General features: G+C 46.0%; 2 protein-coding genes across 3 annotated transcripts; one reads left to right on the forward strand and one right to left on the reverse strand.

Moving 5' to 3' along the window:
* Positions 1-2,270: 2,270 nt before the first annotated feature.
* Positions 2,271-38,482, reverse strand: UMAD1 (UBAP1-MVB12-associated (UMA) domain containing 1). Of its 2 annotated transcripts, none has more exons than XM_056518930.1 (4): positions 38,350-38,482; positions 36,384-36,487; positions 16,345-16,421; positions 2,271-4,111 (listed from the first exon to the last, which is right to left on the reverse strand). In XM_056518930.1, the coding sequence occupies exons 2-4, from the start codon at positions 36,463-36,465 to the stop codon at positions 3,851-3,853; spliced, it is 420 nt and encodes a 139-aa protein (XP_056374905.1). In that variant the 5' UTR covers positions 36,466-36,487; positions 38,350-38,482; the 3' UTR covers positions 2,271-3,850. The 2 variants fall into 2 exon arrangements, with proteins under 2 accessions (XP_056374905.1, XP_056374906.1); XM_056518931.1 differs by lacking the exon at positions 38,350-38,482 and adding an exon at positions 38,170-38,220.
* Positions 38,483-38,730: 248 nt separating this feature from the next.
* Positions 38,731-55,256, forward strand: RPA3 (replication protein A3). Its single transcript, XM_056518345.1, has 4 exons — positions 38,731-38,920; positions 42,797-42,871; positions 44,270-44,378; positions 53,117-55,256. The coding sequence occupies exons 1-4, from the start codon at positions 38,819-38,821 to the stop codon at positions 53,197-53,199; spliced, it is 369 nt and encodes a 122-aa protein (XP_056374320.1). The 5' UTR covers positions 38,731-38,818; the 3' UTR covers positions 53,200-55,256.
* The last annotated feature ends 5,692 nt before the right edge of the window (positions 55,257-60,948 follow it).

Here is a 60,948-nt window from a genome sequence, read left to right on the forward strand (position 1 = left end):
AGGAGGTGGATCCTCTGTGCCAGAGAGGGATTGGCGTGGACCGTGCTAGTGGATCGGTTCTAAGTCACTACTGGTTTTCACCAGAGCCCGCCGCAAAGCGGGATGGTCTTGCTGCGGCGGTAGTGACCAGGTCGTATCCACTAGCAACGGCTCAACCTCTCTGACTGCTGAAGATAGGCGCGGTACAAGGGAGTAGACAGAAGCAAGGTCGGACGTAGCAGAAGGTCGGGGCAGGCAGCAAGGATCGTAGTCAGGGGCAACGGCAGGAGGTCTGGAACACAGGCTAGGAACACACAAGGAAACGCTTTCACTGGCACAATGGCAACAAGATCCGGCGAGGGAGTGCAGGGGAAGTGAGGTATAAATAGGGAGTGCACAGGTGAACACACTAATTAGAACCACTGCGCCAATCAGCGGCGCAGTGGCCCTTTAAATTGCAGAGACCCGGCGCGCGCGCGCCCTAGGGAGCGGGGCCGCGCGCGCCGGGACAGGACCGGCGGAGAGCGAGTCAGGTACGGGAGCCGGGGTGCGCATCGCGAGCGGGCGCCACCCGCATCGCGAATCGCATCCCGGCTGGAGGCGGTATCGCAGCGCACCGGGTCAGTGGATCTGACCGGAGCGCTGCAGTAGCGAGAGTGTAGCGAGCGCTCCGGGGAGGAGCGGGGACCCGGAGCGCTCGGCGTAACATTCCTCTGTTCTGCTGCTCACTCATTCTGACATCCACTGCTCAGGAAGAGGCGTGTCCGTGGCTAGCACTGAGACGGCTCTCACTCACCATGCATTCACTTCCTCCCTGAGTCTGCTGTGCTGGGTCTCTTCATCCAATCACGGCAGGTAGCTCTGTAACTCCCTCCTCTCTGATTTTATGCTGCAGTCTGATAGGACAGGAGTGAGCACAGAGGAGTGCTAGTCCCGCCCTCACTTCCTGGACTTTGTCCCTGCCTGTGCTTCAGTTGGGACAAAGATGATGCTGCAGCCGGACAGGATTATGCTCTGGATGGTATGGGGGACCCCTAGTGGTCTTTTTTCTAAGCCATGATTTCTATTAAAAAAATAAAATAAATATGAAATATATTAGGTTAATAATTTTACAAGATGTACAACATAAAAAAAGTTTCAATCTGACAGTGCCTATTTATAGGGATTCTGTTTGTTCTAGTTGAGAAACTAGAAACTGAACGTTTCCTGAAGCTGATGGATATTGCCAAACTTACAAAATCACCTTTTTATTTCTCAGCCAAGTGTCAAGGAGGCAGGGAAAAGCTGCTTGAGTGCCACAGTCTGACACGCCTCTTCACTTGCCTTAAAGGGGTACTCCACTGCTCAGCGTTTGGAACAAACTGTTCCGAACGCTGGAGCAGGCGCCGGGAGCTCATAACGCCATAGCCCCGCCCCCTCGTGATGTCACGCCCCGCCCCCTCAATGCAAGTCTATGGGAGGGGGCGTGACTGCCGTCACGCCCCCTCCCATAGACTTGCATTGAGGAGGTGGGGTGTGAAGTCATGACGGGGCGGTACTGTGACGTCACGAGCTGCTGGCTCCAGCGTTCGGAACAGTTTGTTTCAAACACTGAGCAGCAGAGCACCCCTTTAACCCCCAGCCCCTCTTACACTCATGCACAGGGCTCTGTGTCAAGGAGGGGCTGGAAGGGAAGGGCATGCATGCATGTATGTTAGGTTGTGGCACTTAAGCAGTTCAGCCCCGCCTCCTTGACATTTGGCTAAGGAAAAAAATAAGGCAATTTAAAAAAATGTCCTGCGCAGTATATACACCAGGCTCAAGTAGTAATTTGGGTATGGGACTTGTTTAACTAGTCACGGCAGCCCAGTCTCATTTACATACTGCGTGGGACAATTCTACACGTTGTCCCTTGTTTTATGGGAGTCAAACTTCCAGGTTCCCTTTAAAACACTGCTCCCCCTCCTCCCTTATAAACTTGTATGGGCAGCATGTAACCTAATCCTTCAGTGAGCCACTAGACTTTAGCTGTTTTAAGATGATGATGGGTTTAGGACAGGGTCATGAATAGTAATAGGAGACACAGACATTCATCTCTGACAAAGTTTCTTCACCTGTTCTACTGATTTATGCAAAGTTTGTCTGTAACTATGGCGACACATAGATACCCAAGAGCTGTAGACACACTTTTAAAAAGACTGTTTTTCAGGAATACACCAGATTGTCCATCAATCAGATATTGGTGGGTTTTAACCCTTAGGACCCCGATTGTTCAGAAAGTTGTTCTTTATATACTAATAAGAAGAATATGAAGGAGCATAAGGTTTATTCATATGGCAACAACATATTCTGTAGTGTATGATATCAAGAGAAACCATGAACACATGAACCAACACTGTAGATTATTGATAAGATCCAAGATTCTCTATAATGGCGTCGACAGGATCGGCTGTTACATAGAGAATGGTGTAAGTGACCTCACCAGCAGAATAGTGAGTACAGCTGTGGGATATAATACAGGATATAACTCAGGATCAGTACAGGATAAGTAATGTAATGTATGTACACAGTGACCTCACCAGCAGAATAGTGAGTAAAGCTCTGGAGTATAATACAGGATATAACTCAGGATCAGTACAGGATAAGTAATGTAATGTATGTACACAGTGACCTCACCAGCAGACTAGTGAGTACAGCTCTGGGGTATAATACAGGATATAACTCAGCATCAGTACAGGATAAGTAATATAATGTATGTACACAGTGACCTCACCAGCAGAATAGTGAGTACAGCTCTGGGGTATAATACAGGATATAACTCAGCATCAGTACAGGATAAGTAATGTAATGTATGTACACAGTGACCCCACCAGCAGAATAGTGAGTACAGCTCTGGAGTATAATACAGGATATAACTCAGGATCAGTACAGGATAAGTAATGTAATGTATGTACACAGTGACCTCACCAGCAGAATAGTGAGTACAGTTCTGGAGTATAATACAGGATATAACTCAGGATCAGTACAGGATAAGTAATGTAATGTATGTACACAGTGACCTCACCAGCAGAATAGTGAGTACAGCTCTGGAGTATAATACAGGATATAACTCAGGATCAGTACAGGATAAGTAATGTAATGTATGTACACAGTGACCTCACCAGCAGACTAGTGAGTACAGCTCTGGGGTATAATACAGGATATAACTCAGCATCAGTACAGGATAAGTAATGTAATGTATGTACACAGTGACCTCACCAGCAGAATAGTGAGTGCAGCTCTGGAATATAATACTGGATATATACTCGGGATCTCTACAGGATAAGTAATGTAATGTATGTACACAGTGACCTCACCAGCAGAATAGTGAGTGCAGCTCTGGAATATAATACTGGATATATACTCGGGATCTCTACAGGATAAGTAATGTAATGTATGTACACAGTGACCCCACCAGCAGAATAGTGAGTACAGCTCTGGAATATAATACCGGATATATACTCGGGATCTCTACAGGATAAGTAATGTAATGTATGTACACAGTGAGTTCACGGTTTATGTAGGTAACATATGAATGAGTGCCCTTCTAGCATTGCAGACAACTAAAATTATTTAATCTACACTGCAAGTGAAATGTACATAAAGAAAGTTTTCCACCACCTCTCTGTCAGTTCCACACAGTCCCATAATTTAAAAAAATAACATTTATCGTCATAGGTAAAGAAGTGGCTTGTCAGTGAATTGAAAGGATGCATGGTTCAGAAGCCCACAGTACGGTATAAGGATGAAGACCATAGGTGAGCAGTCATGTTCCTCTGATGGCAGCAGCACAGACGTGATGAGATCGGACATTATAAAGTGCCTGAACAGGTGAAAAGATTCGCAGAAGGGCTCAGAGTCCGCACAGCACAGAGTTCTCCAGGGTGAAGTCATAATGGAATCTGGCAAAAGTCTCGTCCAGGCTGTATACGGGGACCGGCTCGGGAAGCTCCTGGCAGATGTTCTGCACCTCCTGCACATGAGGGGCCAGGATGAAAGGGATGTCATTCAGCAAGTCGGTCATCACAGAGTTACCTTCTGAGACCTGACTGGTCAGCTTAGCAGCGCCTGAAACATTGCTGTTCCCCTGAGAGAAGCTTCCCGGCGGCGGCATCTAAAACAGAAATGACGAGGCACATGAGAAACAAATTCTGCTCAAACTGCAAATCATGATACAATATATCAGGGTTTCCCAACCTTTGTGTCTCCAGATGTTACAAAACTACAACACTCGGCATGCTGGAAGTTATAGCTTTGCAACAGCTGGAAGCACATTGTTTGGAAAACACTAATTTAGATGTAGAGATGCGAATACAGAAGAATTCACATAATCCAGTCCCCATGAAATCAACCAGTGCAAGATTAATAAAAATCTATCTATGTACAAGAAACTTACTATAGTTAAGAAACTACTATAATACTGCCTCATATATACAAGAATATAACTACTATAATACTGCCTCATATATACAAGAATATAACTACTATAATACTGCTTCTATGTACAAGAATATAACTACTATAATACTGCTCCTATGTACAGGAATATAACTACTATAATACTGCTCCTATATACAAGAATATAACTACTATAATACTGCTCCTATGTACAAGAATATAACAACTATAATACTGCTCCTATATACAAGAATATAACTACTATAATACTGCTCCTATATACAAGAATATAACTACTATAATACTGCCTCCTAGCTGAGAGGTTGTGTCTGTGTAGCTCTCCTGATGTCTGGAAAAAGCCCAGGGAGGGGCCACCCTGGGTGGGGAAGCTCCCCAAGCAAGGCCCAGGCTTCAAGGCCTATTCTGGGAATTAATCCCCAGACACCTCAAACCATGGATGAAAATCCTAAAGTTTCTATGGATGTGAGAAATTTTCAGAATGTTGTCAGTTCTGGTGCAGTAAGAAGCACAGATGAGAAGAAAGTCTTGGAACTAAAGAAGGAATCAAGTAAGGTAATGGCTGCAGATACAATCCACCCCTCCTGCAGTCAGACAGAGGAGAACATCCCTGGAGAAGCAGACCATGCAGGAGAATCTGCAGCAGCCTGTCCTGATACGTTCTGACCGCACACGATACGGGAGCGGGAGCAGCGCAAAAGTTACAAGCACGCCAGAGGGGACCAGAGGGAGTACAGCAGGAAGGCTTCAGGGGGCCACAAGTGCGGTCACTGGGAAAAACCAGGGGCCCAGTCCTTAGTCTGGAGATTGTGACCCTGCAGCAGTGACCACAGCAACACCGAGACAGATCCCACCTCAGAAGCAGAGTCCTGTGAGTACCCCACCAGCGCGGCCCCCCAATACTCAGCGGGCGCCTGAACTGTGTTTGGCCGAGCAGATCCCAGCTCTGGTAAAAAGACTTGAGACTTTAAAAAAGACAAAGTTACAGCTGCAGAAACAGATAGACTGTATTTACAAGCTAAAGGCAGCAAACCCCAATAACCAGGCTGTACATGACAAGAAGCTGAGCTCCCTCGCTGTGCAGCTCGCTGACACTGTGCAGGACATGGAGGACGTATTGGACCAGATGGGACCAGTCGCTGAGACCTTCAGAAACCAGCAGCGATTTGAGGGATATAAGGAAAGACCAGCAACAAAGTCATCTACATCTACTGCTGAACCCAAGTCTTCAGCCTCACCAGGGGACACCCAGCAGTCCTGTACAAGACAAGAGGACATCCAGCAGTCCTGTGCAAGACCACTCCTCAGACCAGCCAGCTTCCCTTTTGAGAAAGGGGATTTGTACAGACAAGCAGAAGCAAGCGTCCAGCAACATCAGAGACCTGCAGAGACTCCTCCAGAGGTACCACAAGTCCCAGCAGTCAGCACGGTGAAGCAGGACTATGGACACATACCTGAAGGTAACTCTGTAACAGTAGTGCAGTCACCACAAGCCCCTGGGGGCAGTAGAGAGCAGCAGGACTGTGGACTCTTACCTGAAGGCAGCAGTGCAGCAGAGAGTTCACAGGACATGGCTCTGCAGGGCTTGCTGGGCTCTGTAGTGCAGGATCATACTGCCAGTGACTGCACTGATATGACTGTATGTGATATTACTGATAATGTGTCTGCAGAGGGGGGCGCTTCACAGTCTGTGTGGGATCTGGGGTCATCTCTGGGGTCAGGTCCACCATTAGTTCAGCCTTCAGAGGCTGGTGACCCCCAGAGTATAGAGGTTGATGGTGGGGAGGGGGCTGTACAGTCTGATGCACAACACTTCCCCCCTTTAGTCACACAAGTGTCAGACCCCCCTAGTACGGCTGGTCAGCAGCCACCACAGCGCCCCCAAGTACAGCAGGAGGGTAGAAGTAGTGGCGCCTCCTCTGGTAATGCCTGGAGTCGTGGGTCACCATTCATGTCCAATGTAAACTATACGGGTCAGGCTTTCAAGAGGAGGAACGTGGTCAGGTTCAGACATAGAGGGGCCAAGGAGGAGCTGCCTGACAGGAGGTTTGTGGTCCGTGAACTTCTGTGCCACCAAATGGGCTTCCTGCCATCTAACATCCTGGCAGTGATAAACCTTCCTGACAGGCAGGGCTATGACGTCAGCTTCAAACTCATGTCTGACCTGGACCGCTTCTGGGCCCATGTCACCCGGGTGAGAGATGCTGATGGCTGGAATAAGTTCAGCTTTGTCCCCATCTCCAGACCAGACACAGCAAACGTCACCATTATATTCTGGAACGAGTCTGTCCCCCCCCAGGATATTGTTGTGTGGTTAAAAAGACACTGTGACCTAATGTCAGACCTGACTAAGACCAGGGATGAGGACGGCATATGGACGGGCGGGTGGAAGGTCCTGGTAAAGTTACGGCAGATTAATAACATTACCCAACATCTGCCCAATTCATTTTTCATTGGTCGGGAGAAAGGGGTTTGTTTCTATGCAGGTCAGCCCAGAAAATGTTTCAAGTGTGGGAAGACCGGTCATATCGCGAGTGTGTGCACCCTGGTGAAGTGTAATTTATGTGGGGAGATCGGCCATGTCAGCGCCACCTGCCAGAACATCCGCTGCAACCTCTGTGGTAAGACCGGTCACTCCCACAGGGACTGTCCTGACGCCTGGCATAACATCTGTAAGGACTTCCCTGATGAGGACCTGCTGGAGGGGGCAGAGGACCTGGAGGGGGAGACGTTGGTGTCAGGGTCAGCAGTGACACAGCCCGAGCCTCAGCATAACACTAGGGGTGACAATATGGGTGACACTGTAGGTGACACTAGGGGTGACAATATGGGTGACAATATTGGTGACACAGTGCCCGACCAGTCCCAGCCAGGAGCCACTGAGGGGAACAGGGAGGTCACTGAGCAGGTTGTGGCCATGTCTTCTTCTGCCCCAGCATCAATAAATCCGCAGAAGAGACGGAAAAAAGACAAAACCAGCCGTAAGCCTGAGGAGGGATGGACCACTGTCCAAAAGCCCTCCAAAAAGAAAGTAGACCCCGGGTCAGGTGTAATGACCATCACAAATAGGTACAGTGTGTTGTCAGAGTCAGACGCTGAGGAAGAGATGGAGAGGGAGCTAAAGAGAGTGATAGAGGAATTTAATGAAGACCAAGAGGGTGATCCCCCCACAAAAAGGAGACCCCCACGGGATAAACGTCTGTCCGAATCGGACATGGAAACAGGTGGTCAGCAGGAGGGCTCGGACTCAGATCTGTGATGATGGGGGTGACATCTCTGCTTCTTCTACTTTCCTTTGTTATGATGGCCGACTTTACCCTTAAAGTGTTCTCCAGTAATGTGAACAGTGTCAGAGTGAGGAGGATCAGACACGTCGTATATGACCATCTAAAGTCTATTGATGCTGACATCTTCTTCTTACAGGAGACACGTTTAAATACTCAAGGACTGTTACGTGAAGCAGAGCGTGAATGGCGGTCTGGTCCATCCTTTTGGTCACTGGCTGTGGAACCAAGTGCCGGGGTCTCTATCCTCTTTACCACCAATGATGTAACTATACATAGGCTGACAGAGGTATTGATGGGAAGGTGCCTAATGCTAGAAGTTACTATTCGGGGTAGAAGGCTCCGACTCATTAATATCTATGGTTCACAGACAGTGACTGAAAGGGTTAACCTTTATAATGAAGTGAAGCCATATCTCTTCACGTCTGTCCCTGTCATCTTGGCCGGAGATTTTAATGCCTCCAGAACAACTAGTGACAGAACATCTAATAGACCTCTAACACGAGACTCCAAGGTCTTAAACCAAATCATTCTACAGGCCGGGTTGTCAGATGTGTTTGTGCAGGGTGGTCGGAAGGCAAAGTTTACCTATTTTTGTGGTGGAAGAAGCAGTAGGATAGATTTGGCTCTGGTTAGTCCTACAGAGACGATTGGTGAGAAAGATGAGAAGATCGTCCCTTATTCTGACCATCTGGCCTTATATTTTTGTTTGGGTGTCACACAGGGTCCTGAGACAGGTAGAGGGTTGTGGAGACTGAATTCCAGCCTATTAGAAGATCCTTCTGTGCAGAGACAGGTTCACTCTCTTATACAGGGTCAGCTAGAGAGGGTGGACTTCTATGATGATATGGCCGCCTGGTGGGAGGATGTCAAGGATGAGATCAGAACCCTCTTAAAGAGACTGTCAGTTATAAAGGGGAAGAGTAAGTATGGCCAGTATCTCAAGCTGCGGAAAGAATTGGAGTCACTGTATTCGGCGGGTGGGGACCAACAAAGGATAGACCGGCTGAAATCTGAGATAAGGCAGTATCAGTACAGCAGGTATACCTCCCTGGTTCTTGAACGGGATTATGGGTCCTTAGGGTCTCCTGATCCCTTTGAGAATTGCCGGGAGCGGGTGGCAAATAAATCTGTCGCCGGTCTCACTGACTCCCAGGGTGTTTTGCAGGAATCTCGGGAGGGTGTCCTGGGGGTGGTGAGATCGTACTATGCTGACTTGTTTCAGAGGAAGGTTTTGGATAGAGACAAGATGACCCAATTCTTGGAGACAACTCCGCTCCCTGATACTAATGATTTGGACTTTTCTCCTTTGACAGCAGAATTGACGGTGGCGGAGGTCAAAGAGGCCATTGATAAGTTACATCTGAAGAAGGCACCAGGTCCGGATGGGATAACAGCAGAATTCTATAAGACATTCAGAGACCTCTTGGCCCCAATTCTCGTGGATGTTTACACAAATTGTCTAGAAAGTCACCTGATGCCTCCATCCATGAGAGTGTCCTCGCTGATTCTGCTGTCTAAAGGTAAAGAGCCGAGTGACATCAAGAACTGGAGGCCGATTGCCCTCTTGAATGTCGACAGGAAGATTCTGGCAAAGATCCTGTTTTCTAGGTTAGTTTGTCTGTCCCCGGCACTGTTGGCAGGCTGTCAGTATGGCACAGTAAAAGGGCGGAACATCTCTGGGGCAGTGATCTCCATAAGGGAGATGTTTGAGAGATGTAAAGCCCTGAGGTGTGGGAGATATGTTGTCAGTCTTGACCAGGCTAAAGCCTTTGACAGAGTAGATCATGAGTATCTATGGGCCACTTTGTCAAAGTACGGTATTCCGGGACAATTTATCGATTGGCTGAAGACTTTGTATTGTGAGGCCGAGAGCTTTCCTCTGATCAATGGTTGGCAGGGTGACACCTTCAGGGTTGAGGCGGGGGTGAGACAAGGTTGCCCACTGAGCCCGCTGCTGTATGTATTTGCCTTAGACCCGTTTCTGAGGTCACTGCAGGAGTGTGGTTTTCAGGGGGTGCCGGTCCCCCACTGCCTACCCCTGAGTGTTGTTGCCTACGCGGATGATGTGACCGTAGTGATATCTGAGCCTCGTGAGGTGGAGATGTTGTCTGCGGCCATCAGAAGTTACTCGGAGGCCTCAGGGTCTCTGGTCAACCTTGAGAAGAGTCAAGCTCTCTGGGTATCAGATACTGATCCAGATTTTGATCTGCCCCAATTTGTGAGAGCCTCCTCCTATATTAAAATCCTAGGGGTCAAATTCGGGAGGGACGATAACGCCAAACTAAATTGGGAAGAGAAGTTGGAAGCCGGAAATGCAAAGGTTCAGCGCTGGAAGAACTGGAGGCTGACCTATAGAGAAAGGGTTAAAATGTTGAAGACTTACCTGGTCCCCGTCTTTTTGTATGTCTCTGTTGTTTTTCCTTTGCCAGAATATTTCTCCGCTCGGCTCTTTAGCCTGTTCTTCCAAATGTTCTGGGGGAACAGGTTGAATCTGATAAAAAGAGGGGTCACCTACCTACAGAGGAGAGAGGGTGGGTTGGATATGCTGAATCCAAGGGTGTTCTTTGACTCCATGTTTCTAAAAGTTAATTTTGGTTGCATGGACTCAAACAACAGCTCCCTGTGGGCGAATAGTATCAGGGACTGGATATTGCCTTTTGCAGAGTCTTGGGTGCGAGGCGGCAGTCTCAAGAGGGGGAGATGGACGCGTGACTACCTCCCCCCGTACCTGGAATACGGGCTCAGATGTCTGAAGAGATGGCGCATTGAGAAGTCCTATATAGAGAGTAAGCCAAGGAAGGATCTATACGTAAGGGTTTGTAGGGCTTTCTTCTGCTCTCCGCTTGCCTTGAGGGATTGTGTGACCAGCACTTTACAGGAAAGTCTAAAGTTCCTCAATGGGAAACGACTCCCCGCAAAATTCTTTGACATAGCTTGGCTGTCACTACATGGGAGGCTCTTTGTCAGGGGTAACCTGAAATATCTAAGTGTCTCAGATAGGAACTGTCCTCTGGGTTGTCAGCAGGAGGAGACTATGGAGCATTTCATATCTGACTGTAGGGCCGGGAGGAGGATATGGGAAGAAGTGTCCAGTAAGCTGAACATCCCATTACTGCAGAACCTGGCGTATCCTGACATCATATATGCTGTACCATCCAGTAACAGGACTGTAGACAGGGGGACTATGTACATTATAATTACTATCACTAAATATTACCATTGGCACATGAGAACTAGAGTGTCCATACACAACGAGCCATTCCACCACATCACAGCAGTAAGCCAGATAATGTCCGAGCTCCAGTGGGTAAAGTCATTAGAGATACGGAGGAACCAAAATAATGGGAAATTATGGAGTAATGTCTCTTTGGTTTAACACGGATGATGTCATGTTATTTAATTACATTTTTTTGTGTTTTTCCTTTTCCAGCAAATGTGGACTTTCTAAGTTTAATATTACTCTGTACATACTCTAGTTGAGTAGTCATTGTGTGTACAATGCTTGTTATTTTTGTTTTGCATTGTAAGAATTTATGTTAATTGTAATTTTGTTTGTTTTCACAATAAAAATTGCCTCCTATGTACAAGAATATAACTACTATAATACTGCTCCTATATATAAGAATATAACTACTATAATACTGCCTCCTATATACAAGAATATAACTACTATAATACTGCCTCCTATATACAAGAATATAACTACTATGATACTGCTCCTATGTACAGGAATATAACTACTATAATACTGCTCTTATATACAAGAATATAACTACTATAATACTGCTCCTATATACAAGAATATAACTACTATAATACTGCTCCTTTATACAAGAATATAACTACTATAATACTGCTCCTATATACAAGAATATAACTACTATAATACTGCCCCTATATGAAAGAATATAACTACTATAATACTGCTCCTATATACAAGAATATAACTACTATAATACTGCTCCTATATACAAGAATATAACTACTATAATACTGCTCCTATATACAAGAATATAACTACTATAATACTGCTTCTATATACAAGAATATAACTACTATAATACTGCTCCTATATACAAGAATATAACTACTATAATACTGCTCCTATATACAGGAATATAACTACTATATTACTACTCCTATATACAAGAATATAACTACTATAATACTGCTCCTATATACAAGAATATAACTACTATAATACTGCTCCTATACATAAGAATATAACTACTATAATACTGCTCCTATACATAAGAATATAACTACTATAATACTGCTCCTATACACAAGAATATCACTACTATAATACTGCCTCCTATGTACAAGAATATAACTACTATAATACTGCTGCTATATACAGGAATATAACTACTACAATACTACTCCTATATACAAGAATATAACTACTATAATACTGCTCCTATATACAAGAATATAACTACTATAATACTGCTCCTATATACAAGAATATAACTACTATAATACTGCTCCTATACATAAGAATATAACTACTATAATACTGCTCCTATACATAAGAATATAACTACTATAATACTGCCCCTATATACAAGAATATAACTACTATAATACTGCCTCCTATGTACAAGAATATAAATACTATAATACTGCTCCTATATACAAGAATATAACTACTATAATACTGCTCCTATATACAAGAATATAACTACTATAATACTGGCCCTATATACAAGAATATAACTACTATAATACTGCTCCTATATACAAGAATATAACTACTATAATACTGCTCCTTTATACAAGAATATAACTACTATAATACTGCTCCTATATACAAGAATATAACTGCTATAATACTGCTCCTATATACAAGAATATAACTACTATAATACTGTCTCCTATATACAAGAATATAACTACTATAATACTGCCTCCTATATACAAGAATATAATTACTATAATACTGCCTCCTATATACAAGAATATAACTACAATAATACTGCCTCATATATACAAGAATATAATTACTATAATACTGCCTCCTATATACAAGAATATAACTACTATAATACTGCTCCTATATACAAGAATATAACTACTATAACACTGCTCCTATATACAAGAATATAACTACGATAATACTGCCTCCTATATACAAGAATATAACTACTATAACACTGCTCCTATATACAAGAATATAACTTCAGGCCTCTGAGAGGCCATCGTATGTCGATTTTATCATATGTCGGGGTCATCGCAGGTCGGGGGGTTACTGTACTATAATGCTGCTCCTATATACAACAACAATATAACTACTATAATACTGCTCCTATATACAAGAATATAACTTTATAGCACAAGTGAGATGTTTTAATAAAAAATGTAAAAAAAATTTATCCTTGAGATACCTTAACACTATATATCAACTTTTGATATATTTCAGATTAATGAATGTTGAATAACTTTCCAATAGCATGTTAATGAAAAATATGCTTCTTTCTATTGTATTTTTCCCGATCAGTCCTGTCAGCAAGCATTTCTGACTCATGCTGGAGTCCTAAACACTCAGAGCTGCCAGCCTGCTTTGTTCACAGCTAAACAGGCTGTGAACAAAGCAGGCTGGCAGCTCTGAGTGTTCTCCTTTGTGAACAAAGCAGACTGGCAGCTCGTAGTGTTTAGGACTGCAGCACGAGTCTGAAATGCTTGCTGCCAGGACTGGTAGGGAGACCCCTAGTGGTCATTTCTTCAAAGTGGAAAATTAAATAGAAAGAAGCATATTTTTTAATAACATGCAATTGTAAAGTTATTCTGCATACATTAATCTATAATATATCAAAAGTTTTTTTGATGAGAGGTACCCTTTAAAGTTCCTGATGGATATATCCGTCATGTTGTGGGAACATATCCATCACTGGGCATATAAAAAACAAAAACATCTTGAAAAAAATGGTTTATTTTGTTGGAGGGGGGGGGGGGGTTGGTGATGATAGTCCCCATTTATACTGCATTTCTGCAGTATAGGTGTCCGTTGTCATGTCAAAAAAAAGGGATGCCAATGTATACTGTAGCAGTCTCATTCAGAAATGACTGGAGCTGCTACAGTATAGGACAGCATCACTTTTTTTGACGTGATACCTCTGCTGAAACGCAGTCGGAACGGGATGCAGTGTAGGGTCACATAGAGTGCATCCGCAGCATATTTCACACCGCTGATGCCCCCGGCAGTCACAAAGGCGAGATCACTCCTGTGGCTGGGTAGCTCAGTGTGTCGGCTCATGTCTTCCCGCAGGAAATCCGCAGCTATGAGTGGACACACAAAGCTACCCAGCCGCAGCAGGGAGCTCATTATTGTGACTGCGGGCAGGCATTCGCAGCATGTAATATGCTGCGGATATGCACTGTGTGATCCTACACATTATGCATTTTTATTTTTCACTATATTTATTTAATAAATGTATTTTTATTTTTTATCTTATTTTTTTACACTTTTATTTATTTTATATAATTTTTTGACACTTTTTATTTTTTATGTTTTGGAATACTTAATATTCCAAAGCATTGCAGTTATATGCTGCCTGCCAGTTTTACACTGCCCCTGGCATGTCCTGACGGCAATCACTGGGGCAGACCTGGGGGTCCTTGTAAAAAACCCACGGCTGCCCAGGTAACTAGTAGCACCCCGCAATCATTGCGGGGTGCGACAGGAGACAGACAGAGGCTGTAAGGGTTAAACTGCCGGGACTGAACTGCCGGGGATCACACACAGCGCCCCGCGATCACACTGCGGAGTGCTGCAGGGAAGACAGAGGGAGCTCCCTCCCTCTGTCAAAACACTTACAGCCCACGGTCACTTCCGACCATGGCTGTAAGGGTTAAACTGCTGGGACTGAAGTTTACTTCGGTCCTGGCAGTGTGGCAGAGTCCTGGCTGTGTGTTACAGCCGAGTCCCTGCCGCGATCTCGTGGGTGCACTGGGCAGCACCCACGAGAACCATGGACGTGTATACTCGTCCTGGTGCGGGAACATGCATCCTGCCTGGACGTGTACACACGTCCATGGTCGTTAATGTGTTAAGAGTCTCCTCTGTCCTCCACTCATGTGTATTAATGGCTCCTGTTTGAACTTGTTATCAGTATAAAAGACATCTGTCCACAACCTCAAACAGTCACACTCCAAACTCCACTATGGCCAAGACCAAAGATCTGTCGAAGGACACCAGAAACAAAATTGTAGACCTGCTGGGAAGACTGAATCTGCAATAGGCAAGCAGCTTGGTGTGAAGAAATCAACTGTGGGAGCAATTATTAGAAAATGAAAGACATACAAGACCACTGATAATCTCCCTCGATCTGGAGCTTCACAAAATGAACACAAGAACGGTGAGCAAAAATCCCAGAACCACACGGGGGGGGGGGGGGGGGGGCTAGTGAATAACCTGCAGAGAGCTGGGGCATAAGTAACAAAGGCTACCATCAGTAACACACTATGCTAGGGATTTAAATCATGCAGTGCCAGATGTGTCCCCCTGCTTAAGCCACTACATGTCCGGGCCCGTCTGAAGTTTGCTAGAGAGCATTTGGATGATCCAGAAGAATTTTGGGAGAATGTCTTATGGTCAGATGAAACCAAAGTAGAACTTTTTTGGTAAAAACTCAACTCATCGTGTTTTGAGGAGAAAGAATGCTGAGTTGCAACCAAAGAACACCATACCTACTGTGAAGCATGGGGGTGGAAACATCATGCTTCGGGGCTGTTTATCTGCTAAGGGACCAGGATGACTGATCTGTGTAAAGGAAAGAATGAATGGGGCCATGTATCGTGAGATTTTGACTGAAAACCTCCTTCCATCAGCAAGGGCATTGAAGATGAAACGTGGCTGGGTCTTTCAGCATGACAATAATCCCAAACGCACCACCCGGGCAACGAAGGAGTGGCTTCGTAAGAAGCATTTCAAGGTCCTGGAGTGGCCGAGCCAGTCTCCAGATCTCAACCCCATAGAAAAGCTTTGGAGGGAGTTGAAAGTCTGGGTTGCCCAGCGACCGCCCCAAAATATCACTGCTCTAGAGGAGATCTGCATGGAGGAATGGGCCAAAATACCAGCAACAGTGTGTGAAAACCTTGTGAAGACTTACAAAAAACGTTTGACCTCTGTCATTGCCAAGAAAGGGTTTATAACAAAGTATTGAGATTAACTTTTGTTATTGACCAAATACTTATTTTCCGCCATCATTTGCAAATACATTTTTTAAAAATTAGACAATGTGATTTTATGGATTATTTTTTTCTCATATTAAGTGGGAGAATTTGCACAATTGGGGGCTGACTAAAAACTTTTTTGCCGCATTGTGTGCATATATTATATATATATATATATATATATATATATATATATATATATATATATATATATAATTGTGTATGTGATATCCACACTAGAGCAGGAACACTCCGCAGAGGCTCCTAGACAGAAGAATTCCTTGAATCGTCCATGCTCCAAGGACCCCAGCGACGCCGCTCGCTTGAAACTCATCCACTTCCATTATTCATTGACCTTTCTTGGATTCCACAGCTTTTAGTTCTGAAAGGCTCTTGGAAGATGGCGGCGAGCCAAGGCCAAAAAGCATTTCTGGAGATCCTGAGCGCAGACGCTCGCGTCCTACGTTACCTGGTAAGGCAGATTGTAGGAGAAATCGCTCCCAGGAAATGGGGGTGTAGAGTCTCTCCGCTCTGCGGGAGTCTGTCCTGTAGGAGACACAAAGGAATGAAATGTTACGTGATCCGTATCTCAGGGCGAATGCAAAATCCGATACTCTCTGCAAAAATTCCTGTAGTCTGGTAAGTGCAGGAAATAGTCTGGATTATCAGGCTAGTGACCCTCTAAGACAGTATTTCACAACCATGGTGCCTCCAGCTGTTGCAAAACTACAACTCTCAGCATGCCCGGACAGCCAACGGCTGTCCGGGCATGCTGGGAGTTGTAGTTTTGCAACTGCTGGAGGATCATGTATATCACAGATAACTTAAGGCAAATACAAATTACATGGCACAATAAGGCAATTAGTCAAACATTAGCCATAAAGGTGGGAAATACCTCTATCTAAAATTGGACCCACTCCGATACCTTTCTAGAGCTGCCATGTAATGTGTACTCTATCTGCAGGGTATCGGACTGGGGGGGTCCAATTTTGGACACCGGCATTTACCACTTTATGCTTCTGTCCCTTGATGAACCCCGTTACAACATAGGACGGAGAAACACGTCAGGATTATAACCCAAATCCAAAGAACTAATTGTGCACTCCACTATTAAATGGGCACTGTCATTAAAACTAATGTTTGCTATTGCATTCCTTATGGTAAGTAAAAAATCTTTCTAATGTACTTTGCCTAAAAAAAATAATGTAGCTTTCTATGTTTTATGTGTGTATTGAAAAAGCTGCCTCTAGATGTCTCCCTACTTGTCCAGAGCACATTTCCCCCTTATGTCTTGCACAGACTTTGGACTCCTGTTGGCCTGGCAGAAGTCCAAAATCAGGAAACGCTGAGGGGTGTGTGTGCAGCCTTAGCCAATCATAGCTCATCTCACACTGAACTGCTCTGGGCTGTGTGTAGCAAAGTGAGGGAGGAAGTTCTCCTCTGTATGGCCTCAGATGATGTCACTCCTGCTGGGGAACGCCCCTTCCCAGTCTGTGAATCTGACTGAGACTGAGCAGAAAATACAGAGCAATATCAAGGTAGAAAACTAAAAAATAATAATAAAAATAAAGGCAGGGGGTGGTTTATCATGATGGGGCAGTGAACGGGGAGGATTATAACATTTAACAAGATCATGTCTGGTACTCTTTAAGGAAATGGGTAGCATCAGGCCGAATGTACGATACGGCTGTAGCCGCTTGGTATCGCTCCCGATCCCACATATGTTTTTGCATCCTTGAAATAAAGACAAGAAGATTTCATATCGGTGAGTGCTACTATTCCTTCTTATGGACTTCTGGAATAAATAGCGGCCACTGCAGGAGAAATGTGGTACTGCATGCTGATCAGCTGATATCTGCAATAAGTGTGGAATAAGTATTTTTTTTATTTTTATTTTTTTATTATTATTGGGGGGGGGGGGGGGGGGCAAATGGCACAAACTGTTAGGCCATGTTCACAAGTGCAGAATTCCACACTGGAATTTCGCAGGAAAGATTCTGCAGCAGCAGAGTCATATTGTATTCAATGGGATTCTGCTGGCTGTGCACACGGCAGAATTTCCGCGCCAGATGTTTCTGGCACGGAAATTCCAATTTCCGTGTCCGCAGAAAGTACCAACCCCTCTATTCTTTCTGCAGAATCCGCACGTAATGCATTGCTGCCTATGAGACGGTGCATTCCCGTACAGTTCTAGCGACGGCATATCATGCCAGGGCGCCCACAGTCTGCGGAATGTCCGCACGGAGCATAAGAGATATGCTTTACAGCAAGCACTCTAGACATCAGCAGCCGTCCCATTTACACGAATGAGAAATGTTTTTTTGGTGTGCTCCGTGACCATTGAAGAGGTCATTCCATGGGGAGGGGAGGCTGAGCTGTGAGCTTCATCTATTGTCTTCTCTACGTACTAATGTCACCTCTCACTGTAATCCCGTACAGATCACTTTCCAGCAGCCTCCTCCTTATTATCACAGACAAAACAGGGATGTCTCAATTTAGCTTTAGGCCTAGTGGTCAGAATGGGAACAACAAGATTCCAGGACTATTTTAAAACATAGATAGTATAATAGAAAATTTAAAAATAAAAACAGCAACAAAATTTTTTTTTTAAATATATATTTAACTTAAATACTTAATTTAACCAATAGGTGATTTTCTGAAGACGCGTTCCCTGATCACAAAGTCCTTATGTCTTGGCGCTGAAGAGCGAGTCCACCTGGGATTACCCTGTATATAAATCTGCTGACTGCTTAGAAATCTTCACATCAGAGAGCGGACAAGTAATCTGCAGATCATCAGAACAGATAATCTCGGGATCAGACGTCTCCTCAGAAAATGTTAAAGATTAAGAACATTTGTTTGCAATAAATGTTGATTAGCTGGGATTAGTCTATGGCAGTGGTCTCCAACCTGCAGACCTCCAGATGTTACAAAACTACAACTCCCAGCATGCCCGGACAGCCGTTGGCTGTCCGGGCATGCTGGGAGTTGTAGTTTTGCAACATCTGGAGGTCCACAGGTTGGAGACCACTGGTCTATAGTATACCTTCCATACGGGGGCCCCGTGTGATGGGAGGGGAAAACAGAGAGGGGCCACATGTGATCGGAGAGGGGAGAAGACAGAGGGGCCACATGTGATCGGAGAGGGGAGGGGAGAAGACAGAGGGGCCACATGTGATGGGAGAAGACAGAGGGGCCACATGTGATGGGAGAAGACAGAGGGGGCCACATGTGATGGGAGAAGACAGAGGGGCCACATGTGATGGGAGAAGACAGAGGGGCCACATGTGATGGGAGTAGACAGAGGGGGCCACATGTGATGGGAGAAGACAGAGAGGGCCACATGTGACGGGAGAAGACAGAGGGGCCACATGTGACGGGAGAAGACAGAGGGGCCACATGTGACGGGAGAAGACAGAGGGGCCACATGTGATGGGAGAAGACAGAGGGGCCACATGTGACGGAAGAAGACAGGGGCCACATGTGATGGGAGAAGACAGAGGGGCCACATGTGATGGGAGAACACAGAGGGGGCCACATGTGATGGGAGAAAACAGAGGGGCCACATGTGATGGGAGAACACAGAGGGGCCAAATCTGATGGGAGAAGACAGAGGGGCCACATGTGATGGGAGAAGACAGAGGGGCCACATGTGATGGGAGAAGACAGAGGGGCCACATGTGATGGGAGAACACAGAGGGGCCACATGTGACGGGAGAAGACAGAGGGGCCACATGTGACGGGAGAAGACAGAGGGGCCACATGTGACGGGAGTAGACAGAGGGGCCACATGTGACGGGAGAACACAGAGGGGCTGATGTGGATTTTATCAGTGTTCTTGTAGCTAGCTATCTTACTCCCGGCCAAATCCGTATACAGAATGTATATACTGAAGTATAGCGAAGTAAATCAAACAGAGCCATGTCGGTTTCAAATGCATTGAGGGGGTGGGGCGTGAAGTCATGAGGGGGCGGGGATATGACGTCACGAGCTCCCGGCGCCGACTCCATCGTTCGTAACACTTTGTTCTAAACACTGAGCAACGGAGTACCCCTTTAACTTCTACTCTGGTAGCCTCAGGACTATTGAATTTCCTGATTATTGAAGAATTGCCCTACAAGGAAGAAAATGGCAACTAAATACATGTTGGATTAGTCCTGATCCTGGAAACCACACCACGGTGCAACATGCAAAAATCACACATATGTTTTCTACCATTGACGTCCACATGGTGAGGATGGTGAAGAGCTTCATACATGTGTACATCAGACCGGAGCCGCTATCAGGTGCTCTCTGGTAATCCACTATAGACTATAAAGTGGCGGATGAAAGGACTTTTACAGTATAAGCTGAGGATGTGGTTACAGTAACACACTGGGGGTGAAGCAGATGCTAAAAAGTTAATATGTCTAATAATTTCAGCTATTTCACATGGTTCAGCTTAGTGAATCACGCTGCAGTACATTTCCAGGGACTGTATCATCAGAATCTTAAGCATAGGGCGGTATTTCAAGAATTTAATTCCAATTTTAAGGTAAAAGGTTTGTGACCTATGGTAAATGCTGCCCCGGCTACATACAATACACACATCATATTAATGCTCAGTGGGCATACCAACAAGAAAGGCAGGGCTGTGATCTTTGTATAAAGACCAGACATGTTTGTATAAAGACTAAAGACCAGAAACCAATACGGACCCCAGACCAGACCCTCTCCAGCTATACAGATCCCAGACCAGACCCCCTTCACCTATACAGAACAAAGACCAGACCCCCTCTACCAGTACAGACCAGATTCCTTCTAACTAAGCAGACCCCAGACCACACTCCCTCCATCTATACAGACCCCAGACCACACTCCCTCCATCTATACAGACCCCAGACCACACTCCCTCCATCTATACAGACCCCAGACCACACTCCCTCCATCTATACAGACCCCAGACCACACTCCCTCCATCTATACAGACCCCAGACCACACTCCCTCCATCTATACAGACCCCAGACCACACTCCCTCCATCTACACAGACCCCAGACCACACTCCCTCCATCTATACAGACCCCAGACCACACTCCCTCCATCTATACAGACCCCAGACCAGACCCAATACCAGATTCCCTCCACCTATACAGACCTCAGACAAGACCCCCATCCATACAGATCCCAGACCAGACCCCCTTCACCTATACAGAACAAAGACCAGACAAGACCCCCATCTATACAGATCCCAGACCAGACCCCCTTCACCTATACAGAACAAAGACCAGACAAGACCCCCATCTATACAGATCCCAGACCTGACCCCCTTTACCTATACAAAACAAAGACCAGACCCCCCTCCACCAGTACAGACCACAGACCAGATTCCTTCTACCTAAGCAGACCCCAGACCACACTCCCTTCCATCTATACAGACCCCAGACCAGACCCCCTCCATCTATACAGACCCCAGACCAGACCCCCTCCATCTATACAGACCACACTCCCTCCATCTTTACAGACCCCCACCAACTATACAGACCCCAGACCACACTCCCTCCATCTATACAGACCCCAGACCAGTCCCCCTTTATCTATAAAGACCTCACTCCCTCCATCTATACAGACCCCAGACCAGACCCCCACCAACTATACAGACCCCAGACCACACTCCCTCCATCTATACAGAGCCCAGACCAGACCCCCTCCACCATTACAGACACCAGACCACACGCCCTCCATCTATACAAAGCCCAGACCAGACCCCCTAACCTATACAGAGCAAAGACCAGACCCCCTCTACCAGTACAGACCAGATTCCTTCTTACTAAGCAGACCCCAGACCACACTCCCTCCATCTATACAGACCCCAGACCACACTCCCTCCATCTATACAGACCCCAGACCACACTCCCTCCATCTATACAGACCCCAGACCACACTCCCTCCATCTATACAGACCCCAGACCACACTCCCTCCATCTATACAGACCCCAGACCAGACCCAATACCAGATTTCCTCCACCTATACAGACCTCAGACAAGACCCTCATCCATACAGATCCCAGACCAGACCCCCTTCACCTATACAGAACAAAGACCAGACAAGACCCCCATCTATACAGATCCCAGACCAGACCCCCTTCACCTATACAGAACAAAGACCAGACAAGACCCCCATCTATACAGATCCCAGACCAGACCCCCTTCACCTATACAGAACAAAGACCAGACCCCCCTCCACCAGTACAGACCAGATTCCTTCTACTTAAGCAGACCCCAGACCACACTCTCTTCCATCTATACAGACCCCAGACCAGACCCCCTCCATCTATACAGACCCCAGACCAGACCCCCTCCATCTATAAAGACCACACTCCCTCCATCTATACAGACCCCAGACCAGACCCCCACCAACTATACAGACCCCAGACCACACTCCCTCCATCTATACAGACCCCCACCAACTATACAGACCCCAGACCACACTCCCTCCATCTATACAGACCCCAGACCAGACTCCCTCCATCTATAGACCCCAGACCAGACCCCCACCAACTATACAGACCCCAGACCACACTCCCTCCATCTATACAGAGCCCAGACCAAACCCCCTCCACCATTACAGACCCCAGACCACACTCCCTCCATCTATACAGACCCCAGACCAGACCCCCTCCATCTATAAAGACCACACTCCCTCCATCTATACAGACCCCAGACCAGACCCCCACCAACTATACAGACCCCAGACCACACTCCCTCCATCTATACAGACCCCCACCAACTATACAGACCCCAGACCACACTCCCACCATCTATACAGACCCCAGACCAGACTCCCTCCATCTATACAGACCCCAGACCAGACCCCCACCAACAATACAGACCCCAGACCACACTCCCTCCATCTATACAGACCCCCACCAACTATACAGACCCCAGACCACACTCCCACCATCTATACAGACCCCAGACCAGACTCTCTCCATCTATACAGACCCCAGACCAGACCCCCACCAACTATACAGACCCCAGACCACACTCCCTCCATCTATACAGACCCCCACCAACTATACAGACCCCAGACCACACTCCCTCCATCTATACAGACCCCAGACCAGACTGCCTCCATCTATACAGACCCCAGACCAGACCCCCACCAACAATACAGACCCCAGACCACACTCCCTCCATCTATACAGAGCCCAGACCAAACCCCCTCCACCATTACAGACCCCAGACCACACTCCCTCCATCTACACAGACCCCAGACCAGACCCCCTCCATCTATACAGACCACAATCCCTCCATCTATACAGACCCCAGACCAGACCCCCACCAACTATGCAGACCCCAGACCACACTCCCTCCATCTATACAGAGCCCAGACCACACTCCCTCCATCTATACAGAGCCCAGACCCCCTCCACCATTACAGACACCAGACCACACTCCCTCCACCAATACAGACACAATACCAGATTCCCTCCACCTATACAGACCTCAGACAAGTCCCCCATCCATACAGACCCCAGACCAGACCCACCTATCTATACAAACCCCGCACCCTGTCAATACAGACCCCACCACCCAGATGCTTCAAAAGAGCTGGCAACTATGGTGTTACACCAAACCAAAAAATGGCTATATAATGTAAATTTAGTAAATGTTGTATTCAATGCTGTTGCTAATGAGTTTAAGATGTTGCCTAGCAACAGGTACAGTGCCCACCGGTGACCCCCATGGATGTCTATGGTCCACAGGAGCTCAGTGAGGTCACCTACAATACTCCCATACCATTATCAGTCCTGAGTCCTAATAGAACTGTAACAAACCCTCAGCTGTGAGAATTATTACATCTGTATATGTTTTTAGACTCTGGATTTAGAAGAGATAGTTCCCATTCAATGAGAGCAAGCAGAGATAGTGAGGAATTAACCCCAACACCCCAATGGCAGGGAACAGATTGCTGTGTTGAGAAATGTCCAAACTATTACAATATAACATGTTGATCCTGCATGGTGAACACCTTAAATGAAAACAAAAGATCCAATATCAGAATTTTTGGTCACCTGACAACCTAGAAACGAGGAATAGAAAACGATCAAAAAGTCCCATCTACCCAAAAATGTAACAGATAAAAACTATAGATCTACCTGGAAGAAAACAAACCCTTGTATGGCTCCAAAAACAGAAAGATAATAAAGTTATAGGGGTCAGAACATGGCAATGCAAACATTTTTTTTTTTGAAGCTCTAAAGGGGTACTCCGGTGAAAACCCCCTTTTTTTTTTTTTTAATCAGTTGGTGCCAGAAAGTTAAACAGATTTGTAAATTACTTCTATTAAAAAAATCTTAATCCTTCCACTACTTATTAGCGCCTGTATACTACAGAGGAAATTCTTTTCTTTTTGGATTTCTCTTTTGTCACGACCACAGTGCTCTCTGCTGACCTCTGCTGTCCATTTTAGGAACTGTCCAGAAAAGAAATCCAAAAAGAAAAGTAGGGATCGACCGATATAGATTTTTTAGGGCCGATACCGATAATCTGTGGCCTTTCAAGCCGATAGCCGATAACTTATACCAATATTCCGGTATAAGTTATCGGCTATTTCTGAGCTGTCACAGTGCGCACTGACGGTGACGTCGCGTTGAGAACGTCACTCGTTATTGCGCAGCGCACAGCGCAACACAGGACGACGCAGGAGCCAGAAGTAGCGCAGACCCCGGGAACAGGTAATTATAAAACCGGGGATAGGGGAGGCAATGGGACAGCGGCGGTCTCTGGCCGGGGCGGTGTGGTGGGGCATTATCGGATTATCGGCAAGGTAATTGCCGATACCGATAACGTCCAAAATCGTGAATATCGGTCGATCCCTAAAGAAAAGCATTTCCACTGTAGTATACAGCCCCTAAAAAGTCTCATAATAGAAGTAATTTACAAATCTGTTTAAACGGGTTCTCTGGTGCTTACACATCTTTTCCCCTTTCCAAAGGATAGGGGATAAGATGCCTGATCGCGGGAGTCCTGCCGCTGGGGACCCCCATGATCTTGCACGCGGCACCTCGTTTGTAATCAGTCCCCGGAGCATGTTTGCTCTGGGTCTGATTACTGGCGACCACAGGGCCGACGGCGTGTGACGTCACGCCTCCGCCCCCGTGTGATGTCACGCCTCCGCCCCCTTGTGACGTCACGCCTCCGCCCCCGTGTGACGTCACGCTCCGCCCCCGTGTGATGTCACGCTCCGCCCCCGTGTGATGTCACGCTCCGCCCCGTGTGATGTCACGCCTCCGCCCCCGTGTGATGTCACGCCTCCGCCCCTCAATGCAAGTCTATGGGAGGGGGCGTGACAGCTACTACAGAGGAAATGCTTTTTTTTTTGGATTTCTCTGATGTCATGACCACAGTGCTCTCTGCTGACCTCTTCTGTCCATTTTAGGAACTGTCCAGAGCAGCATATGTTTGCTATGGGGATTTTCTCCTGCTCTGGACAGTTCCTAAAATGGACAGCAGAGGTCAGCAGAGCACTGTGCTCGTGACAGGAGACAAATCCAAAAAGAAAAGCATTTCCTCTGTAGTATACAGCCGCTAAGAAGATTTTTTTTAATTAAAGTAATTTAAAAATCTGTTTAACTTTCTGGCACCAGTTGTACCCGGAGTACCCCTTTAACATATCATTTCATGGATTTTAGAAAGTGAACAGGTTTAAAAAGGATATGGAGAAAATGCAAATTGCTGCGCCGGGAAGGGGTTAATGGACGCTGCCTCTTCGTCGCCAATGTGATCTCTATCCCTTTCCTGGATAAACTGGTTCCTAACAATGTTATAGGCTGTAACACAAACAGAAGAAAATCTCTGTCTCCACAATGTTCCCCGACTTTCTCATCTTATACAAACAATAGTTGTGTGCGGCGCTTGTAATAGTGCTGGAGTGTAAGAGCAACGGCGAGTGATATCGATGGATGTAAATGCATCTGAAGAGATGTGACATTAACCCCTTAAGCACTCAGTTTTTTTTTTTGCACTTTTCCTTTTTTGCACTTTCGTTTTTTCCTCCTTACCTTTTAAAAATCAAAACTCTTTCAATTTTGCACCTAAAAATCCATATTATGGCTTATTTTTTGCGCCACCAATTCTACTTTGTAATGACGTCAGTCATTTTACCCAAAATCTATGGCGAAACGGAAAAAAAAATCATTGTGCGACAAAATTGAAGAAAAAACGCCTTTTTGTAACTTCTGGGGGCTTCCGTCTCTACACAGTACATTTTTCGGTAAAACTGGCACCTGATCTTTATTCTGTAGGTCCATACGGTTAAAATGATTCCCTACTTATATAGGTTTGATTTTGTCGTACTTCTGGAAAAAATCATAACTACATGCAGGAAAATTAATACGTTTAAAATTGTCATCTTCAGACCCCAAATAACTTTTTTTTATTTTTGCACGTACAGGGCGGTATGGGGGCTCATTTATTGCGCGGCTAAAAATTATTTTTTGGCGGTACCATTTTTGTATTGATCAGACTTTTTGATCACTTTTTATTCATTTTTGCATGATATAAAAAGTAACCAAAAATACGCTATTTTGGACTTTGGAATTTTTTTTCGTGTACGCCATTGACCGTGCAGTTTAATTATTGGTATATTTTTATATTACGGACATTTCTGCACGTGGTGATACCACATATGCTTATTTTTATTTACACTGTTTTTTTTTTTATGGGAAAAGGAGGGTGATTCAAACTTTTATTAGGGAAGGGGTTAAATTATCTTTTTTAATTTTTTTTTTGCAATGTTAAAGCTCCCATAGGGGGCTATAAAGCTGCACACACTGATCTTTTACATTGATCAGTGGTTTCTCATAGGATAACATTGATCAATGATTCGGCGATTGGAGACCAGGAGATGTCCAGCTGTTCGGGACGCCGCAATTTCGCTGCATCGGTCGCGAACAGCCCACTGAGCTAGCCGGAAGTAGTTTACTTTCACTTAAATGGGCACGGTCACCAACTTAATTTTTTGATATGTTGTAGTACAGTGGTTCCTCATCATACGATGGTAATCCGTTCCAAATGGACCATCGTTTGTTGAAACCGTCGTATGTTGAGGGATCCGTGCAACGTAAAGTATAGGACAGTGGTCTACAACATGCAGACCTCCAGATGTTGCAAAACTACAACACCCAGCATGCCCGGACAGCCAACGGCTGTCCGGGCATGCTGGGAGTTGTAGTTTTGCAACATCTGGAGGTCCGCAGGTTGTAAACCACTGGTAGAGGAAGTTGTACTCACCTGTCCCTGCCGCTCCGGACCGTCACCGCTCGTCACCGCTGCCCAGGATGTCGCCGTCCATCGCTGTCACCGCGTCCCCAGGGTGTCCCCGACGCTCCGGTAAGGCCTCTGCTTCCCCGGCATCTTCTCTCTCCGTCACCGCCATCACGTCGTTACGCACACCACTCCTATTGGATGACGGGACGGCGTGCGCACGACGTGATGACGACGATGGAGAGCGCCGACGATGCAGGGGATCCCGAAGAGGACGCGCCGGAGCCCCGAGGCCATCGTATGAGAGGCCATCGTATGTTGAAATGATCGTATGTTGGGGCCATCGTAGGTCGGGGGGGTCACTGTACTTATGTACTACAACATATCTCTAATATATTGTCTTTATTATTATTTTTTGATTATCATGGTTAAATTTACGTTTAAAAAACGGCCACTAGGGGTCACCCTCCTAGTGGCCGGCTGCACCATGGCGTGACGTCACGCCTGAATTCGGACTGATTGTGGCCTGGCAATCAGTCCTTATTCATTTAGGCTGCTCTCGCTCTCTGCCTGTCACTCCTCCCGCACATGTCGTCGCTGCTGCTGTCCCTGCATGCCCGCTGCCGGACTATGCAGTATCTGTAAGTATCATAATGGAGGGAACAGGATATGCGGGGGGGGGGGGGGGGGGGTTTGTGATGGAGGGAACAGGGATGGGGGGGGGGGGGGTTTGACGGAGGGAACAGTCTAGCGCTGTAGCGCCGCATGGCAGTAACTTCTAGTTTATCTACACAGGGTGCCTCCAGCTGTTTCACTACTACAACTCCCAGCATGCCCTGATAGCCAATAGATGTTAGGGCAAGCTGGGAGTTGTAGTGGTGAAACAGCTGGAGGCACCCTGTGTAGATGAACTAAGGGCGGAAGTGTCGGCCCCAGTAGGCATCAGTGACGTGGTGCCTGCTGGGGAAGTCTGCCTGGTAGCGAACTCACTACCAGGCAGACAAAAAGTAATTTTTAATATAGTAAAAAAAAAATTAAAAGCAGGGAGGGGGGTTAGGGATAGATGGGCAATAGGCAGGGACAGAAAAAAAAAATAGGATGGTGGGAGCTAGGGGTGTGAATCGCCAAGAATTTGGCGATTCGATTCGAATCGCGATACCAGTGTGGCGATTCGATATATCCCGATATATCGCGATACCGTCTAGGTGACGATACATCGTGATATATCCCGATACATCGCCCACCTGGGAGCATTCATAGATCCCAATAGACGCCGCTGTCAGCTTTGACAGCGGCGATCTAGTACTCCGGTGCTCACTTTTCTCATGTTATCCCGTCCGGGCTGCAAAATAAAATAAAACGCACTTTCTCTTACCTGCCAACGAGCCCCCGGAGCTCCGGTACACTCCGGTACAGGTGTTCGGTCCCCGGGCTGTATTCTTCTTACTTCCTGTTAATCCGGCACGTCACATGGAGCTTCAGCCTATCGCCAGCAGAGGCGGGACATCGCTGCGGCCAGTGATAGGCTGAAGCTCCGTGTGAAGTGCCGGACTAACAGGAAGTAAGAAGAATACAGCCCGGGGACCGAACACCTGTACCGGAGCTCCGGGGGCTCGTTGGCAGGTAAGATAAAGTGCGTTTTATTTTATTTTGCAGCCTGGATAGGATAAAATGAGAAAAGTGCGCACCGGATACTCCTTTAATAGCCAGCCGCGGCGATTGCCGCATGCTGGCTATTAGCGGCGGCCCCCGGCTACTGAAATCAGCCGGGGGGTCGCATAGTACGGAGTGGGCACGAGTCGGAGCCCGCTCCATACACCCAGAGCGACGCCGTGTCAGATCCGGCCTGCCCGGCTCCACAAATGTGGAACTTTTATCTCCTGATGCCCAAGACATGACATGCTGTTCCAGGCGTCCGCAGATAAAAATTCCACATCCCTAAAAGAATCGATTCAAAAATATTTTGAATCGATTCTGTATCGGCAAATGAAAAAATCGCGATTATCGCGAGAATCGATTTTTTCTTACATCCCTAGTGGGAGCTACCCTTTAAGATGTGGCGATCAACTTTGAATGTCGCGTCTAAAGGGTTAATAGCGCGTAGCACCGCGATCAGTGCCGCGCGCTATTAGCCACGAGTCCCGGCTGTTGTTAGAGGCCTATGGTCAGACAGAAATTCAAACAGAAAATAACTTCCTGTGGAACATACAGCATCTGATAAGTACTGGAAGGATAAAGATTTTTTAATAGAAGTAATTTACAAATCTGTCTAACTTTCTTGCACCAGTTGATTTAAGAATTTTTTTTTCCACCAGAGTACCCCTTTTAATGTCAGACATGATAATGGAATGATAAGGGATTTTCCAAAGCAACCATTACAGAAGAACCAAACACAGTATACGGCATAATATAGCAGAACTAATGCTGCCACCTTGTGCAGCTGAGGAGAACAGCACATTGTTTTTGGGAGGATTGTTTCATGGACTTGACTCTTTGTGTGACTGCTCTGACCCCCCCCCCCCAATAATCACCAGAACTGGGGTCCATTCCTCCAAGGCTGCAAGACTGTGCCTAGTAGGAGTCTGAATGGATCAATGATTGAACATGTACCCTGCTGCTCCATTCAATATTCGGCATGTTGAAAACTACAACTCCCAGCATGCCTCGACAGCCTTTAGCTCAGTGGTCTCAAACTGTGGCCCTCCAGATGTTGCAAAACTTAAACTCCCAGCATGCCCGGACAGCCGTCGGCTGTCCGGGCATGCTGGGAGTTGAAGTTTTGCAACATCTGGAGGGCCACAGTTTGAGACCACTTCTTTAGCTTCTGGTAGTTTAAAGGGGTACTCCCCTGGAAAACATTTTTTTTTAAATCAACTGGTGCCAGAAAGTTAAACATATTTGTAAATTACTTCTATTTAAAAATCGTAATCCTTTCCTGACCTCTGTTCTCTAATCTCTTGGCTTTTACTTTCTTTACCCTCCTTATTTGCTTCCCTTCCTCCTATTTGTATATGCTTCTTGCTACCGTTTCTGTTGTCTGTAGCTCTTGCACCTTTCTTCTTGTTTCCCCTTAGTCCCATCATCATTGATGTCCTTTTTTACGACTTCTTCTGAGCCACTCCTCTAATCCACTTCATCTTCCCTTAGCTCACTTGTTATTGTTCTTTTATTCCCTCCATCCAATGGTGATCCGTATTATGTTTGAGCAGTATTGTGTGTTTTTTTTTGGACCTACAAGGTCGAATTGTCCGTGACAATTTCTTGCATAACATGCTCTTTGTCCTTTTTGTCTGGTAAAATTTCAATAAAGCTTTGTTGAATTAGAAAAAAAAAAATCGTAATCTTTCCAGTACTTATCAGCTCCTATTTGCTCCACAGGAAGTTATTTTCTTTTTGAATTTCCTTTTCAATCTCACCATAGTGCTCTCTGCTGACACCTCTGTCCATTTTAGGAACTGTCCAGAGCAGGATAGGTTTGCTATGGACAGTTCCTAAAATGGATAGAGGTGTCAGCAGAGAGCACCGTGGTCAGACAGAAAGGAAATTCAAAAAGAAAAGAAATTCCTGTGGAGCAAATAGCTAATAAGTACTGGAAGGATTAAGATTTCTTAATAGAAGTAATTTACAAATCTGTTTAACTTTCTGGCACCAGTTTATTTAAAAAAAAAAAGTTTTCCACCCGGTGAAAACCTTTTTTCTTTTAAATCAACTGGTGGCAGAAAGTTTAACAGATTTGTAAATTACTTCTATTAAAAAATCTTAATCCTTCCAGTACTTATTAGCTGCTGAATGCTACAGAGGAAATTCCTTTCTTTTTGGTACACAGATGACATCACGAGCACAGTGCTCTCTGCTGACATCTCTGTCCATTTTAGCAACCATGCATAGCAGATGTATGCTAAGTGCAGCATGATGGCTCAGTGGTTAGCACTGCTGCCTTGCAGTGCTGGGGACTTAGGTTCAAATCCCACTAAGGACAACAATAAATAAAGCGTTATTATTATTATAATGACGTCAGCAGAGAGAACTGTGGTCGTGATGTCATCAGAGAGGATTCCAAAAAGAAAAGAATTTCCTCTGTAGTATTCAGCAGCTAATAAGTACAGGAAGGATTAAGATTTTTTAATAGAAGTAATTTACAAATATGTTTAATTTTCTGCCACCAGTTGATTTAAAAGAAAAAAGGTTTTCACCAGAGTACCCCTTTAATCTCTTACATGCCATAGTGAAATCCTAAACACTGTGTGAGAGGATCTGTTGGGCTCTGTGACCCCTTGGCCGCTCAGGATCACACTTGCCAGGTTCGCTGCAATGTATCTGCCGGTATACATCATAATGCTGGCAGGCATAATACAGTGCACTAGGAGAGTAGTGCGGTGTATTATATGAGGGATCCGAAGATCACTGCTGAAAGTCCCTTATGGGGACTGTGACTACAGAGCTGGTTTTCTTTGTAACAATTCTAAAAAGTGAATGCATCATCAGGGCGGCTCAGTACTTGCCTTGGACATGTCCCCTTCCTGAGCAGTGGATGTCAGAATAAGTGAGCAGCAGAAGTGAGGGATTTGTGAGCCAAATACAGAAGCTAGACACATAATAAAGACATGTAAAGGGGCGTGGCTCAACACGGCATGTGAGCGGCGGCTAGAGCGCAGAGCTCCGCTGAGAATCCGCCCTTTAATCCTGACTTTGGCATAAAGCTTTGCATTTAACATCCCCACCTGTCTGTGAGGTGCCTGGAGCAAGCATTCTTCAGGATGGCCGAGCGCAAGAGAAACAGGAAGACCCAGGGGCCGCCGGAGAACAGCAGGGACGAGTTCCCTGAGGACCCGGCATCATCTTGCCCGGAGGTCCTAGGTGTTGCGGAGTGCCTGCAGTGCTTCGCCCGCATCACTGAACAGACTGCCGGGGCCGCGGTACCTACCTGGGGTGAAAAGGAGGAGGAGGAAGCTGGCTGGCCGGCTGCTGACACGGGTGGCTATGCCGTTGGGGATCTGGGGATCTTTCACTCCTTTTATAGTTCCCTTTACTCCTCATCCTCTAGGGTGTCCCCTGAGACTATAATATCCTTTCTGGGAGAGTTGCCCCTTAGTCCCTTGACCTCATTTCAGTCCTCGGCGCTTGAGGCTCCTTTGACAGCTGAGGAGGTGTCAAGGGTTATAAAAGACTTACCCTCTGGGGTAAGATGGACTGGTGGGGTATTGGTACAGGGTGAATGAGGAGAAATTGGTTCCTGTCGTGCCCCCTTCCCATAGACTTTCGTTGAGAGGGCGGGCGTGAGGTCACGAGCGGCGGTCCTGAACACGGAAGCCCGCACACAGCGTTCAGAACAATAAACTTCCGGACGCTGGTGAGCGGAGCTCCAGGAGCAGGGCAGCGGAGTACCCCTTTAAGGGAATTTCTAGAGGACCCCTGACGGAAAAGGTATTCATGTATGCAGATGACACCCTGGTATATTAAGCGGATGTGGAGGGCTCCCTGTGTGCTCTGTTTGATCTTCTGGATAGATTTGGTGAGGTCTCGGGCCTTAGAGTTAATTGCGCTAAATCGTCTATTATGTCCCGGCGGAGGGGTTCTGCCTTCTACATTGCCCAATGGTCTACAGGCTGTATCTCGGTATAGGTATTTGGAAGTGGAGGTGTCTCCTCGCATTTCTGAGTTTATGACCCTTAATTTAGACCCTCTTCAGGAAAACACAATTACACGTCTACAGGCATGGGACTCCTTGCCCTTATCTGGCAGGATTAAAGGGGTATTCCGGGCAAAAACATTTTTAGCCCCTATCCAAAGATCCACGATCTCCCTGCAGCACCCGCATTCTATGCGGGGCTACGTCTCTAGTTTCGGAAACCTATGGGTTTCCGGGACTGGGGACGTGACATCACGTCAACACCCCCCTCCATTCATGTCTATGGGAGGGGGCGTGACGGCAGTCACGCCCCCTCCCATAGACATGAATGGAGGGGGCTTGGCGTGACATCACCTCCCCAGTCCCGGAAACGAAACCCAGAGGTTTCCCCTATCCTTTTGGATAGGTGATAAAATGTTTGTGCCCGGAATACCCCTTTAACATTTTCAAGATGATCTTCCTCTCGAAAATTCTATATATTTTTCATTGTCACCTATTGTTCCCCCTCAGGGTTTTTTTTTTGGCTAAACTGAACGGAGCTCTGAGATCCTTCTATTGGCCGGGTAAACCTCCGAGATTGGGACAGGCACTGCTCCAGGCACCAAAACAGTGCGGAGGACTTGCTGCTCCTAATATGCATAACTATTTTCTAGCTTCACAGCTGGTTTATGCGGCCTGGTGGATCGACCTGGATCTCTCTAATCCCTTCCCAGCCCTGGCAGGGGCACTCATGGGTTCCTATGAGACACTGACTAATGTATTGTACAGGTTATGCTTCCTCTTCGGCGGTATGGTCGGTGCTTTCTGGGCGCTTTCCTCAGCCGGTAGTTTCTCCCCAAGCACCCCTGTGGGGTAACCCTCATTTGGACCACCTGCGGGAGTTGGAGGCAGACGGGTTTTGGAGCTCACATGGAATCAAATTTGCTATACATTTGTTTCTGCATACGTTTCTGCACAGTTTGGTTCCCTGGAAGTTACCCCTGTGTTCATTGATTTGGAGTTGCTCCTGGGGACCGCCGACCTGTCTAAGCCCCTCACTCAAATTTATGCCTTGTTGCAATCGGTGGGTCCGGATCCGTGTGCTATTGCGCAACTAAAGCGGGTTGATGATATTCCTAGTCTCTCGGAGGAAATGTGGAAGGAGGTGGTTAAGACGTATTACTCTACGGTGGTTAGTGCCCAAGACATGCTCATTCAGTCTAGGTTTGTTTTCCACTTACATTATACTCCCGTTAGACCAGTGTTTCCCAACCAGGGTGCCTCCAGCTGTTGCAAAACTACAACTCCCAGCATGCCCGGACAGCCTTTGGCTGTCCGGGCATGCTGGGAGTTGTAGTTTTGCAACAGCTGGAGGCACCCTGGTTGGGAAACACTGCGTTAGACTACACAGTATGGGGGTCTCGGGGTCGGATGTTTGTTTCAGGTGTGGGAGGGAGAGAGGCACTTTTTTTTGCATGCGGTGTGGCATTGTTCCTGTGTTATGCCCTTTTGGAGAGAGGTGTTACAATTCCTATGTGATCATTTGGTGTTTCCGTTTGTTTCAACACCGGAAGTTTGTTTGTTGGTTTAGTGACGGGCTCTTATAGGCGAATATTGATTTGTTTTCTCCTGTTTTGTGCACGTAAAGCACGTAAGGTAAGTGATGGCCTGGAAGGACGGGTCTTCCCCTCCTATTTCCCGATGGATTGCCCTGGTAAATAGATATGTTCCCCTCCTATTATGCCCTGTACGCGAGTTGTAGATGTCCCAAGAAATTCGATAAGGTGTGGGTGCCGTGGATGATGTTGGATGTTTCTACAGATCCTCCGATTCTTGGGGCCTCCAAGTCTTAGTGCAATTAAAGGGGTGGAAAAACTTTTTTTTTTTTTTTAAATCAACTGGTGCCAGAAAGCCAAACAGATTTGTAAATTACTTCTATTAAAAAAATCGTAATCCTTCCAGTACCTTTTAGGGGCTGTAAACTACAGAGGAATTGCTTTTCTTTTTGAATTTCTCTTCTGTCACGACCACAGTGCTCTCTGCTGACCTCTGCTGTCCGTCAGTGGTTGAGCTCCTCCTTCAGATGGAATTCAGAGCGAGTGACAGTTCCTAAAATGGACAGCAGAGGTCAGCAGAGAGCACTGTGGTCGTGACAGAAGAGAAATCCAAAAAGAAAAGAATTTCCTCTGTACTATACAGCCCCTTAAAAGTAGTGGAAGGATTAAGATTTTTTAATAGAAGTCATTCACAAATCTGTTTAACTTTCTGGCACCAGTTGATTAAAAAAGAAGAAGAAAAGAATAAGAATAAGCAATAAGAGCAATCCGTCTTCCAAAAGATCATATGGCATTATCATTTGGTGGGTAAAGGGTATCCCCGCTGAGAACAACCAACACCAGTAGCACCACAATCATAGACACAACCAATCACACACATAACATCCTAGGAGTTCACCATTCATCCCATTAAAGGCAAGCAAAAAGAAAATTAGCCAGCACAACAACCTAATACACGGGTGCACGCTGCTGTGGCAGATACAGAGTATACAAAAAGGAAGATTGCAGCAGCACACATTGGTCAAAAAATTTTGTATACTCTGTATCTGCCACAGCAGTGTGCACCCGTGTATTAGGTTGTTGTGCTGGCTAATTTTCTTTTTGCTTGTATTTACTACACAGGGGGAATGGCACCCTCTTTAGCTGTGCACCCCTCCCCCTTTCTCACAGGTGGTGTTTTAAATTGTATATGGATCCAGCATGTCACCTAGTCAGAGGCTATATGCCCAGCAGAGGTGAGTTGGTATCTGAGTGTTAGGCTCAGAATGTGTGTTAGGCTCCCATCCTGAATGAGGCCACTTCCCCGTGGTGGATGGGGGACACGTTTTTGATCAAAAAAGTGTGCTAAGAGCCTCAATTTTTTGAACAATGTGTGCTGCTGCAATCCCCTTTTTTGTATACTCTGTATCTGCCACAGCAGCGTGCATCCGTGTATTAGGTTGTTGTGCTGGCTAATTTTCTTTTTGCTTGCCTTTAATGGGATGAATGGTGAACTCCTAGGATGTTGTGTGTGTGATTGGTTGTATCCTTGGTTGTGGTGCTACTGGTGTTGGTTGTTCTCAGCGGGGATACCCTTTACCCACCAAATTATAATGCCATATGATCTTTTGGAAGATGGATTGCTCTTATTGCTTATTCTTACACCCTGTCTTATTGACCGTTTTGTAATTTGGTACTGGTAGGGAGGTGGGTGTTCCTCTTGGGGCTGTTTGAAGTGCTTATTGTGAATTTTTCGTTGAAAACTAATAAAGATATATTTAAAAAAAAAAAAAAAAGGGATAATGAATGGATTAAGTGTCTCCATATTGGGATGTTTCTATTGACAATGGGCAAAGTAGTGACTCAACCTTTTGGTGGAAGTCATAAGCCAGAAGCCCCTATAACAGTGTTTCCCAACCAGGGTGCCTCCAGCTGTTGCAAAACTACATCTCCCAGCATGCCCGGACAGCCTTTGGCTGTCCGGGCATGCTGGGAGCTGTAGTTTTGCGACAGCTGAAGGCACCCTGGTTGGGAAACCCGGCCTATAAGATGTCAATATACCATAGTATATGCTATCCCCTAAAAGTCCATCACTCTCCCTATAACAACCACTTACCCAGGAAGACAAAACCATCGTTCTCTTTATCGGCTGCCGGATTCTTCTTTGTATCTTGGCTTTTCCGTAAGAAGTTGAACATTGTCGGTACTTAGGCGTTGGCCCTACAAAAAAAGTAAAAAAATAAAATAAAAATTCAAAATACAGTTAAAGAGCAAATGAAACAGAATTTTGTTTATATCAGCTGGTGCCTGAGAGTTTTACAGATGTGTAAATTACTTCTATTTAACCCCTCAAGGACATGATATTTTTATTTTATATTTTGCATTTTCGTTTTTTTCCCCTCCTTCTCTTCTAATAGACGTAATGCACTGCCATACGTTATATATGGTAAAATCTGATGACAAGTAATTTACAAATCTGTTTAACTTTCTGGCACCAATTGATAAAAATAAAAAAAATTAAATAAAAAAAAAATGTTTTCTACCGGAGTATCCCTTAAATTTTTTACATAGGTTTGCTGCGCATTTACTGTAGTTTATTTAGTTACACTGATTTACACAGCATTGAATGGACAACAAAAACTGTGCATGTGAATATAGAACAGTGTTTCCCAAGCAGGGTTCCTCCAGCTGTTGCAAAACTACAACTCCCAGCATGCCCGGACAGCCGTTGGCTGTCCGGGCATGCTGGGAGTTGTAGTTTTGCAACAGCTGGAGCACTCTAAAAAAAAAAAAAAATTTGGTTAAAGGGGCACTTCGGTGAAAACCTTTTTTCTTTTAAATCAACTGGTGGCAGAAAGTTAAACATATTTGTAAATTACTTCTATTAAAAAATCTTAATCCTTCCCTTACTTATTAGCTGCTGAATACTACAGAGGAAATTCTTTTCTTTTTAGAATGCTCTCTGATGACATCACGAGCACAGTTCTCTCTGCTGATGTTATTATAATAATAATAACGCTTTATTTATTGTTTTCCTTAGTGGGATTTGAACCCAAGTCCCCAGGACTGCAAGGCAGCAGTGCTAACCACTAAGCCACCATGCTGCCCTTAGCATACATCTGCTATGCACGGTTGCTAAAATGGACAGAGATGTCAGCAGAGAGCACTGTGCTCGTGATGTCATCAGTGTTCCAAAAAGAAAGGAATTCCCTCTGTAGCATTCAGCAGCTAATAAGTACTGGAAGGATTAAGATTTTTTAATAGCAGTAATTTACAAATATGTTTAACTTTCTGCCACCAGTTGATTTAAAAGAAAAAAGGTTTTCACCGGAGGACCCCTTTAACCAAGGAATAGAAAAGCAGAGCTAATCCCCCCACCCCTAAACAGCGCCCACCCCTGTCCTCAGGTTGTGTGCGGTATTACAACTTGTCTCCATTCACTTCAATAGAATTGAGCTGCAATAAAACAGGTGCGGTATTGCAGCTCAGTCCCACTGAAGTGAATGGAGCCAAGTTGTAATACCGCACCCAACCTGAGGACAGGGGTGGGCGCTGTTTTTTGGAAGACACTGGCTCAGTTTCTCTAATCCTGGATAACTCATTTATAGCCATACACGAGCCAGTATAAGTCTTACGTTCTTATGGCCTGACAGGAAGAACTATCATAGTAACTGACAAACAAAATGAGGAGGGGTAAGAGGTTTATGTGTGTTCCTGATGTTGTCACGGAAACAGTTTTAAGTTTAGTGACTAGATGGCGACTTTAGGTGCGACATTATCAGACGTATAGGTTGACTGTAACTTTGGAGAGATGTCAGCCATACGCCAACCCACCCCCACCCCCCCAAAAAAAAAATTAAGGCGAACTGGGCTGTTTTTGCGCTTTTTTACAAGTTCAATACCATTGCGAAGATGGAACGTATGGAACGTGAACGACAAAGAATGCGACAAAGATGAAGTTGGCAGAAATGGGAGATGGCATAGCAAAAATTGTCACCACAGAAGAGTTATAATAATTCTATAAGAGGATTCCAAACATTAGTCGCCATGGCAACAGCCCCAGACACCCCATATTCACTCACCTCAGTGCCACCCTGACAGGAAGCCCTGCGCACTATTGTAGAATCACCAGCCACGCCCCCTCCTGGCTATCACTCAGGTGACTGAACTGGTGACGTCACGTGTCAAAACAGACAAATAGCGCATACGCGCCCCCCCCCACCAAACGTCACAACAATAATCGCAGATTGTGATTGGCTGATCAGGCTTGGGGCGAGTGTGTAGAGCGGATGTGACGTCATCGTGTTTTATGATTGGCTGATTCAGCTTTCCAGGATCGTTCTCATTGGTCGTTGTCAGCGTGGAACGCAGAACTGACGTCAGCGTCTACTCTGATTGGCTGATCCGGCTTTCCAGGCTCGTTTGGATTGGTCGGCGTCAGAGCAGAGCGCGGATCTGACGTCGGCGACATTTTTGATTGGCTGGCGGGTAACAGGTGGTGTCTTGTCAGTGGTTTCCCGCCAGATCGTACGGTGTTGTGTGTGAGGGGAGATGATGGGAGACATCACGGAGGTACCACGGGTCCGGATCAACACCAGCATGCTGGCCCAGTACATCGGGCAGCCCGTGTGCTTCGTGGGCCGGGTGGAGAAGGTAACGGCGCCTTGTATTTATATTTATATATATATATATATATATATATATATATATATATATATATATATATATATATATATATTCACACACACACACACATACACCTTTCCGCCGTATATAGCGTCCCTATACGTTTCTCTAAATAGAGCATGCTGCGATTTGTAGTCCTCCACTCTTGTTTCACTGACTGAACTAAACTATTTATTTATTTTGATATACTTTGAGACTTCCATGTTCACACTATTGAATATGTAACTTGTAGATTCTGTGAAGTTTTGGTTGTGGAATTTTACATGAGAATAAGTAAGGAACATAGAGAAATAAACCCAGTGTGAATGTAGCCTTAGGACAACTCCCAGCAGTCACGTGTGTGTGGTGACTAGGGACCAACCGATATCTATTATTTTTTTAAATTTATTTAGTTATTTATTTTTTATATGGCCGATACTGAGTCTGTGACCTTTCAGGCCGATAGCCAATACTGATCTTCTGGTATAATTTATTGGCTATTACACACCCCACCCCGGTACATTGCCATAGAATGAGATGCTCCACCTCCATCACATCCTATTGGCTCACACTTGTCACGTGACATATTTAACCGTCACGCATCAATGCGCACAGCGGTCTCAGTTTGGCTATCACAGGGAGAGGATCTCCTTGCTGTGATAGCTGAAGCTGCACAGAGCTCACATGGGCTCTGTGGCCCGATTCACATGGGCTCTGTGGCCCGATTCACATGGGCTCTGTGGCCCGATTCACATGGGCTCTGTGGCCCGATTCACATGGGCTCTGTGGCCCGATTCACATGGGCTCTGTGGCCCGATTCACATGGGCTCTGTGGCCCGATTCACATGGGCTCTGTGGCCCGATTCACATGGGCTCTGTGGCCCGATTCACATGGGCTCTGTGGCCCGATTCACATGGGCTCTGTGGCCCGATTCACATGGGCTCTGTGGCCCGATTCACATGGGCTCTGTGGCCCGATTCACATGGGCTCTGTGGCCCGATTCACATGGGCTCTGTGGCCCGATTCACATGGGCTCTGTGGCCCGATTCACATGGGCTCTGTGGCCCGATTCACATGGGCTCTGTGGCCCGATTCACATGGGCTCTGTGGCCCGATTCACATGGGCTCTGTGGCCCGATTCACATGGGCTCTGTGGCCCGATTCACATGGGCTCTGTGGCCCGATTCACATGGGCTCTGTGGCCCGATTCACATGGGCTCTGTGGCCCGATTCACATGGGCTCTGTGGCCCGATTCACATGGGCTCTGTGGCCCGATTCACATGGGCTCTGTGGCCCGATTCACATGGGCTCTGTGGCCCGATTCACATGGGCTCTGTGGCCCGATTCACATGGGCTCTGTGGCCCGATTCACATGGGCTCTGTGGCCCGATTCACATGGGCTCTGTGGCCCGATTCACATGGGCTCTGTGGCCCGATTCACATGGGCTCTGTGGCCCGATTCACATGGGCTCTGTGGCCCGATTCACATGGGCTCTGTGGCCCGATTCACATGGGCTCTGTGGCCCGATTCACATGGGCTCTGTGGCCCGATTCACATGGGCTCTGTGGCCCGATTCACATGGGCTCTGTGGCCCGATTCACATGGGCTCTGTGGCCCGATTCACATGGGCTCTGTGGCCCGATTCACATGGGCTCTGTGGCCCGATTCACATGGGCTCTGTGGCCCGATTCACATGGGCTCTGTGGCCCGATTCACATGGGCCACAGAAGCTCATACATTTACTCTTATTACATGTACTGTTTTATAGATCTACAGCGCTATCGGGACCCCTATGCCCAATAGCGCTGTCATCAGCGTGCCTCCCCGCGAGCACTTACTACACCCCATGCCCACAGCCTACACCCCGTTAACTCTCAGGGAGCGGGAACATACAGTAGAGCATCGGGCGCAGGTAAAGTAGTACTGGGCAGGCGCAGCACTACGCAAATAGCGTAGGGCTAAAGTTAGTATTGCACGTAGGGAGGCCAGCTGACCATGTGCAGTCTGTATGCATTGCAATAGAATGAGATTTGCCTTCGGATGGATCCGTGCAGTTTCAGCTATCACAGGGAGAGGAGATCCCCTCCCTGTAATAGCCTAACTGAGACTGCTGTGCGCGACGATGCGTGACTGTTAAATATGTCACGTGACAAGTGTGAGCCAATAGGATGTGATGGAGGCGGAGCATCTCATTCTATGGCAAATCTCATTCTATGGCAATCCACCGACCCCGCAGATCAATAATTTAAAACGGGCGCTTTAAATCAATGAACTGCAGCGACCAGAGGACCAGAGACCGCCGCCGCCCGCTTCTCTCCCACTACCTGTCCTGAGGTCCTCCCTAGTCCAATCACCGCTGCTTCCCCATTGCCTCCCCCCCCCATCCCCGGTTTTATAATTACCTGTTCCCGGGGTCCGCGCTACTTCTGGCTCCGGCGTCGTTCTGAGCTGTCACTGTGCGCACTGACGGTGACGTCGCGTTGAGGACCTCACTCGTCATTGTGCAGCGCACAGGACGTCGCAGGAGCGAGAAGTAGCGCGGACCCCGAGAACAGGTAATTATAAAACCGGGGATGGGGGAGGAAATGGGGCAGCGGCGGTGGTCTCTGGCCAGGGAGAGGAGGCGGGGCATTATCGGCAAGATAATTGCCGATACCGACAATGTCCAAAATCGTGATAATCGGTCGATCCCTAGTTGTGCCCTGTACTAAAGGGGTACTTTAAGCTCTTTATAAATTAACTGGTGCCAGAAAGTTAAACAAATTTGTAAATTACTTTTATTTAAAAAAAAAAAATCTTAATCCTGTCAGTACTTATTAGCTGCTGAATACTATAGAGGAAATTCTTTACTTTTTAGAACGCAGCGCTCTCTGCGGGCACTGCAGCGCGCTCTGCGGGCACCGCGACCGCAACTGTCCAGAGTAGGAGAAAATCCCCATAGCAAACATATGCTGCTCTGGACAGTTCCTAAAATGGAGAGGTCAGCAGAGAGCACTTGTGGTCATGTCAGCAGAGAGCTCTGTGTTCCAAAAATAAAAGAATTTCCTCTGTAGTATTCAGCAGCTAATAAGTACTGGAAGGATTAAGATTTTTTTAATAGAAGTAATTTGCAAATCTGTTTTAACTTTCTGGTACCAGTTGATTTAAAAAAATTTAAATTAAAAAATTCCACTGGAGTACCCCTTTAAGGGTTTTCATAACGGAACATTAAACGGATCTTTAAAATGGATGAATTTTATCGTGTGAAAGGGGCCTTATACCCCATGATTTCCGTGCAGGCATCTGTCGTTCTGAGCAATGTTTAGAATGCTGGGTTCGGGTCATCACGCCACTCCCTCTCTCTTCAGGTCTATGTGATGGAGGGGTTGGTTAACCCATTAAGCGGGCAGGACAGGTGGGGTAAAGTTTGGAATTTGTAGGTATAGTTTTTTTTCTTGTCCCTGAGGTAATAGTTGCATCTTGAAGGTAGATTGACATGGACAGATGTTTTGCGAGTTTCCAGCTGCAGGTTTTGGTTACGGCAGAAAATCTGCAGCAGATTACGTGGATTTCAAGAATGGCCGCCGGTGTGGATTTTCCAGTGCAGCTACAACACGCGGCAGGAAACTCTCAAAACATCCATCCATGTAAATGTACCCTAGAAGGGATTGTCGGCCATATTAAATTTTTTCTTATTTTGTGCCCAGGCTGTGGCTTATAAATCTGATTGGCATTTGTGGTATTTTATTTTTATTTTTTCAATTTGAAAAGAATGTGTTTATGTGAAGGAGGCCCTAGGGAGGCAAGTGCTGCACACGACCCCTGTAGATGCCAGTGCATTGTATAAGATTGATCCGCTGACTGTGTCATCTTCTGTGACAGGTTCACCCAACAGGGACATCATTTGTCCTGTCTGATGGAGCAGGAAAAAACACCACAGTGGAATTAGGAGAACCTGTAAGTATATTCTGTAGGAGACCATGTATAGAAGAGCCTTGGTCCTTGGCAGGACTTTAGCAAATTAAAGGGGTATTCCAGGCAAAAACTTTTTTTTATATATCAACTGGCTCCGGAAAGTTAAACAGATTTGTAAATTACTTCTATTAAAAAAAATCTTAATCCTTCCAATAGTTAATAGCTTCTGAAGTTTTCTGTCTAACTGCTCAATGATGATGTCACGTCCCGGGAGCTGTGCATGATGGGAGAATATCCCCATAGGAGCTGCACAGCTCCCGGGACGTGAGTCATCAGAGAGCAGTTAGACAGAAAACAACAACTCAACTTCAGAAGCTAATAACTATTGGATGGATTAAGATTTTTTAATAGAAGTAATTTACAAATCTGTTTAACTTTCCAGAGCCAGTTGATATATAGATATAGATATAAAAGTTTTGGCCTGGAATACCCCTTTATCTGGGGAATTCCGGGGGAACTGGCTCCTGAAAGTTAGACATGTAAATTACTTCTTAAAAAAAAATAAAATCTTAATCTTTCCAGTACTCATCAGCTGCTGAAGTTGAGTTCTTTCCAGTCTGACTACAGTGCTCTCTGCTGACACCTCTGTCTCAGGAACTGTCTATAGTAGGAGCAAATCCCCATAGCAAACCTATCCTGCTCTGGACAGTTCCTGACACGGACAGAGGTGTCAGCAGAGAGCACTGTGGTCAGACAGAGGGAAATTCAAAAAGAAAAGAACTTCCTCTCTAATATACAGCAGCTAAGAAGTACTGGAAGGATTAAGATTTTTTAATAGAAGTAATTTACAAATCTGTTTAACTTTCTGGAGCCAGTTATGAACATTTTTACTGGATAAACCCTTTAAGCTTCTTTGCTGTGTGAAGTGTTGGGGCACCTGCACATTACACCAGTGTTTCCCAACCAAGGTGCCACCAGCTTTTGCAAAACTACAACCCCCCAGTATGCCTGGACGGCCTTCGGCTGTCCAGGCATGCTGGGTGTTGTAGTTTTACAACAGCTGGAGGCACCCTGGCCAAATTCCCTTAGCTGATCCGTGCCATCTGGAATCTGGGTTAAGTTTGAATGGAATTTGCCTTGAAAGTTAACCCCCTGCCATTGGTTTTTCCGGTTGAAATCTGCCAAAAGAATGAACATGTTAAATGTTCCGCTACAGAATTCTGTAGTGTGCACTGAGCAGCAGAATCCCATTGAGATCAGTCGGATTCTGCTGCAAGTGGATTTCATACGGAATTAATTTGTAGTGTATGGACCATAAGTGGAGATCTTGATTGATCATGAAAAGCAATACTAAAATGACTGATGTATTAGAAGATTCAGTATCCTCTCATAACCCAATGGCTGAACGCCTCTAGTCATTTTCTCTGTCGTGTTCCTTAGCTTGACGAAGAATTATCTGGCGTTGTTGAAGTTATCGGCAAAGTTACCCAGAAAGCCACAATAATGGGGATCTCCTATGTGCCCTTCAGAGAAGATGTCGCCTCTTTTGGTATGTTAAAGATGGGTGCAAAAAAACAAAATACTGGATGTAAATGAGAGAATTATAAATTCCTGGGGGGCAACCAGATGCCACTAGTGCAGTGTTTCCCAATGCTTAAAGGGGTACTCCAAAGTATAGGGGATAAGATGTCAGATCGCCGGGGTCCCGCTGCTGGGGACCCCGGGGATCGCTGCTGCAGCACCCCGCTATCATTACTGCATAGAGCGAGATCGCTCTGCACGTAATGACGGGCAATACAGGGGCCGGAGCATCGTTACGTCACGGCCCGCCCCGTCAATACAAGTCTATGGGAGGGGGCGTGGCGGTCGTCACGCCCCCTGCCATAGACTTGCATTAAGGGGACGGGCTGTGATGTCATGAGGGGCGGAGCCATGACGTCACGCTGCTCCGGCCCCTGTATCGCCCGTCACTATGCACAGAGCGAACTCGCTCTGTGCAGTAATGATGGCTTGGTGCCGCAGCGGCGATCCTTGGGGTCCCCAGCAGCGGGACCGCGGTGATCTAACATCTTATCCCCTATCCTTTGGATAGGGGATAAGATGCCAGGGGCGGAGTACCCCTTTAAAGGGGTACTGCGGTGGAAAAAACTTTTCTTAAATCAACTGGTGTGATGTCAGCAGAGAGCACTGTGTTCCAAAAAAAATAGAATTTCCACTGTAGTCAGCAGCTAATAAGTACTGGAAGGATTAAGATTTTTTTTTATGGAAGTAATTTACAAATCTGCTTAACTTTCTGGCACCAGTTGATTTAAAAAAAGAAAAAAAAAAGAAAAAATTATGAATCCACCAGAGTACCCCTTTAAAACTACAACTCTCATCACACCCAAGGAGTTGTACTTTTGCAACAACTCTTGCCATACAAAATGCTGACTAGTCTGTATTGTGGGCCCGATCACTCACATGGCATGATAGGAGTTGTAGTTTTGCAATAACTGGAGAGCCACAGTTTCAGAGACTGCACTAGTAGAACTTGTGGAATTTAGTTCTGTCAGAGCTAGCCCAGTGTTTCCCATCCAGGATCCCTCCAGCTGTTGCAAAACTACAACTTCCAGCATGCCAATACAAGCAAGTAGAGGAAGTGGCACTGTATAGAAAGATTTCCCATAAATTAAGTAACTGTATAAAATCACTTCACAGGGAGACCGGGGTATATGAATGCAGATGCTTGAGGGTGCTGGTAATATAAAGTACACTTTAAATCCGTAGGAGATGTGAATAAACTGCACTCACCCACTTGCAGATGCTGTAACTTCAGAAAGTGTTTTATTCAGCGGCCATCTGAATACCGGGAACAGGTGGAGGAGGAAAGAAAGTCATGCAACTAGTTTTGCGCCCTCGGGCACAAAACTAGTTGCATGCCTTTCTTTCCTCCTCCACCTGTTCCCGGTATTCAGATGGCCGCTGAATAAAACACTTTCTGAAGTTACAGCATCTGCAAGTGGGTGAGTGCAGTTTATTCACATCTCCTACGGATTTAAAGTTAACCAATACAAGCAAGAGCTTTCTGTCCCAACACATGTATCGTAAAGAGGGGGGGGGGAGGTGCATATAAAACTTAGCTTTTAATAATGGTAATTAAGAAATATAATGCATGTGATGCAGTATTGTTGTTTGTAGCACTCAGATGAGAAGTGCACAAACCAAATAGACGCCTGATATAATCTGCTAAAATATAACAGATGGGGAGAGGGCTCCCACAATATTAGGATAATGTACACAACAGTACATAGATGCCCGTAATAGGCTCTCTATGTTTTGGAAAAACCACAATTTCCTACGCGTTTCAGCACACTGTAACATGTGACCTCCTCAGGGGCTAAACAAGTGGTACATATCTCATATTAGACAATAAAAGTATCTGAGCCCATAAATATTTGGGCTCAGAAGATGGAGTTCTTCCTTAACCCAATAGACCGGGTCCACCTGCAAATTGTGAATAGAAAGCTCCAGGGACGTGTGTTACCCGCAGTGGCGGGGAGCCGAACTGTTAGCTGGCTGCTCACACGCGTCTCCTGAGCGGACTGCGTCTGACGCCTTATCCGCTTCCGGGGCTGTGGGTGGAGACTCCGCCCAGACGCCATCTCCATACCAACGCCGAAGTAGGAGGGTGTCAACCCAGCCTCGCTAGTCTAGCGAGTAGGTAAGCGGAGAAATATTAACCCTAATCGCCCCGTGGATAAGGAAAGACGCTGTGAGTCAGAAGGACATCTGACCCACAGTGTAATAATGGCTTTATTGACTAAATCCGGATCGCACCCTAGGGACTGAACTAATGGGGCAGTGATGTGCGCATGATTAACTCTGTATAACAAAATATTGAGTAAATATAATTGATTGGCATCTAGAGCAGGACTTGGTCCCCTATTGCTCCAGACCCAAAGGGACCCAAGACAGGAGCGTAGAGCTGGCACAGACCTGGGAACAAAGGTCGGGAAAGTATATTAGTTAGTTAATGGGGGCTACACAAAATCAGATATTAATGAATGTATAAATATGACTGCAACAATACGATCAAGGGAAATCAACTCACAAGATCACACTGTCTAAGTCATATTGTAAAACTTTAGTACAATCCAAATATACCCCCTCTCTCAAAGCTGCGTTTCGTGAATTGACGCAGTGTCATAAATCTTATATTATCAGTTTCTGGGAGGTCCAGAGTTTCGAATCTTATATTCAAAACAAAATTGTACCCCGCGGGTTGCGTATACCCATTTTGCCCTCCACTAGACTACGTACACCAGAGGTCTTAAAGAAGTGGGAGGAGGAGGCAACTACCTGCTCAGTTAGGTTTTTACAAATACTACTTGAGGAGGAGAAAAGAATCTTGGAGATCTCTGGCAAAAAATTGAAAGAGCAACAAGAGATAGCTGCCAAATTTAAAGGAGAACCTGATTTTGTGACAAAGGAGACCCAGTTACAGAACACCATAGAAAGGTTCTGCTATCACCTAAAAGAGCGTAAACATACTCAGTTTGTCAGAGATCTCCAGGATTTTAGGGACAACCACCAGGTCCTGGAAAAGACACATCCCCATAGAGACAGTGAAATAGAACCCTCCTCCTCGGAAACAGATACCTCAGATAGGGAGAAGGGCAAAAGTGATAGGGGGAGAGGTAGGGGTAGAGGCAGACCCCATAATCGAGGCAAGAACCACCATAGAGCCACAATACGTAATCAACAATATAATCAGGCATGTGGCCCCTCCTCGGCGCCCTCCTCCTCTCCTCAGTCACATTTTTTAGAGGGGGAGAATCCTTACCTCTTGCGCCCTACCACGGGACGGGGCAGATCACAGAACTGAAAGGTTCCAAAGGCCCTCAAATAATTAATCTATCAGACCATGTCCTCAATGAGTTCCAGGTGGCCGTACTCAATAAGGGCTTGTCCTTTGTCCCTACGGTGGAATTTGATGCATTTACATGGACAAAGGATATTAGTCTATTCACACGTAAACTTAACTGGCAAAAATTTCATAAAGACCTTGAGAGAAAAAAGAGTGCGGTCATGGGGATCTCAGTTGAGGACCTAGCAACAGTTAATGAACTTGCGGACCTATTTGAGTCTGGTGAGAGAGATAGGGGTTTGGGACCATTTACGGACCTTAAACCAAAGAGTAAAGCACAGCCACCGGTAGGTGAAACCTCTTGCATTGAGATATTCAAGGAACTAGTCTTACGTGATCTTAAATATCTAACTTCCGAAAAAAGTAATGTCAGAAATAATTTCTCCAAAAAAGAAAAAATGGCTATGAGGGATCTCACAGACAATATGGAGATTGTGATCAAACCCTCCGATAAAGGGGGGAATATAGTCATCATGAATAGAAACCTGTATAAAGAGATGTTACAAATCTTAAAAGATAGGGATTCCTACGAGATACTGCAAGAGGATCCAACATCTAAATATAGGCAGGAATTGATGACTATTTTGGATGAAGCCAAGACAGACGGCCTTATTAGCGATGGGGAATATAGATATTTGACACCTGATGCTCCCGTTACTCCCACGTTCTATGCACTGCCAAAAATTCACAAGGGCACTTCCCCGCTTAAAGGGCGTCCAATCGTCTCGGGGATTGGTGGCATTTCGCAGAACGTGGGAGTCTACGTGGACAAGGTTCTTAGAGATTTCGTCACTGCCCTTCCTTCATTTACACGAGATACGATGGACCTTATGTCCAAATTAGAAGGCATTGTAGTGGATAAGGATGTGTTGTTGGGAGGAATAGATGTCGAGGCATTATATTCCTCCATCCCACACGAACAGGGGATGAAGGCTGTGACGTATTATCTCTCCACTAGGGGAATTTACCTACACAATCATAACAATCTTATCATCAGATTGATGGAGTTCATACTATTACACAATTACTTTCTCTTCGACGGACGCTTCTACCACCAGCTTAAAGGGACTGCCATGGGCAGTCCCTGTGCGCCAACTTATGCTAACATCTTAGGCTGGTGGGAGACCACTGTCGCGTTCGTGGAAGAGAAAGAAAGGTACCTGGAGTATGTCCCTTTCTGGACACGATATATAGACGACGTGTTCGTCCTATGGACAGGTACAGAACAAGACTTCAAACAATTTATGCACTCCATCAATAATAATGAGGTAGGTCTCAAATTTACTTACACCTTGAGCCCCTCACACTTAGACTTTCTGGATGTTACTATCCGAAAGGATGATTCAGGTGGTTTGACTACTAATGTGTTCCGTAAAGCCACTGCAACGAACAACCTCCTGAGGTGGGAGAGTTGCCATCCGGGCCCCCTTAAAAAGTGGATCCCTAAAGGGCAATACCTCCGCCTCAGGAGGAACTGTTCGGAGGAGCGTGAGTTTTTGGCACAGGCGAGGGACCTAAGGGAAAGATTTAGGGAACGAGGGTACCCCGACCAGGTACTTATTCTAGCCTTCCAGCATGCTATATCCACCCCGAGGCAGGAACTATTGGTACCTAGGGTTCATACTGCAAAATCACAGATCTGTAGGATCACTGGTACCTATGACAATATGTCCCAGCCAGTTCGTGATATTCTCCAGAGACATTGGAGCATACTTTTAATGGATAAGGATATTGCACCCATTGTAGGAGGTTATCCTCAAATTACTTATAGGAAGGGGAGAAGTATAGGGGATACCATTACACAAAGCCACCTTGCTCCTCCTAAACCTCCTAAGACTTGGCTGGGAACTAATGCCATCAATGGGTCCCACAAATGTGGCCACTGCAAAGCGTGCCCCCATATGAGGAAAACAGAAAGCATTTCTATCAAAACTACAGGAAGAACCTTTAAGATCAAGGGGTTGATTAACTGTATTACCAATGCTGTCGTTTATGTGGCCATATGCTCCTGCTACCTACTCTATGTAGGAAAGACAATCAGAGAACTTCGCCGTAGGGTGCTGGAGCATTTGGGAGACATTCGCAACAAGAGAGACACTGCGATTGCGAAGCACTTGAACGAAGTCCACGGGGGGGACCCATCACACATTCAGTTTTTTGGTCTCGAAAAAATGCGCCCATCTCAAAGAGGGGGCAACCTTGACCAAATGCTCCTACAGCGGGAGACACGATGGATATACGTCTTAGATACAGTAGTCCCTAAGGGGCTTAACGAGCAGCTTATTTTTACCAGTTTTCTATAATGGATGGATACCGCTGGGGATACCCTTGGGGTGTAGGCTAGGTAGTCAGGGGGGGCTGTAGTCAGCCCACGAGTTAGTACACCCCCTAAATAGGGAGCAGAAGGGTTTATAGGCTAGGTTCCAGTGCGGGACTGCCCTTATTAGGGCGGCCACCCCGCCTAGGTTTAGGGACTAGTGATAGGGCTTAATAGGGACAACATAGGCTCACTAGGCCCCTGCTATATTTCCCTCCTCTCCCATTAGGGTTGCGCCCCCTCTCCCCCGGCGGTATCCGTTACAATATGACTTAGACAGTGTGATCTTGTGAGTTGATTTCCCTTGATCGTATTGTTGCAGTCATATTTATACATTCATTAATATCTGATTTTGTGTAGCCCCCATTAACTAACTAATATACTTTCCCGACCTTTGTTCCCAGGTCTGTGCCAGCTCTACGCTCCTGTCTTGGGTCCCTTTGGGTCTGGAGCAATAGGGGACCAAGTCCTGCTCTAGATGCCAATCAATTATATTTACTCAATATTTTGTTATACAGAGTTAATCATGCGCACATCACTGCCCCATTAGTTCAGTCCCTAGGGTGCGATCCGGATTTAGTCAATAAAGCCATTATTACACTGTGGGTCAGATGTCCTTCTGACTCACAGCGTCTTTCCTTATCCACGGGGCGATTAGGGTTAATATTTCTCCGCTTACCTACTCGCTAGACTAGCGAGGCTGGGTTGACACCCTCCTACTTCGGCGTTGGTATGGAGATGGCGTCTGGGCGGAGTCTCCACCCACAGCCCCGGAAGCGGATAAGGCGTCAGACGCCGTCCGCTCAGGAGACGCGTGTGAGCAGCCGGCTAACAGTTCGGCTCCCCGCCACTGCGGGTAACACACGTCCCTGGAGCTTTCTATTCACAATTTGCAGGTGGACCCGGTCTATTGGGTTAAGGAAGAACTCCATCTTCTGAGCCCAAATATTTATGGGCTCAGATACTTTTATTGTCTAATATTATGAGATATGTACCACTTGTTTAGCCCCTGAGGAGGTCACATGTTAGTGTGCTGAAACACGTAGGGCATTGTGGTTTTTCCAAAACATAGAGAGCCTATTACGGGCATCTATGTACTGTTGTGTAGATTATCCTAATATTGTGGGAGCCCTCTCCCCATCTGTTATATTTTAGCAGATTATATCAGGCGTCTATTTGGTTTGTGCACTTCTCATCTGAGTGCTACAAACAACAATACTGCATCACATGCATTATATTTCTTAATTACAATTATTAAAAGCTAAGTTTTATATGCACCTCCCCCCCCCCCCCCCCCCCCTTTACTATATTTAGTTTGGGAGATCACATATACGGGTTAGTAGATACCCCCATAAATCTATTACTAATCCCAACACATGTATCGCTAATGTTTTTTTTTTTTTTCTGGGAGTGCTGTCCCAAAACATTTACATCCATGGGTGATGCTGACCGGGCATGCTGGGAGGAGTAGTCTTGCAACAGCTGAAGGCACCCTGGTTGTGAAACACTTGGCTAGGCTCACTACAATTCAGTGCAGGGTCCCATTGGGTTGCAGGTACAAACATGTGATGTCCTTTAACCTGTTAAGGACCCAGGACGTACCGGTACGTCCTGAGTCCGCTCCCGTTCTTTAACACGGGACCATGTCATAGCAGGTCGGGCCCGGGCCCTCTAACAACGGCCGGGACCTGTGGCTAATAGCGCGGTGCCACGCGCTATCAACCCTTTAGACGCTGCAGTCAAAGTTGAACGCCACGTCTAAAGTGAAAGTAAATCCTTGCCAGTTAGCTCGGGTCTGTTCGGGATGTCCGTGGCGAAATCGCGGCATCCCGAACAGCTGAGACACAGCAGGAGGATCCCCTTACCTGCCTTCTGGTGTCCGATCGCTGAATGACTGCTCAGTGCCTGAGATCCAGGCATGAGCAGTTAAGTGGCAGAATCGTTGATCAATGGTTTCCTATGAGAAACCATTGATCAATGTAAAAGATCAGTGTGTGCAGTGTTATAGCCCCCTATGGAGCTATAGCAGTGCAAAAAAAAAGTTCATAAAGATCATTTAACCCCTTCCCTAATAAGTTTGAATCGCCCCCTTTTCCCATAAAAAAAAGTGTAAATAAACATTTGTGGTATTGCGGCGTGCAGAAATGTTCGAATTATAAAAATATATAATTAATTAAACCGCATGGTCAATGGTGTTCCCGCAAAAAAATTCCAAAGTCCAAAATAGTGAATTTTTGGTCACTTTTTAGATCATGAAAATGAATAAAAGCGATCAATAAGTCCGATCAATAAAAAAAATTGTACCGCTAAAAACTCTCGGCGCAAAAAACGAGCCCTCATACCGCCCCAGAAAAATGCAGAAAAATAAAGTTATAGAGGTCAGAAGATGACAATTTTAAACGTATACATTTTTGTGCATGTAGTTATGATTTTTTCCAGAAATACGACAAAATCAAACCTATATAAGTAGGGTATCATTTTAATCATATGGACCTACAGAATAATGAGAAGGTGTTATTTTTACCGAAAAAATCTACTGTGTAGAAAACGGAAGCCAAAAGTTACAAAATGGCTTTTTTTTTCCAATTTTGGGTAGATTTTTGGGTAAAATGACCGATGTCATTAGAAAGTAGAATTGGTGGTGCAAAAAATAAGCCAGCATATGGATTTTTAGGTGCAAAATTGAAAGAGTTATGATTTTTAATTTTTTTTTTAAAGGTAGGGGCAAAAAACGAAAATGCTGATCTCTTCCTGTGCATAGAGCGGCGTGTGGGCACGCACCTTATGTATTCTCTACGGGAGCGCCAGAGATAAAGGAAAGCTGTATCCCAAAGAGAATGCATGGAGTGCTTGCTGACATGCCCCTCTGTGCACAGGGAGAGATGGGGCTTCTTCCTGAGATCGTAGGGGGCCCAGATTTCAGACTCTCCTGCAGGTAGGGTGTGTAAGCTTTAAAGTAGTGGTGTACTACTTAATATTTCAGCGTAAAAAAAAAAAAAAAAAAAAAAGTTGTTGTTATTGTGTTGCCGTTTCCTCATTCCTCCTATTTGTTTGTTTTCTCCAGATCTTAACCTGTACGATGAAGCCGTGAAGATAATCCATGAATTTCCTCAGTATTATCCCTTTGGACAGAAAGGAATGGAATAAGTCTTTCTTTCACCCACTGGATATCTGGATTCTGCAGCCTGCGTCCTCCTCCTACTTATTTTATTACAGCCGCAGGATTTGGCGTCTACTTTTTACCTGGTATTCAATGTCAGAACTGTTCCAGAGGAAAAAGAACAATCCCCTTGATGATCATTTATCACTGACCCATCCGCCTGAATACAGAGGGGAGGGGGCAAAACAGGCAGGGTTGGGGTTCTTCTGTAAATCTTGTGTGTTCATTTTGGAAATACAGTTATATTATTTTTTAAAGGAAGTGTCTTTATATCAGCAACCGTTTTGGATAAGAATTGAGGCAGTTTACCATCAATGTGCCGAAAGCAGATCTTGAAATGGGGTTCCTCTGCTGTAAGAGTAGCCATTGCTGTAGTAGTAGACATTATGGCTAATGATACACATTGAATTTGGTCATGTGACTAAAGCTTCTGAAGTGTTACTCATGTACTTTCTCATTGGTCATAACTAGATATAAAGTAAGTTTTTCCAAACGTAATGAATCGGTCATATATTTAGGATTCTGGTTCCCTGGAGAAGTCTGGTATGAGACTCTGAACCAGTGTTTGCCAACCAGGGTGCCTCCAGCTGTTGCAAAACTACAACTCCCAGCATTCCTGGACAGCTGGCATGCAGAGAGTTGTAGTTTTGCAACAGCTGGAAGCACCCTGGTATTGTCCTACCAGACATCTACAAGTCAGCTGATTAGAATTTGATGTGGTGAATCTTACTCTAGAGCAGTGTTCTCCATACTCTTGCCTTCCAGTTGTTGCAAAACTACAACTCCCAGCATGCCCGAACACACAGGACCTGACTGATCAAAACGTTTGACACTAAGTTTTTATAATGTCCGATACACATTAAGGCTTGGGGTTTGTCATCTTTATTTCCTACTGGTGTTGGGGACATTATAAGCCACACTGCAACAGACTTCACAAGGATCTCTAGCCTTTCTGATGGCACTGAAGTTAAAGGGGTACTCCACTGGAAAACATTTAAACAAATTTTTTTTAAATCAACTGGTGCCAGAAAGTAAATCGCTTCTATTAAAAATCTTAATCCTTCTAGTATTTATCAGCTGCTGTATGCTCCACAGGAAGTTCTTTTCTCTTTGAATTTCCTTTCTGTCCGAATACAGTGCTCTCTGTTGCCACCTCTGTCCTTGTCAGGAACTGTCCAGAGCAGGAGAGGTTTGCTTTGGGATTTGCTCCTGCTCTGGACAGTTCCTAAATGGACTGAGGTGTCAGACAGAAAGGACATTCAAAAAGAAAAGCACTTCCTGTGGCGCATACAGCAGTTAAGTACTGGAAGGATAAAGAATTTTTAATAGAAGTAACCTACAAATTTTTTTTAATTTCTGGCACAAGTTGATTTAAATTTTTTTTTTTTCAAGTGGAGTACCCCTTTAAGGTCTTCTCACAGCTCATTTTGGCATATACGTATGATTGGTTACGATGGGCAACTTTTCCTCTGCACAGGTTTTGATAAATCTTTCCAGTCAATTCTCTCTGAAATCCACTCGAAAATGCATTGCAGTCTAAGAAGACAGCACAACTCCAAGCAGTCCCAGTGCTGGCTTGATCTGCTTGCACCTGCTGCTTGTGAAGTTTTTGGGTGGACATTGTGCTTAGTTAGGCCCATAGAACACTTAATCAGATTGTAGGATCTATGGTGCATGCCACAATACCCATGGCTGCTGTACATGTATACCAGTATAACTGCAACTCCAGAACTTGATGACTTTTTGGGTATGTACACTTTTTCATAGTGTCTATAAACGCCATAATAAATTTGGCAAGTGATCATGTTTAGTAATCCTTCCTTTTTGGCTCCTGGGGTTTGTCCAGCCTTTGTATGTAGATCAGTGTTTCCCAACCAGGGTGCCTCCAGCTGTGGCCAAACTACAACTCCCAGCTTGAGTGGTGAACAAAATGAATAATCCCGGTGAAGATACCAAAACCATGTTGGTTGTATGAAGGGTTTTTTAGCTTTAAAACTGAGATCGATCAAACTGCACAATAAAAGGTTCTGTATTTTGACTGCAACAGTCAAGAGTTCTGATTCCTTCACTTCATTACTATGAGTGACACCTCTTTGGGAACAGCAGCATTTTATGGGGCCATGCAAACAAACCTGTGTTAATACTAGTGTGAACATTGTTTTTCTACAATATTCAGAACTCATGACAGTAAAATAGGTAATTGTAAGGCAATTTACTGCAGTAATTACTGTCTAAATTGGAAAGAGTTAACCCCCAGTCGTGCATGAAATAAAAATTAAATACTGTAAAACTGCCATAATTTAGAAAAATACAGTGATATACATTTTTAGTCATACCACCCAGTAGTGTTATAGCATGCTAGGACTTTTGGTTTTGAAAAAGCTAGAGAGACACGTGTTTAACAGTTTCTTAAATGATTTGTCTTTTTGTTTCTTCTACTTTTAGAACACTTTAATCTTACAAGGAAAAATCTAATTTGCAGAAGCCTAAATGATTTATAGGGCACAGGACCAGGTGACCAATTTAGGAACAAGGAATCTGAAGCCTGTGGCTGAAAAGTAGATTATATTTTTTTATGCTTACCGTAAAATCTCTTGGAGGATCCATTGGGGGACATGGAAACCATGGGTATATGCTCTTGCCATTAGGAGGTGCTAACACTAGGCATACAAAGAAAAGGTGGCCCCTCTTGGCAGGATATACCCCAACTACTGACCCTGAACTAATCAGTATAGTCCCAAAGCAGTAAGAGGAAACCAACCGAGAAAGAAACCAGCAGGTATTTGAGGGTACAAGACCGCCCCCCCACAAAAAACCAACCCAAGAAAGATTTTAAGGCAAGTATAAAAAACTATTTTTCTCAGTCAGTACCATTGGAGGACACAAGTTGTGCGACGTACCAAAGCAGTCCCCGGGGCGGGATAAAATACCCAACACAGAATCAGAGGACTGAGTCACAGCCGCCTGCAACACCCTGTGCCCCAAACTGGCATCGGCAGGCATGAATGTGTGCACTTGGTAACATTTTGGGAAAGTGTGCAAGAACCACCAAGTAGCCACCTTACAGAGCCGAAGCCCTACTGCAGATAGCCCAAGAAGCCCCAAAATAACGCGTGGACCTTTCCTTTACAACTGTACAATTCCAATATGACAGAACAGATCTGCCATGAAATGGTTGCCTTGGAAGCTGGGAGACCCTTGCAACTACCCCCTGGAATCACGAAGGAGTCCCCTGCTGAAAAGAGGTTACCGAAAAATAATCCGGACAGCCCGAATAAAGTCCAGACTACGTAGGAAACACGCCTTAGCATTGGAAAGAGGCGGACAAAAAGAAGGAATAACAATCTTTTCGTTCATGTGAAGGGGGGGGGGGGGGGGGCGTGGGGGGGAAATAACCTTAGGCAAGAAGGAGGGAGGTGGCCAAAAAAACCACCTTGTCCTCATGAAGAACCAAAAGAGGGGAGCGACAGGAAAGAGACGCCAACTCAGAGACCCTCCTAATGAAAGTGATTGCAATGAGAAAAGCGACCTTCGATGAAAGGCTGCGAAGAGAGGCGTCCCGAAGAGGTTCGAAACAGAGCCTCCCTCCAAACACCAGGTTGAGATCCCAAGGAGGAGTGGGAGACCTGAAAGGTGGCACCTTATGGGCCACGCCCTGCAGAAAGGTGAGGACATGAGAATTAGAAGCTAACTGCCATTGAAACAGAATAGAAAGCAGACACTTGACCCTTAAGAGAGCTGAAGGTCAAATGTTGATCCAAATCGGATTGCAGAAAAGCAAGAAGGCGCGGAAAGGAAAATCCTAGTGGAGGAAGGCTTCTGTGCGCGAAGCATGGTGCAAATCACCCCTGATGAAAACCCCTGATCTCTCAAAACCGCGAATCCCCCAATCCAGAGATAATGGTGATTTGTCCCACCTAGCCCATATGGCCAGCTGGAGCTGTACCTCCATGCAGAAATGAATTGTAATCAGAGAGAGGCGACGTACGCCTTGTGGCAGGGAGTGCCGTTTGTCCAACGGGAGACGAACACGGGCAGCTGCTGTGTCGAAAAGGAGACCCAGAAACATCAAAGACTGAGAGGGGAACAGGTGAGACTTCTCTCGGTTGATCAGCCCACCGAAGGTGGGCAGAGTCTAATGCGAGATAAAGACTCTCCAAGTTTTGGGACTGGGCTTTGATTAAAAATAGTCATCCAGGTAGGGGAGAAAAGAAATCCCTCGTCTCAGAAGAATGGCAATCACCACTGCCATGACCTTGGTGAGAACCCTGGGAGCTGTAACCAAGCCAAAAGGAAGAGCCACGAATTGAGAGGGACCCGCAGGGACAGCTAAACGGAGGAAACGCTGATGGGCTGGGAAAATAGGGATGTGGAGATAGGCATCCTGGATGTCCACTGATAAAAGAAACTCCACCTGGTCCATGGAAGCCACCACGGAGCAGAGGGACTCATTCACATGTGACTAAGCCGCAAATGGCGGTTGAGTAACTGGAGGGCCAGAATGTGACGGACAGAGCCCTCCTTCTTGGGAATGACAAAGAGGTTTGAGTAGAACCCTGAAAAAGGCTCCCCTTGCAGAACTGGCACTATCACTCCCTGAGAGAGGAGTGTACTTAAAGCGACCTGAAAAGCCGCTGCCAAAGAAGGGGATCGAGGAGGGTGGAATTGGAAGAAACAATCCCTGGGGATTGAAGTGAATTCTATCAGATAACCTGAGATGCCGTCCTGTACACAGGAGTCCTGAGCCAGCCAAACATCCCGGATAAGAGACAGACTACCTCCCACCCGAGAAGACACACCTTCAGGAAGAGGAAGGGTTACAGATACCAGACTTGGCCGTGAAACCATCGGAGCAGTTGTCTTATTTCCAGGAAGGACGTGCCTTGAACAAAGGGGCTTTCCGAGATTGGGAGTGCGCCTGCTTGGGAGAGCGACCCATTGCAAAGGGCCGAAAGGAAGTCCCCTTCCAACGGAGATTGGAGCGACGAGGCTTGTTTTGCGGCAGCAGAAAACTCTTACCCTCTGTAGCTTCGGAAATAATTTCATCTAGCCATTTCCCAAAGAGTCGGGAATCGGCAAAAGGTCATTTAATTTCTTCGAAGCAGCATCAGCATCCCACACCTTCAGCCACATGGAGCAGCGAATAACAGCCAAATTACCTGAAGCAAAAGCCATGCAACGAGGGGACTCCAAGACTGCTGAGCAGAGAAAGTCACCGGCCTGAGAGAGCTGGCAAGCAATATCGCTAAGTCCTCCAGAGGAGCACCCCTGGCGTAGTTGGGAAGCCCAAACCGAAACAGTCTTTGCCACCCAAGCGGATGCAAAGGTGGGAAGCAAGAACAAACCTGGCGATTCAAAGACCTATTTCGCCAAGTTCTCGATCTTTTTGTCTGCAGGATCCTTAAGAGATGCTGCATCCGCTAGAGGCAGAGTAGTAGATTTGGACAGGCGAGAGACTGGAGGATCGGTGCCACTGTCCACTTGGAAACCAAATCAGGAGGAATGGGAAACTGAACTTGGATCTTCTTGGTTCCCTGAAATAGTCTGTCCGGATGCTTCCAAGCTGCGTCCAACAAGGTGTCAAATTCCGCATGAGAACCTTGGGAGAATGCAGAGAGCGGTGAAAAGAAACTTCAGGATCCGAAGTTCTTGGGTTCACCAGATGAAAAGTGTCCCTGATGGCTGACACCAATCCGTCCACCATTTCAGACACTGCAGAGTGGTCCTCATGATCCGAGGTGGATTACGACCCATCGTTCTCTACTTCCCCTGGAGAGTGGGAACCTGCAGAGGTAGCCTTAGACTGAGGCGTGTGAGACCTGGAACGAGGAGTCAGAGACCTGGGATGATTACCCGGAGAACGGTCCCTGGAGAGGGGACGCTGCCGGTGAGCTGGGTAAGAGGAGCGAGACCTACGGGAAGAGTGTCTCTCTCGAGTATGCAACTCTGGAGAAGAGCCAGAGGCAATCACCTTAGAGCACTTGCGAGCGCATTGGAATAGAGGGTCAGGGGATATTGAACGAGACTCCCTGGGAGAAATCCGCAGGGAAAACCTCTCGAAGGCAGAAGCCACCGATTTGGAGACTCTAGCCAGTTTGGAAATCGACTGGGTAAGGCAAGAAACCCACTCTGGGGGAGGGACGCACCCCACGCATACATCTTGAGATACCAAAACAGATGGCATGGCGCGCTTGGAGGAGCAGGTGGATTCAGTGGAACCACCGGGCATTTTGGTCTTGCAGCCCACACAAGCATAGTAACTGACCAGCGCCGCGGTCGCCTGTCTGGGGTCGGACATAGCAGCTAGTAAAAGTACTCAGCAAAATTAAAATGGAGCAATCTCACCAAAGGTCTGTGCCCCGCTGCTGGAACTGAGAAGCAGGCTGTAGCTGCCCTGATGCTGGAGCTGAGGAGACCAGGAGCAGCTGTTACAATGTGGTCCACGGAACAGGAGAGAAGAGAGGAGGCACTAGCAGCCCGTACCAGAGGATGCCTCTGCCCCAGGACGGACCCACATTGGTGAAAAATGACCCCAAAGCGAGCGCGCTCCTAGCTGAAAGGTAAATCAGTGACCCCTGGTGCACGCACAAAGTAATTAGTGTTGAGCGGCATAGACCATATTCGAATTCGCGAATATATGGACGAATATTCGTCATATTCGCGCATATTCGTAATATTCTCGTTTTATTTTTGCATATGCGAATATTCGCGTGTGCGAAAATTAACATGCGAAAATTTGCATATACAAAAATTAGCATAAGCGAAAATTCGTATATGCGAAAATTTGCATATGCAAATGTTCGCACGCCAGTCTCACACAGTAGTATTAGAGCCTTCTTACACCACATAAGCTGGAAGCAGAGAGGGATGATCACTGTGAAAAAAAATAAATAAAACCAATATTCGTAATTACGAATATATAGCGCTATATTCGCGAATATGCGATATTCGCTAATAAAATTCGAATTGCGAATATTCGCGAGCAACACTAAAAGTAATCAATGGCCAGCCGCAGAAGTGGGCGGAAGCTCCGCCTTGCATCCAAATGTAGGTGGGGAGAAGGTCCAGACCCAGCCGCAGTCTATATTAAACTTGCTCCACTCGCCTGCCGAGTGCCGGCGAAAGTAAAAAGACGCCGGCCGTGTGATCGCAGAGCAGCTGCAGGAGATGCGGCTGGCATCCATAGTAGAGAAGCCCTGCGCAAGTAAGCAGTGCCGAGGAGGGAGAAGGGGAGGAAACTGCCCTGGAGCTCCAGCACTGTGAGAACACACCTCACCCGATTTCCTGACTCAAAGAAAATAAATAAAATTCCTCCCCCCCCCCCCCCCCCCCCCCGGAGATCAGGGGCTTCCCAGTAAGGACCCAGCATACTTAGAAAAAGAGCAGTGGTGGGAGAGTGGAGAGGAAGGGGGAAGGGATATACTCACCCTGTACACCGCCATACTTACCTAAGATGTCTTCAGCCAGCTATAGTCACCTGCATCATGTCAGTCTGAGACAGCGGGATGAGCAGGGAAGATAGGGGGACCTGGACCCAAGGCACTGGCAGGAATGTGTTTTAACGGTGCATACTCTATGCCCCGTGCCCCTTAGCTGCATATGGGGGAACAGGTAGCACCATGCTCCTAAATACCCAACTGAAAAACAAGGAGAAAAAAAAATAATCTAAAACAGGCCCTAGCTATAAAAAAAAAAAAAAAGGACCAGGTCTGGAGAGAGCTCCAGATCTTTGTCCG

This window comes from Hyla sarda, chromosome 5 (assembly GCF_029499605.1).
Source record: "Hyla sarda isolate aHylSar1 chromosome 5, aHylSar1.hap1, whole genome shotgun sequence".
Classification (NCBI taxonomy): domain Eukaryota; kingdom Metazoa; phylum Chordata; class Amphibia; order Anura; family Hylidae; genus Hyla; species Hyla sarda.

Coding starts and splice junctions, on each gene's coding strand:
- UMAD1 (XM_056518930.1), bottom strand. CDS start 36,465: ATGTTCAACTTCTTACGGAAAAGCCAAGATACAAAGAAGAATCCGGCA. Junction 16,422..36,383: donor CGATGGTTTTGTCTTCCTGG/GTAAGTGGTTGT, acceptor TGTCTCCTACAG/GACAGACTCCCGCAGAGCGG. Junction 4,112..16,344: donor CCTACAATCTGCCTTACCAG/GTAACGTAGGAC, acceptor TTTCTGTTTTAG/ATGCCGCCGCCGGGAAGCTT.
- RPA3 (XM_056518345.1), top strand. CDS start 38,819: ATGATGGGAGACATCACGGAGGTACCACGGGTCCGGATCAACACCAGC. Junction 42,872..44,269: donor CAGTGGAATTAGGAGAACCT/GTAAGTATATTC, acceptor CGTGTTCCTTAG/CTTGACGAAGAATTATCTGG. Junction 44,379..53,116: donor AGAAGATGTCGCCTCTTTTG/GTATGTTAAAGA, acceptor TGTTTTCTCCAG/ATCTTAACCTGTACGATGAA.